Below are 55036 nucleotides of genomic sequence, written 5' to 3'. Positions count from 1 at the left end.
TATCACATTTTATTGTGTTTCTAATTTAGTGCTTCATTTTATTTTCAATAGTTGGTCACTTATGGTAAGTGAAGTGAGAGAAATAATACCCTACCATAATTTCTTGAATTCCAAAAAGAATTTACTAAATTAATATGGGTAAAAATGGAAAAGCAAAACTTGTGAAAAAAAGTTGTATTTTCAAAGTGGGACTCTTAATTTGGGACGGAGGGAGTATTTAGGAATCCTAATTTGAGTCTATCTAGAAGTTTCTAAGTTCCTATAAAAGGAAGTCAGGTCTATCCTTGTTATTCAGATCAGAGAATATTATCAACCAAGTTTATTATTATTCAAGTTATTAATCAAGTTTATTGTTTATCGTTATTTTATCAGTTTTATTTCGTTAGTTTAGTTTATTAACAATGGTGGATTCCATTACTTTTACGCTTCCGCAACAATCTACATCAATTGGAGAATATGGAGAAGCATTCTACAACTGATTATCTAACTAGTTGGCAGACAGATCTCTTTATCGGAATTTCCATCAGAGCAAATGAACATCATTGAAGATTATAGATCAGGTAGATCATACTTAAGAAGTTAATTTTTGCTTGTCTATTTTTTTTTTTTAGAGAAAAAAAATAAACGAAATCCATGGGATGTGATCCATAACCCAACTTGGGCGTTTAACAAAGTTGACAAAGCTTAAACAACTACCCAAAGTTAAACAACTAATACAAAACAAAGCTTAAACAACTACCCAACTTGGGCGTTTAACAAAGTGAAAAGATGTCAAAGCCAATGATTCAACATTACACCATAGTTAAACAATTAATACAAAACAAATACATTACATTGCCACAAAGTTAAACAACTACCCAAACACTTCAAATTAAACCATAGAGTTACAACACAAAACACTTCCAAATTAAACCCTAATCTACCCTCTACCCATTCAACATTCAGAAGAACCACATTAAAAAAAAACCCACCATTTCTTCTTCTTATGTTCTTTAGAGAGGCTTGTAGTTTTACATATTTACATATACTAAACCCTAGAACCAACTCCAACACCACCACCACCACCAACACCTTTATGTGCCGGATCAACCCCCGCTCCGGCACCGTAATCCGAATCACGATACCCAGGTCCATATTTGCTACTATAAACACCAGCATGAATTAACAACACATAGAGAAGCTGAGTGAACATCAAGACTATGATTAACCCTTCTAGAACTCTTAGTCTAAACCCTCTCCGACCGCCGATTCCGATTTCTTTACATGCTAAACCAAAAGCTAAGGCTGTTATTGCCCAAGCTACTATTGATGATGATCCAGCTGCAGCTAAACTGTCATTTCTCCATGCCCTAATATGACTTCCTCCTGCTAGTTTTGATGCCACTCCCACTACTCCAGCTAGTATTGAGAATATTAGGAAGAACATTGTTGCCCCATTCCCTCCAAACCCTAATTTCAATTAACAAAAAAAAACTTAATTAGCACATTAGCAAACATATTAATAAAAATATAAAACTATCCCATTATTGAACTAATTACCTACCAGGGTAATGAGTTTGGCCATTGATGAACTTGTTAAGACTCCAACTAGCAAAACCCAAAACAAAGATATACAATATCAAGTTAAGAAACAACAAAGGAGCTGCTATATTCCTTCCCACTGTCTGTGCCATATCTATCTATCTATATGATCAACTAATAAACCCTAACTTTTTTTTTTCTTTCTCTCTAGCTAGAATATTAAACCCACTTGTAACTTCCTAATCAGATACCCAAACAGTAGTACTTGTGATTATTGATATAAAATGTTTGAAAGATGATTTTGTATTTGGTAGTAGAATGGAAGAAGATGAAGATTAGGGTTTTATATAAAGGATGAGAAATATTTGAGGAGAGACAAGTAGATGAGACGTGGTTGTCTAGTGATAGTTTGGAACTGATTGAGTGACATGTGGTGAAGTAAATTGATCACGTGTCAAGTTTGAGCTGCTCTTCTTTAAACATCTCTCTCCTTATTAATTACTTACGTGTGAACCTCTTTCCACCCCACGCTCCAACGGAGGGGTTGGGCAAAAGGCCCATTCCTTTCTCCAAAAAGAGAAGCAGGCCCACTGCACACAAGGAATGAGGGGCAGGTCCAATAATCAAGTGATGGTGGGAAATTACAACACTAGGGAAACTTTTACTCTTATTTACACAAATTGCCACCCCGAAATTACAGAAATGCCATAAAAAAATCCGGCTTTTCACGTTTCTCTCTCTACACTTTATTCTCCACTTTCTCTCTCTACATTTATTATCCACAGTCATCCTCTCCATCTCTCTCTCTCTCTCAAATCTAAAATAAATTCTTTCTCTTTCTACAAATATATTTTTGTTCCTCTTTTTAAATACTTTCTCTCTTTGTGAGTTTTTTTCTTTTGTTTTAGGCATGGTATTTTCTTAAAATCTTAAAGTTCTTTTCTTTTTTAGATAGATGTTGCATTATTTTTTGTCAAATTTTTAATTCCATTAATCTACAGATTTATATTTCCCTTTTCAGGTTTCATTCCATTTATAATCAAAAGTTATATACAATTCTTCCAAAACATAAGTTATTTTAGTGAAACAATTTACTGTACTTTGTAACATTTACTGTATTTATGCTTATGTACAAATAGACACGTGTATTGCACACGAATGTATATGTTGACAAATTATGTTTTGGTAAAACTTCAACCGTAAGTTCATGTCATTTTGAAATGTGCAGTAAATTTTCTAATGTACTCCTATAGAAGTTTGCAACCTACATTTGAAAATATGCATAATCTAATGTACTCACATTTTGGGATATACAGTAAATTAGGAAATGTACTGTAAATTAGGAAATGTACCTTGTACAAGTCTGTACCCCACATTAGGAAATGTACTTTAAATACTTTCTCTCTTTGTAATTTTTTTCTTTTATTTTAGGTATGATATTTTCTTAAAATCTTAAAGTTCTTTTCTTTTTTGGATAGATGTTGCATTATTTTTTGTCAAATATTTCATTCTATTTATATTAGTCTTTCAAGTTTCAAATTTATCTACAGATTTATATTTTTCTTTTCAGGTTTCATTCCATTTATAATCAAATGTCATATACATTTCTTCCAAAACATAAATAATTTTAGTGAAACAATTTACCGTATTTTGTAACATTTACTGTATTTTTGCTTATTTACTAATAGACATGTGTATTGCACACGAATGTATATGTTGAAAAATTATGTTTTGGTGATATTTCAACCGTAAGTTCATGTCGTTTTTGAAATGTGCAGTACATTGTCTAATGTACTCCGTATAGAAGTTTGCAACCTACATTTAGAAATGTGCATAATCTAATGGACTCACATTTTGGAATATACAGTAAATTAGGAAATGTACTGTAAATTAGGAAATGTACCATGTACAAGTCTGTAACCTACATTAAGATTTATCTTGTATCGGAAATTATTTATTTACAAAACATTGTAACTGTACGATATATGATAATTTATTGTGTATCAGAAATTATTTATTTACATGACACTTTTGTATTGAGATTTATCTTGTGTATCGGGAATTGTTTTATTTATTAGCCTTTGGTTATGTACTAAACACTTTTGTACTGGGAATTTTCTTGTGTACCGAAAACTGTTTTATGTACTGGTCATTTGGTTATTTACTAAACATTTTTTACTGGAGTTTTCTTGTGTACCGGAAATTGTTTTATGTACTATACAATTTTTTTATATTTCTAGGTCACTTTTGTACTAGGAATTATCTCGTGTACCGGGAATTGTTTTATTTACTAGCCATTTGGTTATTTACTAAACACTTTTGTACTGAGAATTTTCTTGTGTACCGGGAATTGTCTTGTGTACTGGAATTTTTTTAGTAAAGAAAATAAAATAGTCAACGCAGATCAAGTTAAGGATAACTCCTAAATTGAAAAATTTAAACGTTTAAGAAAAAAAATTCACAGTTGCAACCTTGACAAAATGCGGTAAAAGATAGAAATATGAAACAAATGAAACTAAAAAATGTACAGTGAACTTCCACATGACAAAGAAACGTGGGAACTTTCACATGAACCGGGAATTTTGAAATGTACAGGACATTTGGATACTTACTAAACATTTTTCACTGGGAATTTTCTTGTGTACAGGAAATTGTTTTATTAACTATACATTTTTTTTATTTCTAGGTCACTTTTGTATTAGCAATTATCTCGTGTACCGGGAATTATTTTATGTACTGGCCCTTTGGTTATGTACGTGACACTTTTATATTGGAATTTTTGTATGTACATAGTCTCCCTCTCTTTCTCTTCAATGTCCAAACTTCCTTTTCCCATCTCTCTCTATAAATGTATAAACCCACACGCCCACAGTTATAATCTCCTAACTCGATCCATCAATCTCGCCCAACCCCATCTCTAAAACATCCACCGACCTAACCATTTCTCTCCTCCCCAAATCAATTTTACAAGATTACCTGCTGAAACCTCTCTCTCTCTCTCTCTCTGTTTATATATGCATTCTAAGGTTAGATAGATCAAAATGGGTATAAAATCTTTAATCAGTCTCCAAATGATTCCATGGTGTTTTCCCCTTTTATAAAATTTTTGGAAATTTCTCCAAAATCTATTAATCTCTGACTCTCTGTTTAAGAAAAAGATTTCACGTTGCAACCTTGACAAAATAAGGACAAAGATAGAAATATGAGGCGAATGAAACTAAAAAATGTACAATGAACTTCCACATGACAAAGAAATGTGGGAACGGTAAAATGTAGCGGGAACTGAGAAATGTACACTACATTTCAACACGTAAAGGTATATCTATGACGTTAAATTTAACAAAAAATGGTACAATATCTAAGAAAACCAGGAGTTGTTCAATGCGTCATTCTATGCACTCAACATTTTAATATATTCGGAACAAATATGTGAAATAAAAAAGCAAAAATAGTAAAAGCACATCAAGTTAAGGATAACTCCAGATTTGATTTCTTTACCATTCAATGTTTATCAAATCTTCATAGTAAAAGGTAAAGAATCTTACAAAACTCGTATATTATTGTATAGAATTAGGGTTTATCAAACCAACTCCAAAGACCAACAAAAATACAACCAATTTTTTTGTACCGTCCTAGTGATTTCGTGATTTTCTAAACAGTAAACACCAGCTCCAAAGATTAACAAGAATATATTAAAGAAACCAACCTAACACCACTATCACCAATTTTTTTGTACTAGAAGGGGCAAATCTGATTTCTTGATTTTCTGAACAATATACACCATCGTACTCAATCCTTTATAGATCTGTGATTTCTACAAATTTCTGGATCTTCTAGTGTCTTCTGATCTTGATTTTCTCTTGGTTCTTAGAAAAAAAGAGGTCAGATCTGAGTTTTCAAAAGAGATAAAGTCTATAGAAATAATTTATGTATTTGATAACTCTATATCTAAAAGAATATGGATTATGAACCCTAAATCTCTTTGGTTAGAGAGTAACACAGAGAGAATGGAAAGGAAACTATACTTGTTAAAGAGAAAAAAAAAATTGCAGGAGATATTTAAAGAAGTTGGAAGCTTTTTAGAGTGAGAAAGAGAGAAAGGGAATATATTTGTGGAGTTAGGGGGAAGGAGGGTAATGGGGGTATTTGCAAAAAAATGACACATTTTTGTTGCACCTTTTCAGTCGGACCCACCACTCCCTGACGCCTTGGACCTGATCCGTTTTTCATGTCTGCCTTGGACCTTCCCCGTAATAGGGTATCACTTTTTGGTCCCTTGACTAAAAAAGGCCGCTCCAACGGCCATATCCACTTGTAACTAAATTTTAGTATTTTACTCCCTAAATTTGAGAGTTTTTCATATGAGAAATGATGAGTGTATAATTAAAAATGTGGAAATTGTGTCAATATGTAAATGATAGTTGTGAAGAAGAGAACTGGGATTGGAGTGTTTATTGCTGCTCCATATTTCCAAGATTGTCACATCAGATCTCGATATTATTTACAGACTTTTAGTTGTACTAGCATCAGATCAGGTAAAATGTATTGAGTCGATTTCATAAGTGTCACCTAGATGTATCCAAGTATTAGGTACGTAACGTATTTCTATATACTTTGGTTACTAATCATTTTTTATCAGTAATCTTAATTATATATTTGGCTATACAACACAAACTCCCTAATTTTTTTAGCTAGTTGATCTTATTACGAAATCCTTTAATTTTATTATGAGTTTCTCTATTAGTATTATCCCATGGGTCGATATTAGAATTTGTAAATTAGGAAATTTTTACTTATTAAGATGTTTTCAGATAAAGTTAGGTGCAATAGATTTAAATAGTATCAGAACAAGTGTGTTAGAGATGGGATGAGACTTGGTAACTGTGAGAGTAGTCTCACATGGAAGAATAAATATCTAGAAATCAAGAATATAATGTTCAGGTCCTCTACACTCATTACTAATTGGTTTTGAGTTAGATGACCACAAACTTAACATGGTATTAGAGCTAAGGCCACACATGACAGATTTAAAAGTCACATGTGTTCCTTGTCAGTCCAAAAAAAGAAAATACGTGTTAGACTAACCACGACACACGTTAGGGACGTGTGAAAATAGTCCCACATGCCAATTGGTTTTGGGTTGGATGAGGGGGAGTGTCATAGTGAGCATTATCTATTTATCTCAAGTCGCCAGACACTAAAATTTGAAAAGTAGTTAACCCATGAGCCTTGGAAGTGATGTAATTGAAGATTCCATAATATGTGGACTTCCCATAAAAGAGATCCAATCACTTATACTAATTCACGCCACACAAAACGCTTCACTTAGATCCAATTCTTCATTTTCTTCATTCTAATGAAGAATTCATCATCATCATCATAATATGGGTATTCTCTATAATCCTCCTCCTCCTACAATTCTTCAATTGTTCTTCATTCTAATCATCATCTCAAGCGTTCCAAAATCAGTTTCAGAGATCAAAGATACACGAATAGTCGAAGATTCAAGACCTATGATCCTTTTCGAACAATTCGGGTTTGCTCAAGATGGTCATATTTCAATAACTATTAACAATCTTTCATGGAAATCAAAACATTCTCATGAAATTCAACTTGAATTAGACCCATCTTCAATGGGTTTTTTCTTAGTTAAAGAATCATCATATTCATTAATCTTAAATGAATCGGAATATACCGATCGTTTTTGTGTCGTTTATAGCCGTTTCGTTAAACTAATCTACAAATTCGAAAAACTCGGTTTATTAACATATAATGGTTCAATTATAGTTAATGATCCTGGTGAATATAATTTCGTTTTCGGTAATTGTCAACCCGAATTTGAAATCTCCATGAATGTACATTATGAAATCTACAATTTAGTTGATGGTACTACTAAAGATTATCTTCCTGCAGGTCAAACTCCATTACCAAACTTATATTTCATGTTCTTTATAGTATATGCAGGATTTTTCGGAATATGGGTATTTGTTTGTATCAAACAACGATTAAATGTCGATAAAATTCATATAATAATGGCAGCATTACTTGTTTTTAAAGCACTTAAGATGATTTGTGCAGCAGAAGAGAAAGTTTATGTGAGAAGAACAGGAACTAGTCATGGTTGGGATATAGCTTTCTATATTTTCGGGTTTTTTAAAGGTATAATGTTGTTTACTGTGATTGTTCTTATTGGAACTGGTTGGTCATTTTTGAAACCCTATTTACAAGATAGAGAGAAGAAGGTTTTAATGGTGGTAATTCCTTTACAAGTTTTAGAAAATATAGCTTCGACTATAATCGGTGAAACAGAACCCTCAACTAATAAGGATTGGTTAAAATGGAATGAGGTATTTTTGTTGATCGATATCGTTTGCTGTTGTGCTGTTTTTCTTCCTATAATTTGGTCTATAAGAAGTTTGCAAGAAGCGTCGAAAACCGATGGAAAAGTAGCGAAAAATCTAGAGAAGTTAACACTTTTTAAGAGATTTTACGTCGTTGTTATTGGGTATCTTTATTTTACTAGAGTTGTGGTTATTGTTTTTAGTAGAATTGTTGTTTATCGATTCCAATGGCTTATTATAGCAGCGGTTGAAGGTGCTAGTCTAGCATTTTATACATTTACATTCTATAATTTTCAGCCGATTCAGAAGAACCCGTATCTTGAAATCAACGACAAAGAAGAAGAAGAAAAAGAAGAAGACCAAGACGGTTTCGAAGAAGATGATGATCCTTTTCAACTCTAGTTTCATAGTTTTATGTTGGTTCCTCAAAAGAAGAAGACCAAGACGGTTTCGAAGAAGATGATGAACCTTGTTAATGGATATTTGAGTTGGAAATCTTTCTCTGCTTTTTCAATTCAAGTTATTAGAACAGAGTAGTTTAGGCATACTTGTCTTATATATGGAAAATGGGAATGGGTTTGAATTTGTTGGCATTGGCTCATTTTGATTCAAAGGCAAATTATGATAGTATATATTCTTGTTTGTGATGTTCTGTTAAATTTATTTTTAGGTACTAGTAATTATAGTCTGTGGTAAGGAGCATTGCACGAGTTTTTATGTACCCTTTGGAGGTAAGAGACGAAAACGATCTAAGATATTCAGTATTAGGGTGATATTGTGCGAAAGAAAATAAGAAACTGTAAAGCGATGAATCAAATCGGTGTCTTATAAATGCTTTAGGAGGTTATAAATATCACATTGCCTTACGGAGGACTTGTTTAAACTATGATAAAGTTGGTGTAAGTGCATTAAATTGTGTTACCATATTCAATTATCGCCCAGATATAACTTAATGGGCCTAAGTGAACCCATACAAGGGCCCATATAAATGAACAAGATGATAAGCCCATAAAAGGGCCCATATAAAGTGTGTGCGACTGTACTTTTTTAGGAGTGTTACATACGCCCCTCATTTTTGTTGAGGGGACCGTTTCCCTCCTGCTCCCCTTAAAGATTTATGCCAAAGGTGCTTTAAACACTTCATGGGTGGGTGAGTGAGTGGGGAAGAGAGTGGAAATAGATGAAGTGGAGGTGAGAAGTGAGATAAAGGCGAGTAGAAGAGAGATGAAGTGGAGGTGAGAAGTTCACTTTCTCTCTCTAAATCTGGTCCGGCCACCTCACCCGGTCGGGATTCACTCGGGAGAGTGTCAGGGCATAACAACATTTTCCTTTTTCCAAACCTAAACTCTTTTCCGTTTAGCAAGGCCGGCCCTGGGCCCAAAGCGAACAAAGCGTCGCTTTGGGCCCCCAAATTTAGGGGCCACATTTAGGAGGAATTCAACTTTGAGGTGCCTTTAAAATCTTCCGTCATACTCACAACTTTGTATATGAAAGGGCCACAATAATGTATTTTCTTGGAAAGTAGGGCCACAAGACCACAACAATGTTGTTTTAATTAAATCCAAAACAAAGTAACCATATATGGACCCCACAGCAGTGTATTTATACTCTTGCTAATATCTCCTCCCCTCTCCTCTCCTCTCATCAGTCTCATACTATTTCTCTCTCCCACCCTTCTCTCACATTCCCTCTAGTTATATTATATATTTTAATTAATTTTACTTTTTTTGGCTTGTTATTTTGATTCATTGACACATATTCAAGGAATTATAATTGTTATCACTATCATCATACATTCATACTAACTATCATTATAGAGCTTTTAACCAAAAAAACTATCATTATAGAATTTCAACAAAAAAAAAAACTATCATTATTGATATTATCATAAATATAAATTTTATTTTAGTTACACAATCATTACAAAGGTCATCAAACTACTTTATTTGTACTTTAGTAACTCCAGTTCGATGAACCATATATTCCACATCTGAGAATCGAATTTGGGAGCTCCAGAGTTTCAGAATACTTACCAACTTAGCTATTAGTTCTTGGTTAAAAAATTTTATTTCGTAAATTTAGTAATAGACTCAAAATAACTTTTATATAACAATACACGAACTATTTTCTTAAGTAATCTGAACGACTCGAATTTATATAGTATTAACTTATTATGACAAAGCTATCACCACAAGAAAGTTGCATTACGAGCACAATTAATTTTTACAAAAAAAATAGGCTATTTAGTTATGACTAAATTTTCTTGTCTTGGTCTAGTCTCTGCTAAACAACTATCAAACCTCCATTACCACAACACTTATGCCTCAATTTTTTTTCCCTACAAGTCTTGTTGAACCATTGAATCAGAAGTTCGATTAAGGACTGACTTCGAATCCGAGCGGATTTTCAAGTACCTCGATTAGACCGTTTGAGTCATACTGCATAGTAATTAACGTAAGTTTCATGTTTAAACTCGACATTAGAGGTAAGGAAAACGAAGAAATTCCAACGTATAATTTTTTTTATATTGTGAAACACATGTGGGCCACATTCTTTAAACTCGCTTCGGGCCTCCGAAATCTCCGGACCGGCCCTGCCGTTTAGGTTGCCCTGTTATTGCTAAAGTCTCTCATTTCACATTAACCACCTACCCTTTGATAGCCGGGGAGGGTCATACGGGCGTCTACATATAGGCAGCCTTGCAACAAAAAAAACTTTTGCGTAGCAATGGAGTTTTGCTCCATTAGTAGTACATTCACTGTGAAATTTGGAGGTCATAGGAATTGAAACAAGGTAGACTAGTCGAGCATGACTTTTGTTAATGAGTGTCTAGGAGTTTTTTTTTTTTTTTTTGGAAAGATGAACATATTTCATACTTTATGATGTATCCATGTCAGATGAACCATGTATTATATGCAATTGTAATTCCGTATTTAAAAGAAATAGTCAAAATTAAGTAAAAAGATGCCTACTCCTTAAGTCGGCAACCATCACGTCAAATTATCTCTTTCGGTCTTTTCATTCAGAGAGTTGTTGTATGCACAGACAGACATTCCCTTTTCTTTAAGCCATTTTTACTATCTTTAACAATACTCTTGTTTGGCCCGACAACACATGGTTCAAGATAGTTCGGGAAGGCAAAATTTTTAGATGATGTCACCCTGATGTCAGGTATTTGTATTCTCGTGTTATTCAGATCATTTATGGTCGGGTCAAATAACATGACTACATGACTGTAACCTAGACATGTTAGGTTACACATGTTGGCTTTATTGCGACCTAGAATAGCATTATTGCAACCTAGACATGTTAGGTTACACATGTTACTTTTATTGGACCTAGAATAGTATTATAGCAACTTATAATGCAACACTTGGCCCGAAATAGTTCGAGAAGATAAAATTTTAACACGACGTCAGGTGTTTTGCGTTCTCGTGCTATTCAGGCCACTTATTGTCGGGCGAAATAACATTATGGCGACCTAGAATGCAAGCACTTTATTTTTAAACGGTACACCAGGAATGGTACTAGACCTTAAATAGAATGCAACCGCTTCTTCTTTTCTTGCACATGTTAGGTTGCAATTTTACCACGGTCACATATGAATTCTTCAAAACTTTATTTGCTTATTACATTTTTTTTTTGTTGAAATATTTGCTTATTACATCACTATGATATTCTTATGGTTATGGAGACGATCAAAATATATATGAGACGAAACATGATCTTCCATCTTCACAAACGATCATATCATCCGTCAGAGAAAAATAAGAATTGTATTAATTACAAAACATTCTCATATCTCCAATAAGAAATTCAGTACTTCATCTGTTCAACTTCCATGTTAGTCTTACTTCTTAATTAATGAGAGATTCTCTGTACACAAATTTATTGATTGCACTGGCTCATAAGGAGAATGTTATAATATACCTTAAATGTCATTATTTATAATTTATAAAGATAATCTTCATAAGACTTCATTTTTAATGCTTGAATTGTAGTTTGTTATCATATGTAAAATGTTAATCAGATTAAATTTCTACATGATTAGTTTGAGCGAAACAAAGAAATTCATATATAGATTGTTTTTTTTTTCTCTTGTTAATTATCTGAAAATTATCCGTTTGAAACAGTTTTAATCGATCATCTAGAGAAACCCAACTCACGAGCCAGTTTGACCGACCAAATAATATATTTGTACATGTGTATTAGTTTTTTTTTTTGAAAACCGATTACATTGTCGTTACAATTGGCATTGAATACATCAAAAATGTGATAAGCTTGCTATCCGCCCACTCACACTCTAACATGATCTGGCCTATAACCCACTCAAACTCTAACATAATCTGGCCTATAGCCTAACTGCACTACATTATTTATACCCTAATAATCCCAATTCAAATAACCAATAACCTGGCCTGTAGCCCAACTACATAATGGCCTAGTTCAACAAAAAATAAATAAATAGATAATGACCTAAAGCCCAATTCAAACCTGGGGCCTCTAGGGGTTTCTGGAATTTATGTCAACACCTTGTAACCACTTGGGCTACCAACTGTTGACATGTGTTGACGTGTATATTAGTTATATAATTACTTTATTTGAACAAAATTTACTTTATAAATAAACATTTGGGTGCTTCTATAGGCACCGGGCCAAAAGGCTGTTAGCATCCAAAAATTATATTGACTCGAGTCAATGGCTATTGACCCGAGGTCTCTATAAGCACCGGTTTTTAATGTGGGTTAGGTTCACCTTTGTTTGCTTCTTCCATCTTCTTCTTCCAAGAATCCCAACTGACATCAATTTTCAGCCCATGTCTACAGTCTACTCCAAACCCTAACTTCGCCTCTAGATGATATAAGTGACTGATGTATATCCTCTATCCTTGGAGATGAACTATAGAGAATAATAGCGAAGACAACAGTCATAGAGAATAATCAAGAAATATATGGGAGAGTGAAAAAAGTGTGGTTAATAAGGAACAATTCAAAAAGTAAAAGTAAATCAATCAATTTGTCACTGAGTAACAAACAGATATGAAATGGAGGAGGAACAAAAGCAGAAGTGAGGGAAGAGTAGTTTTAAAACAAAAAAAACTGTTTATTTCTTTTATCAGGTAATGTTTTTATCAGATTTTGATCAGACCCTTTAATCAATTCATGAGATATAAGGAAGAAGATGAGATCAAAAGAAGTAGATGATGACCCTTTAATCAATTCGTTAGATATAAAGAAGAAGATGAGATCAAAAGAGGTAGATGATGACGTCTCTAGGGGACGCCGTCACGCCCTGGCTCATCTCCAGACTTACTTCCTCTCTCTAGAAAAATCAGACGCCAATTGAACTGCAAGAGCAGTTGATAATATTTGGTGAGTAGAGTTTGGTTGACTTAGAGAGAGAAAGTTTGAAATTAAGATTTCTGGTTAGTTTTGTTAGACCGGTGTTACGGGGAAATAAGCAAAGTTTCCGGGGTAATAAGTTTTGGGTGGAAACAAATTTTTTTTGTTTACTCCAAACATCACCCTTTCAATTTTTTTTTGTTCTTTCTTCTTCTCCTCTCACCTCAACGAGAACCCCACCGACTTCCACCATTAATGTCGACGACTTCCACCGGATTCTGGTGACCTCAACAACAACTCTAAACCCTGAATATAATAACTAGTAAAAGAAATAAAAGAAAAACAGTAAAATTGACCTATTATTACGTAATATAGTATAATAAACAAAACAAAAAAAATTGATAGAGGAAGAAGATTACAGAAAAAGAAAGAAAACAAAATCAAAGAGAGATTTAGTCTTTAGAGAGAGGGAACTAAATATTCATTCTAGAGAGAGACAAAAACCATGAAAAATAGTTCAAGAACCAGGAAATCTTTAAAATTAAAGCTCAAGGTTATTAGGGTTTTTAGATGAAGGTGAAGCTAAAGTCTTTCTTCTTCTTTTATCACTTACTTCTCCTGATTCTTTCTATTTTATTTAAAATCCCCCATTATTTATTTAATTAGGGCTCTGAAATCTAATCAGAAACTTAAACCCTTTACATTCTAGCTGATTTTTGGATCATGGGATTCACAATGATTCCTATGATTCACGACTCAGTCAATGATTTTATAAGAAAATCGTGTGATTCTCTGTTAGTTACGATTTCTGCTGGATTTAGATCGAAATCCAACCGATTCGAACTCGTACGATTTGGATCCCAAATCCTACTATTTTAACATTACCAACCGATTCGAACTCGTACGATTTGGATCCCAAATCCTACTATTTTAACATTACTGGAGGAGAGGCAGATAAAGGAGAAGAGAGAGGGAGAAGAGAGAGAGAGAGAAATAACGGCCGGCTAATTTTACTCCGGTGACTTGAGGAGGAGGGAGGGTTTGGTTTGAGTTTTTTTGGGTTTGCACCGTCTTCCCCAGAAACTTTTCTGCTTTCCCCAGAAACTTTTCTGCTTTCCCCAAAACAGTGGCCTTTTGTTAGAGATGGATGGAGGGGGGTTAGGGTTAACTGAGAAGGGACGGTGCCTACATAGTTGGTTGGTGCTAATAGAGAAATGAACGGTTAGGTCTGGTGCTAACAGAGATGGATGCTAACAGACTTTTGGCTCGGTGCCTTTAGAAGCATTTATATTGATGATTTGATGACGATAAGAAAACCTTTGGACCTTCGTAATTGCATAATCTACTATCATCTCTTATCCGGTTAGATATAAGAAAGAAAATAGTAGTTTGTAGTGATTTTGGGATAGTTTTTCCTACAATTTTATTCGTTTCTCTAGCTCTATTTACAGATATTGACGTTTATAAAATATAGATAAGTATTAGAAAATAATATCTGAGGAGGTTAAGTCTCAACTTAAAATCCTACGTTATCTCATCAAAAAAAAAAAAACTTAAAATCCTACGTCATCTTCTAAAACGTCACAAGATGCCATTGTGGAATAAATAACAAATTGTTCACTGTGTAATGCTAGTAAGGTGTTTAGCAATACGCCCCATTTTTTAACAATTTCTTACAACTTTAGAACTATTATTAACAATATTTTTCATATATAATTGATAAATTATATGGACTCAAGAAATTAAAATCAACCCACTAATAAAAAAACAGGTAATTTTCTTCTTCCTTTTTTTTTCGTTGAAATGAGGTTATTTTCTTCTTAGCCCTTAATTTGTGACTAGTTATTTCTTTGGCCTTATATTTTTCGTAAATTTAAAATTGATTTTTTTCTCAAATCGATAATTAACTTTAACTGTTAACTTTTTTGTTTCAATAATGACCCTTATTCTTAAAAGAGTTTTTGGCGAAAGGGGCAGACATAAGTACAGAGTGATGAGTTTGAGGCATGCGGATGTTCGTTTTTTGAGCTTGGGGCGTGTACCAATTTTGACTAACTTTATCATCTAAAAAATAACTAGGTCAAACAACAGTTAACGTTAGTTAATGTGTCGTTTGGCAACACACAAATAAGTAACTTTTTGTTTATTTTAAGTAAAACAATTAGGTTGTTAATGCAAATTTTTTTCTCTTTACCTTTAAAATTTGACTTTCATTTGAGGTTCAAAATTTTTGGTTTTTGACTTCAAAGTTAAGTTACTTACATGTCCAACACATACACGGATGTTACTTGAGTATTTTTTTTTTCTTGTCTACTTTCGCTCAACCACAATACAAATTTGCACCACCACCACCACCATTGTCACACCGCCACCACCACCACACCTCAACCACCGCCATTGTCACACCTACACCACCACCACACCTCAACCACCTCCACCACCACCACCATCACCAAGCCTCCACTACCACCATTACCATCACCATATCTCCACCACCACCGCCACAAGCACCACACTTCCGCCACCACCACCACCATCACAAGAACCACACTTCCACCACCACCACACCATGACCGCCACACTACTTAAAACACCACCATTTTATCTCCATCACTACACGATAACTACCACAAAACCTCGAACACCACCATCATACTTCCATATGCTGATATCCGCCACACCACTATCACCAAGCCTACATCACCACTACCACCATCACCACGTATCCACCACCACTACCACCATCATAACTTTATTAAAGCAAAAGTACTTCAACTAGAAGCAAAAGTTCTTCTACTTTTGTTTGTCAAACGACACCTAAGTCTCCCGTTAGTCAAAAAAGGTGAGATGTCCCAAACACTTGTTTAATTTAACTTTTGATGTCCCAAACACTAAATTTTCAAATTCAAGTGTCCCTAACACTATTATAGCAAAAATTTTTTTTGAGAAATAATCAAAATAAAAATCTATACATCCATAAAATAGATTTACATAAATCTGCATACTCAACAAATCTCTCTGTTGGCCACCTCTCTCTCTCTCTCTCCCTCCCTCTCTCTCTCTCTCCCTCTCTATTTATCTCCCCCTTTGTTACTCTCTATTTCAGCAAATAGAGAATTTTCTTTGTCGGAAGCCTCATTCGTTTCATACGAAGGAAAAAGGTCTCATGTGAAACCCTAAAACTCTCGAGGTTACTTCATAGCTCTCTCACTTTCTCTCTTCTAATTGTTGCGGCAGAGGAGAAGGTTTTTACTTGAAAAGTTGAAATCTTAAAACTCTTCATGCAGATTACCAAGAAGGAAACCCTTCCTTATTTTGTCAGGACAATGGGAAGATAAGGAGAGACAGGGGCGGAGCTATAGGTGGGCTAAGCCGGGCTGCAGCCCGGGTCTTCCCACCTATAACCTCTACCTTTTGTTGGCTTTTTTACGACGTAGCCCGAGTCTTCCCACTTGATTTATACTTCGCGTTGAGCTTTTTAACCAAAGATTTCAGCAGCCCAGTTGGTAAGCCAAGAGGTTGATAACCATGAGGTCGTGTGTTCGAGTCCCCTTGCTAGTTATATTTGTTCTTTTTTTTAAACTACATCTTATATTAACATCCACAACTATTAACATCGACAACTATAACATAAATAAAGTTCTTCACTATTTTAAGGTCTAATTCTTGTGTATCTCCTCTATTTTAAACTAGTTTCCTTACTAGCAATAAAGTTCTTCACTATTTTAAACTAGTTCATATATTAACATCCACAAAGATTTCTATTAGTATTAAATCTAATAATGTCTATTTTGTATTAAAGATAGATATGGATCCAATGATACAATGATGTAGTTTAGCCAAAATTCTAAATTTTTCTAAATATAAATGTTAAAATGTGAACTAGCACTATGATAAGGGGGTGTATAGAAAAATTTTCGCGAACCCTTGATATAAGTTCAGCCCGCCCATACTCAAATTCCTGGCTCCGCCTCTGAGGAGAGACATTGGTAGGGCTCATCTAAATATTTCGACCCAACACTTGGATTATCCTGATACAAAATGTATTTTTCAATTCATCGCGTAAATTTATTTGATCTTTTTGAGCAACACTAGGCTACTTAAATCTTGATAGAGATTATTTTTTAATATTAAAATACTTTAATATTTACGAATAAATGAATATCTACGGATGTGCTAATTTTTAGACCAATTTTTGCGTGAACGCGTGGATGGATGCATGCAATCAAATTTGTGGTCATACTTTTTGTGATAGGTAGATTCGTTGACGAGGTTTATGAATATATGTGAATGTAGAGGTTTATGTGAATATGATTGGTGGATGTAAATAGGTTATTTTTTCTTTATTTTCATTTTGAATGTTTCTCAAAAATATTGCAAAACTTGTGTTAAGAGTATTTGAATTTAAAAATTAGTGTTTTGGGGCATCTCACGTTTTAAACTAACGCAAGAGTCAACTAACGTTAAGGGTTATTAGATGTCGTTACTTTTTGGATAATAAAGTTATTCAAAGTTAGTTTTTGCCCAAAACTCTAAAAAAACATCTACATGCCCAAACTTATCACCCGGTACTTATGTTTGTCCCTTACTCAAAATAACTTTTCTTAAAATGAATTCTCATTTATCTTTTCTATTTAATCTTCATGAGATTATTGCTTCTTCTTCTTCTTCTTCTCTAACCTCTCTTTTTCTCTCTATTTTAGCTGCAGATGCAACATTTGCCACTGACGTTAATTGTTAATTCTAAAACTTTCTTCAAAAAATTATGAAAGAGAGAGAGAGAGAGAAAGAGAGATGAAATCCGAAGAAACCTGATCATAATTGAAATAAAAGAAGACGGTCAAAGATCATCAAAACTCTTAAATCTTCAAAATGAAACTAGTCTTTCACTGAGAAAAAAACTTGTTGTCGTTGTTTTAGGTTTCTTTTTTACTTGCTTCAACCCTAGATAGACTACTTAGAGAGAAAGCTAAATTTCCCTCTTCACGACAACAAAAACAGATCATGAAAAACAAATAAAATACCAAAAACTTAAATAAATAGGAGAGAAGTAATCTAGATTGATCCATTGCAGAGAGAAAGCATATACACTACTTTCTTTGAACAATCACATTCCATGTTAGTAATTCATAGAAACAACAATAACAACGGACTGAAACTTATGATAAAGGTAACAGTGAGACTCAAATCAAAGATTTCTACGTAAGATATAAATCAAAGAAAATCTTCTCATATATACTTCCAGGATACAAACCAAACTGGATAAACTGGAATTAGAGTTGTTTATATCTTTATGTTATATCTCTTTATTGGTTACTATCTACTGTAATACTCTTATATTATAAATAAACATGGAGTTAAATGGTTTTTCACAACCAAAACCTAAATCTTTAATGGTATCAAATCCTAGAAGATTCTAACACATTATAGTTTTGATCTTATTTAGCTATCGCTTAAGTGACTGCGGTAGCCGCTTCTATGACTATCGTCCGCCGGAATCACAATTACTATTATTATTTTTTCTCCTCTTTATCTTCTTCTTTATTTTATTTTTTTTGGATTGTACTCCATATTTTTCAATACATTTAGTCAAGTTTTGTGACTAAAGTTTTGATGTTTTTCATAAGTTTTCAATGGTGGAGATTCGAGTTATCATTATTATGGCATCCGATTGTGGGGTTTGAAAGTTTTGTTATCAAGAAAGAAATACCATTCACAACGACAATTTTTCTCTGTACTCGGACTGTATTATAATGACAGCCGGATTATATATATAATGGTGTTCAAATTAGTTCAAGGTTAATTAGTTTTAAGTGCAAGAACGATAAGAAAAAAAAATCAGTATTGGTATTCTTTTCCGCCGATCGATGATATCAGCTGTCATTGTTATCGTCGTTTGTAGTGCAAAGTTGTTACCTCCCCGTTGGTGCTTTTGTTCGTTTGTCTTCACAAACTAGTCGTCTCCTAAATGTGAAGGGCCTCTAAATCCAGTGTGATTAAGGCCATGTGTTTTTAGGGGTGAACATCGGTAGGATAAACGACTTTTTGAGCCAATCCAAAGTCCAAACCGAAAGGTTCGGTTATTTCAAATCTCAATCTGAACCAATCCGTTCATGGTTTGGTTCGGTTACCGATCTGAACTGTGCATGAACGATTTTGGTTCGGTTATCTGTGACATTTTATCATAAACAAAGTTTCGCATTTTCAACTTCAAAACCTGCTACGATTATACTTTAGACATGTTAAAATTTAGTATTGAGTCATAAACGTTTGAGTCTATAAATGCGTAATTAATCTGACATAGGTTCTCAACATTCGAGGAAGATAAAAAAGACGATAAAGATAGGTTTTTTAATTGTTGTTTTTGATTTTCTAAATTTTTTTAATATGAGAATATTTTGATGGAATTAAATTAAGGGTTATTTCCCTAATAGCCCCAAATTTTGTGACAGGTTTCCTGCCTAGCCCCCTACTTTGTCAAAAATACCCAGATGACCCTTTTTTCAGTTTCTATTATATATAACACCGTTAACTAATCATCACCTCTCTCTCATCCAACTCATCGCCTCTCTCTGCCACCTCATAATCTTCACCGGCGACCTTCAAATATTTAAAAATAAATAAATAAACTCTTTCTCTCTAAATTATTTTTTTAAAGTCTCTCTCTAGATCTGGTGAACCAGATTTATGTCTGTTCGCAAACTTTCATGAGGTCTGCGAACAAAGAAAGATTTAAAAAAAAATAGAGAGAGAGAGTTTATTTATTTATTTATTATTTTAGAATCAACAATTGTTGTTGCTACGAAGATCTGGGAGATCTTCTCCCAAATTTGCTAAAATAGAGAGAGAGGGAGAGAGAGAGAGAGGTTTGAGAGAAAACAAAAAGAAGAATAATTTCCATGAAAGTCGCAGACGGTTGGTCAGTCATCGACGACCACCTTACTGACAACGGAGAAGAGTGAAAAGATAAATGAGAATTTATTTTGAGAATAAAAGTAATTATGGAGTTAACTAAAGAGTTTCAGAAAAGAAGCCAATTTTAAATTTACGAAGAACATAAGAGCAAAAAAGGAGTTTGATCACAAATTAGTGAACACAAATAATTACACATTAAAAGTATATATTAGGGATGGCACCTATATTAAAATAAGAAAGAACTTTTGTCAAAGAAAAAAGAAGTGAATCAGTGTCTTTAAAGAAATTATAAAAGTTAGGTCTTTCAAAAAGTACAAATAAATTAATGAACAAAAGATTATCATAATGTTACGGTAAGACCTATATAAGATATATTAGTATATCTTATACGACAAATGTTCCTACGACAGCTAAAACTTTGACAAAGTTCTGACTGATCATTGCGCCACACAGATCTACACTAGTCCGTGATTTTATAAGTTAAAGAAGTGTGTTATTTATAAATGGATGTTGGATTTGTATGTGGTTTTTGTACAAGTCGTAATAGTTTTATAAAACGACAGATGTCGTCACTTTAAAGCAAATAACTCTCTGCTCTACAGAAACAACATACGATGTAACCCAAATGTGTATCAAATTTGTCAAAACTTAGGATTTCTAAACTACAGTTGCATATATATAGTTCTTTATGGGTTGCTAGTGAATAGTTGTGTGTTTTGACACTAAAGAGTCTCATGGTTTAATAACATACCACTGAAACAAAATTAATCTCCTATAAGGATAGCTACTCTCCATAGTTTAAGTTAAATTTCTTATAATGTGACATATTAATGAATTGAGAGTCTGATTAATTTTGATTCATTCGTCTCGTCTGAATATCGATCGATTAACTTATATAGATTCAAAATCAACTATGTAATTAAAACGAGTCAAACGACACAAATCGCACAAACACAAACGTTCTGAATATCTAACCGAGTCATTTCAGACTTCTATTTTGATTTAACTTTGAAAAAATATACCAACCCTAGATGAAAATTTCACCACCAAAAATTTTGTTAAGGTAAGTGAGAGTTTTATGGGGATCTAAGTGGACCACTAAACCGAAAGAAAAACACATTTATATATTAGTGGTAAAGTGACACATAATTAACAAGTAATCGTCTCTAATTCCATCACTTCCTCTCTCTCTCTCTCTCTCTAAAAAGAAAACATTACGTAGCTACCCACAGGCCACAGTCCATCTATCTCTGTTCACACTCATTTTCTCTCTCTTAATTATCTTCTCAAATCTCCATATTTATGAAGGTAGCGACGTAAAACAGAGAATTTTATTAAGCGGCATTAACCCATAAACAAACAAAATTCATTCATTCATCATATAAAGGGGTAGAAAAGTACTACTAACATTTATAATCTTTCTGAAATCAGCAAATCATCAATCAATTAGAGAGAAAGAGGAAGAAAACAGATTCATAGATTGAGTTTATTTAATGAACCCAGTTCAATTTTTAGGTTTTTTAGCTTTTTGCTGCTGCTGGTTTTGTCGATAGATAGGGTTATTACCTCGACGATCTCCACCGGCTCACAAATCGATTTTTTACGAGATACCCAGGTCAGTATTTTTGGTTTTTAATCATTTTTATCTTCTGGGTTTTTCTCAGATTTGATTTATCTTTTTGGGTTTGTCTGGTTCTGTGGTTTGTTACGATGATGAGAGAGAAACAGAGTGTTTTTTTTAGAGAGAGAGAAACAGAGAGTTTAGAGAGAGAGAGAGAAAAGGGTTCTTTGATTTTCGTTTTTAATCGATTTGTTTTCATGTGCAATGTGTCCTGCAGATTCTCTATCTAAAACCCCATCTGTTCAATTTCTGCAACTTGTCTTCATTTTTGAACGAACTTGATTGAATCTCACGAATCAGATGGTGAAATGCTAATCAGAAGATTACACAATCATTTCTTCATCTTGCTTCTTCTTTGTTATTATCGCCGACTTGATTTCTTCAAACTCAATCAAATCTTCATCATCATCAACAACAATATATGGATTTGATTTTCAAAGGGTTGAAAGGGTTTCAGGATATACACTTATTAGAACAACTATCAATCTCAATCCATTTATCTTTATTCATCTTGTACTTTATCTTTGTATCTGCTCGCTGGATTTCAAATCGTGTTCCAATCATCAAAGAAACCAGATCAAATGCAAATTCTAACTCCATTAGACAGAATCTCACTGAGGGTACCACCATTCAAAACATTGAAATTGGTAATTCATTCAAGGTTACAGTTTTTTGCTGTTTCTATGTTTTGTTTTTGCAAGTTTTGGTATTAGGGTTTGATGTTGCTACATTAATAAGAGACAAAGTTAATAAAGATTGGTCTATTTTGTTCTTACCTATATCCCAAAGTTTAGCTTGGTTTGTATTGAGCTTTTCAGCTTTTTACTGTAAAATCAAGGGTTTGGAGAAATTTCCATTGTTGGTGAGGATCTGGTGGTTTCTTTCTTTCATAATATGTTTACTTGGTCTGTATTTCGATGGCAAAGGGTTATTCATAGATGCATCCAAACAGTTGAGTGCACATATAATTTCTAATTTTGCCGCTACACCCGCCATTGCATTTCTATGTTTCGTTGCATTTCGAGGTCTTACAGGAATACAGATATATCGAAATAATGATCTTCAAGAGCCATTACTTCAAGAAGAAGAAGCGGGTTGTCTAAACGTTACTCCTTATAGTGGGGCGGGGATTTTCTGCTTAGCTACACTTTCATGGCTGAACCCACTTCTTTCGACCGGTGCGAAAAGACCTCTTGAGCTTAGAGATATTCCTCTCTTGGCGCCAAAAGATCGATCGAAAACTTCTTATAAGGTTTTGAACTCAAATTGGGAGAAGTTGAAGGCTGAAAATCCTTCAAAGGATCCCTCATTGGCATGGGCAATTCTCAAATCTTTCTGGAAGGAAGCAGCGGTAAATGCTGTTTTTGCAGGATTGACTACTCTTGTTTCGTATGTAGGTCCTTATATGGTTAGCTATTTCGTTGATTATTTAGGTGGGATTGTTACTTTTCCAAATGAGGGTTATATTCTAGCTGGGATATTCTTCGTTTCTAAACTAGTGGAAACAATGAGCACTCGTCAGTGGTACTTAGGAGTTGATATATTGGGTATGCATGTTAGAGGAGCTTTAACAGCAATGGTGTACCGAAAAGGTCTCAGGCTCTCAAGCATAGCTAGACAGAGCCACACCATTGGCGAGATTGTTAATTACATGGCTGTTGATGTTCAAAGAGTTGGTGATTACTCCTGGTATCTCCACGACATTTGGATGCTTCCTCTTCAAATTATTCTTGCCCTGGCGATTTTATATAAGAATGTCGGGATTGCTGCACTAGCAACACTATTCGCTACTATTATCTCCATTGTTGTTACTGTTCCTTTAGCGAAACTACAAGAAGATTACCAGGACAAGTTAATGACTGCGAAAGATGATAGGATGAGGAAGACTTCAGAGTGTTTGAGAAACATGAGGATTCTCAAATTGCAAGCGTGGGAAGACAGATATAGATTGATTCTGGAAGAAATGCGAAATGTGGAATTTAGGTGGTTGCGAAAAGCTCTGTATTCTCAAGCTTTTATTACATTCATATTCTGGGGTTCTCCTATCTTTGTGTCAGTTGTCACTTTCGGCACAGCAATACTTTTGGGTGGTGAGCTCACAGCTGGAAGTGTACTCTCTGCATTGGCTACTTTCAGAATCCTTCAAGAACCACTAAGGAACTTCCCAGATTTGGTTTCAATGATGGCTCAAACAAAGGTCTCTCTGGATAGAATTGCAGGATTCCTACAAGAAGAAGAGTTGCAGGAAGATGCTACTATTGCTCTTCCTAGAGGGGTCACAAATATGGCAATAGAAATCAAAGATGGTGAGTTTTGCTGGGATCCATCCTGCCCAAGGGCGACACTATCAGGAATACAAATGAGAGTCGAGACAGGGATGCGTGTTGCTGTTTGCGGCATGGTTGGTGCTGGTAAATCGAGCTTCCTTTCTTGCATACTTGGAGAGATACCTAAAGTTTCTGGCGAAGTATGACCCATTTCTCTTTTTGTTTGCTTCTGATCACATTTCTATGTTGTTGAAAAAACGTTTTATGTTTTCTCTCGTGAGCAAATAATCAAGAATATGCTAATGTTATTTCAGGTCCGAGTATGTGGGTCTGCCGCTTATGTTTCCCAATCAGCATGGATACAATCCGGGAATATAGAGGACAACATTCTTTTCGGGAGCCCGATGGATAAGGCGAAGTATAAGAGTGTCATACATGCTTGTTCACTGAAAAAGGATTTGGAACTTTTCTCACATGGAGACCAGACTATAATTGGTGATAGAGGCATAAACCTTAGTGGCGGCCAGAAGCAAAGGGTGCAACTTGCCAGGGCTCTTTACCAAGATGCAGATATTTATCTACTTGACGATCCCTTCAGTGCTGTTGATGCACATACAGGATCAGAATTATTTAGGGTAAAAAAGTACTGAATTGTTAGTAACTGAGCCACAAAGTGGTTCACAGCAACATACATTAGTAGCTAACGAGGTTAAATGCTAAATTGCAGGAGTACATATTGACAGCATTAGCCACTAAGACCGTGATTTTTGTTACCCATCAAGTCGAGTTTCTGCCTGCAGCTCATTTGATTCTGGTATGCAATCCTTAGTGACTTCTACTATTAAATTGTTTTTCGCAATGTTAGAACTGTAATTAATAGCCAAGAAAAGAAGCAGAAAACCCACCTCATTATATCATTGGGTTTACAGCCAATAGTTCAAATCTTTACCTCTGTCAGAATTTTTCCGTTGATTGATCTTATGTTTGCTTTATATCTTTTAGGTAGAGTTGTTCTTAATGACGCTTTCAGTTTAGTATTGCACTTTTGAGATTTCTTGTTTCCTCCACTTTTATAGGTTCTTCGAGATGGACAAATCACACAAGCTGGAAAATATGAAGATCTTTTGCAAGCAGGTACTGATTTTAATGCATTGGTTTCGGCGCACAATGAAGCAATTGGATCTATGGACATCCCTACACAAACATCTGAAGATTCCGATGAAAATGTTACCGAAGTTGGTTCTTTAGTCTTCAGTAAAAAATGTGATTCAACTGCAAGTAATCTGGATAGTTTATCGAATGAGGTCCGAGAAAAAGAATCAGCTGCGGAGAGAAAAGCCATTAAGGAGAAAAAGAAAGCAAAACGGTCTCGTAAAAAGCAGCTTGTTCAAGAAGAGGAACGGGAAAGAGGAAAAGTCAGCATGAAGGTGTACTTATCATATATGGCTGCTGCATATAAAGGATTGTTGATTCCACTCATTATCCTTGCACAAACGTCATTTCAGCTGCTCCAAATCGCTAGCAACTGGTGGATGGCATGGGCAAATCCCCAAACAAAAGGAGACCAACCTAAGACAAGTAGTATGACCCTTCTTATTGTTTATATGGCCCTTGCTTTCGGAAGCTCGTGGTTTGTATTCATTAGAGCTGTTCTAGTTGCTACATTTGGTCTAGCAGCTGCACAAAAATTGTTTATAAAGATGCTTAGAAGTGTCTTTCGGGCACCAATGTCTTTCTTTGACTCTACACCAGCTGGTCGAATCTTGAATCGTGTAAGTTTTCTGCTGTAATTGTATCCGTTATTTTTAACAAACCCCATTTCCGGCAGGATCAAAATATACCTCATGTTCTTTTTCCCTTATTTTAAGTTATCTATTTGCATGGTTAATTATGAATTACCAGGTATCTGTGGATCAAAGTGTTGTGGATCTTGATATTCCTTTCAGACTTGGTGGATTTGCGTCAACAACAATACAACTGCTTGGCATAGTTGGTGTAATGTCAAAAGTCACATGGCAAGTCTTACTTCTCGTTATACCGATGGCCATAGCTTGCTTGTGGATGCAGGTAAATGAAATCTTTCTGCCGTCTCCTAATGAAAAATGAAGATTCATGTTTTTGACACGTTTCCCATTCACCCTTTAGAAATTAAGGAATATAAGTCTTTCTATTTAGGGAGTGCAAGCTGAAATTAGATTCTGCATCTTGAATATGTTAATAGGATATAGATTGTGTCAAAGCCACCTTTCATCATGATTAATTCTGTTAGGTCTTGGAAGGTTATCTGATCAGACAGAACGTCCACATTCATGAATCATTAGCCCATCGTCAACCACGTGTCTCTATGGATCTTAATGATGTTGAGTGAATCATAGGTGGACAATGATTCTATTTTGGATATAATTCCCAGATCCAATTGAACGTGTTTGACATTTTCAGTTAACTTTGATTTAGACAGCTTTCCCCACCAACACATAAACCACTCAATTTTTAAAAGTTATTCGATTAATTGCTTCAAAACCGTTATCTTCATTTATTTGTGTCAGCCACTAGGTGGACACATAACTTTATCGATATCCATAATTCGTTAAATCTTCATTTATTTGTAGTTGTTGTACTGTCTTCAGTTTTCGACCCTTTATGGGAATTTTCTTCAAGCTCAGTTATGATGGCAAAATGGTAAACCTCCATCTTATACACCCCCCCCCCCTAGTTCTTCTCCTACAAACGCATTCATATTTTGATTTGGTTGTTGTTGTTGACTTTGTGCACCCTCTATTATAATTATTATTCTATCTGTAGTGATTGTGATTAGTGAGGATACATTCCATTAAACCTTGTTTGTGACTCTTTGGAAATGCAGAAGTACTACATGGCTTCATCACGGGAGCTTGTTCGTATTGTTAGCATCCAGAAGTCTCCAATTATCCATCTCTTTGGGGAGTCAATTGCCGGAGCTGCTACTATTAGAGGGTTTGGTCAAGAAAAGCGGTTCATGAAGAGGAACTTGTATCTTCTTGATTGTTTTGCTCGACCATTTTTTTGCAGCATTTCAGCGATTGAATGGCTCTGTCTACGCATGGAATTACTCTCGACTTTTGTGTTTGCTTTCTGCATGACTCTGCTTGTAAGCTTCCCTCATGGAAGTATTGATCCAAGTATGTCGTCGTTACTCCATAAACTGATAAATGTACTTATCCATACAGTCATACTTAAAAATTTTCGTCATGAAATTGTACTATCTATTTTACTCCATTTCTTAGTTTATCCAAGTATAACTAGCCATTTATTACTTTATTTTTGCATTACTCAGAGCTAAACTTCACTATTTATTCTCTATTTCTTCATTCGGTGTTGCTTCAAACAGGTATGGCTGGTCTTGCTGTGACATATGGTCTTAATTTGAATGCTCGCTTATCAAGGTGGATTCTTAGTTTTTGTAAGCTCGAGAACAAAATCATTTCCATCGAGCGTATTCATCAGTACTGTCAAATCCCAGGCGAGGCTCCACCAGTTATTGAGAATTCTCGCCCTCCATCTGCATGGCCAGATAATGGAAAAATCGAACTTATTGATCTTAAGGTACAAAGTTATTTCACTTATACGTCTATGGCAGTTGATTAAACAGTCATGATGAGATCAACTTTTTAAGATGTTTTCAAGAGTCTGTGTCAACTTCTTTACCCGATTCTATTTTCTTGACAGGTACGGTATAAGGAGAGCCTTCCTGTTGTCCTTCATGGAGTAACATGCACGTTTCCTGGGGCAAAGAAGATCGGGATTGTGGGGCGAACCGGTAGTGGAAAATCTACTTTGATACAGGCTTTGTTTCGTTTGATCGAACCAGCTGGTGGGAGGATAATAATTGATAACATTGATATTTCAACAATTGGTCTTCATGATTTGCGTAGTCGGTTGAGTATCATTCCACAAGATCCAGCTTTGTTCGAAGGTACCATCAGAGGCAATCTTGATCCCCTTGAAGAACACTCAGATCAGGAAGTTTGGCAGGTAAAACCAATCCATCAATCTTTAGGTTACCCTCAATCATTTCTTCTTTCCGATATGGTGACTTGATTATGAGTTGTTTTTCCTTCAGGCACTCGACAAATCTCAGCTTGGAGAGATCATCCGCCAAAAAGAGCAAAAGCTGGATACTCCAGGTAGTTAATGCCTACTAATTCTCGCATGTATCAATGCCTTGCAACGAGTAGATCGCAGTCGATTTCTCAAAAGATAAAACTCACATGTAATAGGAAGACTTCCTTTTTCGGTATTTTACTTCCATATTTGGAACAACTATATAAAAAAAATGATTAACCATCTCACTAACATCACTTTCACATATCCTGACTATCTCAATAATTTCATATATATATTCATCATGAGATTCCCGACGATGTAAAACATAATAAAACTATGTTCATATGCATATGCCCTCCAGGAAGTGATATACAAAATGTCCTCTTAAATGATCTTTTTGAGCTGAATCGACTGACTCAAATGAACCCAAAACCAAAACTCGAATCAGGCGAGTCTGACAAACACAAACCATCTGAACATTCTCAAGTCAATTTGATCATCCGAGTCAGATTTCAGATCCGAAGTAGAGAAAAAAGACACTACCTTAGCTAGCCCAATTAATCAGATGAGTTTCCTGTAATTTGGCAGTGCTGGAGAATGGAGAGAACTGGAGCGTGGGGCAACGACAACTCGTCTCTCTAGGCAGAGCTTTGTTGAAACAAGCAAGGATACTTGTACTAGATGAAGCTACAGCTTCAGTAGATACAAGCACAGATAATCTTATCCAGAAAATCATCAGAACAGAATTTAAAGACTGCACAGTTTGCACTATTGCTCATCGTATTCCAACTGTTATCGATAGTGATCTGGTTCTTGTTCTCAGTGACGGTGAGTACAAACACCAAACTTCCCTAAATTTGAATTTAAATTTAAATATAGATATTGGTATGTTGTAATCGTATAATCGAATTATGCATAAAACTCGTTTTAGTAGATCTAATCGGTTAAATACTACTTGGGTTGGGTTTATCACAACTCCGACGAAACCCATATATAAATTTCCGGGTGGGCGTTTCCGGTAGAGCTCACCCATGGTCTAGTTGGTTATATAGCTCTGTTCAACTTTCCACATTTTCGTTCTTCACAAAAATTATCTTCGAATAGTTTATCTTTCGTACCTATAAATGTTTCATCTGCACCCGTTTGGTTCTTGATGCAGGTCGAGTTGCAGAGTTTGATACTCCGGCACGATTGTTGGAGAACAAATCATCCATGTTTCTAAAGCTGGTATCAGAGTATTCTTCAAGGTCTAGTGGTATACCAGATTTTTAAATTCAATGGCATACCACTACAAGTCTTGGAGGAGTCAAAGAAATGGATCAGCAGTGGCAGATGGACCATGGTTACTGCATCGGCATTCGGAAGTTCATGACACGTACGGATCGAAGAAGGTGAAAATCATTCTTCGAACTAACCAAGGGAGGAAAATGGAAGTACTAAAGTTGATCATGGGTTTGAGTTTCCACTTCTGAATAGAAATCTGTAAATTCGGTTCATGGATGAAATTAGGTCTGTAGGAATGAGAGAGAATTGGGTAATAATGAGAGGAGTGAACGGCTGATTTCTGTTCAAATATGATGAAATAAAACAGTTTTGACATTAAATCTAGATGTTCATTTTCTTCCTGTAGTACTTGTTCTGTTCCTACTTTTCTTGGGCCCTTCTTGCACAAGTAGGGTTTAATTGTACTGATCTACCAGAGATGTGGTGTTTGTTTTTCTTAATCTGACTTGTTTGGGTCTGAATTGTTTGATTCAAATATACAAAATTTTCTTGTATTAGTAATTCAAATGAGTTAGACATCACGAATAGGACATAAATAAGTCTGAATCATGTCAACTCAGACTTGAGTCGGTTTTTAGATATGACTTAGAGAAAATAAACATCAGTCTTGTAGTTAAGTTGCATTTTATGTGTCCCTTCGTCTGTGGTTAGCGCAAAAACCTAAAGGTCAACACCATGATAAAGAGTCAACCGTTGGTAGCCCAAGTGGTTCCAAGGTGTTACATAAAATCCAGAAAGCCCTGGAGGTCGTAGGTTAGATCCTAGAGAGGCTATAGTTTAGTTGGGCTATATGCCCGGTCTTGTGAGAGTTTGAATGGGCGGTTATCGAGCTTATCATATCTCTGATGTATCAATGCCAAATGTAAGACTGTCGTTGATCGTAGTCAATTTCCAAAAAAAGAAAAAGAAAAGAAAAACACCATAATAAAGAGGCCTAAAGTCCAACACCCTTTCGAGTAACGGTTGGACAACCCACTTAAGCCCATGAAGTCGTGGGATCGAGTCTCGGTGGAAGCAGTTTGCCATCAAAGTTTATCCCATGTAATGTAGGCAATATATGAAGTAAATATTGCAATAAATTTGTCGGGCTTTAGGTCTCTTTCATATTGTCGGGCTTTAGACCTCTTTCATTATGGTTTAAGTTAGGCGGTTATCGCGCTCATCACATCTTCATGATATATCAATTCCTTGTAGCGACTAACCTAGATCTTAGTCGATTTCTCAAAATAAAATAAAATAAAGAGGCCTAAAGCCCAAAAACTTATTTATATTTTTCTAATGAAAATGATAAGAAGTTATGGGTTGGTCTGGGCTTCAAGCTTGGCCCATGATCCTCTGCTATTGAGTTCTCTCTTTTCGCTTACTCTAAACAAAACAAAATGAAGTGCTTATAACACAAAGGGGCGCAAGTTAGCATAACTAGTCAGCAGATTCAGTAAACATACGCTACTCCCGCAAGTTAGCCATTAAGAATCATCTTCCATTTCTCTCTAACCCTGCCTCGTCAAATCCTCACACAAAAGTCTGTCAGGATTTTGTTCTTCTTCGCTCAATCGAGGGAAACGATTAGGGCAACAATGATGCAAGGTTACGCCAAACGATTAGGGCAACAATATTTGAAACCAAATCCTGCACTCTCATCTCTCAAATCTATTTACCCTATCTCTGATCAATGTAAGTAATTGATCTTCACTTATATTTTCTAGGGTTTTTTTTGTGTGAAATGGATTAACTACTTCTTGGGATCTGATTTATTAAGGTAATTTGTTAGCTGAAATGTTGATTTGTGTTTGCAGATAATGGAATTGATCGACCTAGGTTTTCATCGACTCTTGCTACTAAGGGAGTTGGGCATCTTGTTCGGAAAGGTACAGGAGGAAGATCATCCGTTAGGTATGTTATTTACTTCTCATTTTTAGTTTCATTTTCCCTCATTTTTAGTTTCATTTGGTATTAGGGTTGTAATGTTTTAGGAGATGTCATAATTTGTGTTATTTGATTTGGCAGTGGAATTGTTGCTACTGTGTTTGGAGCAACGGGTTTTCTCGGTCGCTATGTTGTTCAACAACTAGGTAAAATCTCTTTTGAAGTTTTCTTTTTTGGGCAATGTCGAACTCATAAGGAGTCAAAATGTACATTTTTTTCTATTAGTCTATCTGTTTTGAAAATGTGGTGAGTTTTTGGGGATACCAAGAGATAATTCGAGTAGCAATTATGGAAATTATAATGCTGATTGCCTTTTCCGACAGTTAGATGTCTCTTATCTCAGGATTTCGGGGATCGTTTAATTGCCGATCCCATTGTCACTTCCCATGCCGAGTTGTATCTCATTTAGGCACCATTACAACTTACACAGTTACACGTTACTTAAACAAGCCACACGATTAACTGCCTTATTATCGAAGTGTTGAAAAATGTCAAAGTGTTGGACACTAGCATCAATTTAGCAACCAAGACATTCTTTTTTACAACACATATAGTAGTGATGCTTTTTGTTAAGATATTGTGTCACAGCGTGGTCGACCGTCCAAGTGAATTTGTTCTCGCTGTGTTCAGACTTTCCACAAGTTTTTGAGAGTGAATATTGTAATTCTTTACAAGGGTTTGATAAGTTCTTTGTTGCATATCTCCAGCTAAAATGGGATCGCAAGTGCTGGTTCCTTTCCGAGGTTCTGAGGATTCTCATCGACATCTCAAATTGATGGGTGACTTGGGCCAGGTACGTCTCTAGCTGTTCCATGCCCGCAAGAGTTCATGGTTCTGTATTTCTGTTGTCATCTTTGTTTACTTTGCTTTTCGCCATGAATCTTAGTCTTATTTGAACCCTTGTAATGCTTCCTTCAGATAGTGCCAATGAAATACGACCCAAGGGATGAAAGTTCAGTGAAAGCTGTAATGGCGAAGGCTAACGTTGTTATTAATCTTATTGGTTGGTATTCATATTTAAAAAAATATACTTATTTGTTGCATATAGTTTAATGCTGACAAACTCTTTGTACTGCAGGAAGGGAGTATGAGACAAGAAATTACAGTTTGGAAGAAGTAAACCATCATATGGCTGAACAGCTCGCCTATGTAAGTGCTTGTATAGATCTTGATTATCTGCATTTGTGGTCTTTCTTTTCAATAATTATTTATGCTCCAGTTCCCACCAGCAACATAAGAGGGGCATTTTTTTTGAAACTTCGAATGAAATAAGAGGGGCATATTTTTGGAAGCATATGAAAGAAATATTATCTAATTCCAAAATTTAACATGCTCGTAGACCCGCAAAGTTGATATATATATATGTTTCTCTGCTTCAGACGAACCAAAAGGATATTTACGTAATGTGTTATAGCTCCCCAATGAAATTGATTACGTTTGCATGATGTCCTTTACTCTTATTTTACTGTAAGTTTTTAAGTCATTGTAGTCTATATTCAGCTAGAGTGCTATTATAGTTAACTGTTTAGCTACATTAGCTTCTAAATTATCCTGTTTTTGCGGCTTGAGTGTATCGAACGGGGTGATGCATGTCTCTTACATGAAAGTGCATGTTTGTTATCTATATATAAAAAAAACTTCTTATTGTTCAGATAGCGAAGGAACATGGAGGCATCATGAGATTTATACAAGTATCTTGCTTAGGAGCATCCGAGTCAGCACCGTCCAGAATGCTAAAAGCTAAAGCTGCTGCAGAGGGGGCAATTCTGAGAGAATTACCCGAGGTCAAACTCTCTAGTCTTTATCCCTTTGCTTATCAGTGTGCCCTGCCTGCTTATCTATTTCCAACTGAGTGAACAGATCTACTCAGTTCCAATTTGTTCTTTAAATTTTAGGATGAATTGTTGAGTGGTTGTTCAAATGTTAATAAAATGAAATTTATAAAGTTTCGCTTTCTTAATTCTATACCGTGCTGCTAAAATCAATATTAAAAGTATAGTTTGATTCACAGGCGACGATTATGAGGCCAGCTACTATGATTGGGACAGAAGACCGGATTTTAAATAAGTGGGCATTTTTCGCAAAAAAGTGGAGCTTTCTCCCGCTTATTGGCGATGGATCTACCAAGTAGGTGAAATAATACAAGACTGTTTTAATAATGATAGCGTTGTATTTAAATTTTGGTTGGATCAAAGGATGCATTTCTAACGGTTTCTGTTCTGGCAGAATTCAACCAGTATATGTTAGTGATGTTGCTGCTGCAGTTATTGCAGCATTGAAAGATGACGGCACAAGCATGGGAAGAACTTACGAACTTGGTGGTCCAGAGATTTTTACTATGCATGAACTGGTAATTTTCTTCTAAATATGTTTTCGCTGGTTGTAGTGAGATTGCATTCTTGCTGATTCTTTATACAAATGCTGCAGGCGGAGTTGATGTATGAAACAATCCGTGAATGGCCTCGCTATGTGAAGGTTCCTTTCCCTGTTGCTAAGGTAAGCATGTAACTGATAGTTGAATCTGTCTGAAGCTATAACCTTCAGAAAGTAGGAATAATAATAACATTGTATTAGGATAAAACACGATTCTTTTTAGAGGAACAATGACCTTGTGCAAGCACTATCCGTCTGAGTTAACTTGTTTATACTTTAAAGTAATAGTAGAACAGGTACTCCCGAACTGATAATCGAGGTTTCTTCTCTCTCTGCAAATGGTTCACACTTTGTCAATTTTACAGTTTTCACGTAACATGTATATATAATTGTGACAGGTTCTTTCATCTCCCAGAGATCTACTGGTGAACAAACTTCCATTCCCTCTACCTGTCCCTGAAATCTTCAATCTGGATCAGATCAATGCTTTTTCTGTAGATACAGTAGTGTCTGAAAATGGTAAGTGTTACAACACTTGATTCAGTGATCTCGCAATACAACATTATTTCTGTGTTTCTTACTATCATCAGCTTCCTGACTGATGATGATGATACCCTACTCTTATTTTCCATTTCTTAACTGTTTTTTGGTTTCACTCGGCAGCTTTAAAATTCGAAGATCTGGGTATTGTGCCTCATAAGCTGAGAGGCTACCCTATCGAGTTTCTCATCCAATTTCGTAAGGGTGGGCCACAGTTTGGTTCAACAATCAGTGAAAAAGTTTCTCCAGATTCGTACCCATAAGGCTTTCGACAGTCTCTTCTCTCTTTTTTGGGGTTTCAGCTATTCCCAAAAACGGCTGACCGGAGACTCTAGCAAAGGTACATGTTTCCGTAAAATCTTCGGCAAATGCTAATACCTATATTCTTAACCGTTCGAATTTGCGAAAAACTAATAAGATTTATGCGAAACTGTTCTGAATTGCATTAAGAAATACATCGATTCTTATTTATGTAGGTTTTTGGAAAAGGGTCCTGGTCATGTCAAAGATTAGCTAGGAAACAATAAAAGTGTAAGCAAATTCTTGTTTGGATGATAAAGAACACAGGAGGTACTGAGAATGTCTTTCATTTTGTGTAATTTTGTTAACAGATTCTTCATCAGCTAGTTTGAGCCAATGCAATGGCTTCAGATTTGTGTTATATTATGCTCTGTTTCAGACTAATTTGATACTTGATAGTCTTCTGGTTTTAAAATAAATTCATCTTGTTTTGTGCCACCAAGAAACAGGTCTTCAGGATGGTTATTTGGCACCATTTTACCTTCAATGTTAACAACTTTGACCATGAAGAAGAATGCAGTTTAGGAATGATGAATGAAAAGTTGACACCATTCTCCCTCTCACCTTCGCACACGCATTAGGTTTTTCGAAAATGCTTCTTTCGTTCGGCAATTTTAAGGACCCCTTGCATAGGAGAAACAAAAGTATCTTTTGGGGTACGGAATTTTGGGTAGAATGTATTTTTGATTTTCTTTAGTCTCTTCCAAACTATTTCAATGCCCGTAAAGGTCGTCGGCTTGTCGTTGTTGGAGACATTTCATGTTTCTTTTTCACATATCTCTCCTCTATCACCCTTCACCAAGAAGAAGACTGTAGTTTAGGAAATGGAGGAAAAGTTAACAACATTCTCCCTCTCTCACCGGCACTCACATTAGGGTTTGGAAAATGCTTCTTTCACCTGTTGAGATAGTAAGTTAAGAACCGTAGGTTTAAAATTTTTGAGATAGAATGTGAAAAGGTGAACATTAAAATATGCAGAAGAATAGTGACATTTTATTACCTAACTGAAATATTAGGAGAAAGTAGCATTTCTTAGTCGGGGAAAAATGTAACATTTCCACTTGTCTTTCATGGCTGTCAGAAGGAACTTCATCCACGCCTTATATGCTTAGCTTCACAATTTTATTAGTAATTTCCTCACAAACATCACTTGGTTGAGAGTAAAAATTTCCGACACAACTAAAAGTGAAAAATAATAGTTATCTGGTTTTAAAATGAGAGTTGACTCTTCGAAAAGAACAAAGATAGATCTCAAAATTAGAAATGAAATAGATGTGGTCCACTCTTGGATAGAGTAAAGTAGCTTTAATAATGATTTTTCTACCATGTGATAAGCATTTGAAGTTATTCTTCTTTGGGTGAACAAGTTTTCAACCACTCGTCTGATAGTTTTGATTTCGAGATTGATTATGTGAAGACGTGATAAAAAGATAGATTTCGAGATTGATTATGTGAAGACATGATAAAAAGATACATTTGGTTAGGTCTACTTACGACACATGTTCAGACAACCCTTCTTTATGAAACGGGAGTGCTACATGTACAAGATCCTTGACAAAATTTGTGACTTAATGACTATTTTTCACTAAAAGACAAAAATTGATCAAAGTTTTTTAAAATTTGACTTTGATCGGGACCGTTCAAATGGTATTTTGTCAAGAATCTTGTCAAAGATTTTCTGCCTAGCCTCCTACTTTATAAAAAATACTCAGATGGCCCCTTTTTTCAGATTTCGTTATAACATCGTTAACTAGTCATCACCTCTCTCTCATCCAATTCATCGCCTCTCTCTACCACCTCATCTCCCGCCACCTCATCTCTTCATCGGCGACCTTTAAACATTAAAAAGAAATCCTTCAAGACGCCTTATATGCTTAGCTTCAGAATTTTATTAGTAATTTCCTCACAAACATCACTTGGTTGAGGGTAAAAATTTCAGACACAACTAAAAGTGAAAAATAATAGTTATCTGGTTTTAAAATGAGAGTTAACTCTTCGAAAGAACAACGATAGATCTCAAAATTAGAAATGAAATAGATGAGGTCGACCCTTGGATAGAGTAAAGTAGCTTTAATAATGATTTTTCTACCATGTGATAAGCATTGAAGTTATTCTTCTTTGAGTAAATAAGTTTTCAACCACTCGTCTGATAGTTTTGATCTCGAGATTGATTATGTGAAGACATGACAAAAAGCTAAATTTGGTTAGGTCTACTTATGACACATGTTCAGACAACCCTTCTTTACGAAAAGGGTTATTTTCCAAATAGCGTCCAACTTTGTGACCGGCTTTCTGCTTTGCTCCCTACTTTATCAAAAATACTCAGATGGTCCCCTTTTTCAGATTTCGTTATAACACCGTTAACTAGTCATCACCTCTCTCTCATCCAACTCATCGCCTCTCTCTGCCACCTCATCTCCTCACCACCTCGTCATCTTCACCGGCGAAGGTCACCGGGCGGTCAATTTTCTGGCCGGCGACCTTCAAACATTAAAAAAAATTGAGCTCTTCTCTCGCTCTCTCTAAAAAGAATTTGTTTTAAAGCTCTCTCTAGATCTGGTGAACCAGATCTAGGCTGCGACCAGACCTTGAAGGTCGCGGAAAATTGGCCGGCCGACGACCTTCACTGGTGAAGATGATGAGTTGGCGAAAAGATGAGGTGGCAGAGAGAGGCGATGATTTCGATGAGAGAGAGAGGTGGTGACTAGTTAAAGGTGTTACAACGAAATCTGAAAAAGAGAGTTATCTGGATATTTTTGATAAATTAGGGGGCTAGGCAGGAAACCGATCACAAAGTTGGGAGCTATTTGGGAAATAACCCTTACAAATACAATATTCTTTACACAAACAATAAATCTTCCTACTATTGATTTTCATTTAAGTTTAAGTGGGAGTTTGAGAATTACCACACCACAAAAGCCCATGATATAATTGGGGCACTTACTTTGACAGAGATGTTGCACCAAACACTCTTAACTTTTTCTTTTGTTGTTGTTTTCCCTTAGGGAATTCAGCGATACCTTCTCACCACTAATGTCTAATTACCCTATCTTTTTTTTATAAGATATTAAAGAAACCCACTTTTTGTATTTAAAAGTACAAAAATAACCCTACATTTATTATGTATTTCTTTTTTCCCTCTCATATCATTACGTCCTATATAACAAACTTCAGTCGTCCACCACCCTTTCGTATAATGGTTGGACACCCCTCTTAAGCCCATGAAGTTGTGGGATCGAGTCTCGGTGGAAGCAGTTTGCCATCAAAATTTGTCTCATGTAATTTAGGCAATACATAAAGTAAATATTGTAATGAATTTGTCGGGTTTTAGGCCTCTTTCACATTGTCGGACTTTAGGCCTCTTTCATGATGGTTTAAATTAGGCAGTTACGGTGCTCATCACATCTTCATGATGTATCAATGCCTTGTAAAGACTAACGTAGATCGTAGTCGATTTCTCCAAAAAAAAAAAACACTTCGGTCTTCCCATGATTTTTTCTATCTATTTTGTAAGTTCACGATTGACATAATACTCTAACGTCGAAATTTTCATAACAAGTTATTAGTAATTTGTCTTCTAACTTTGTAACTTTTCGTTCAATTCATAATTTCAATTTGCATTTGTATTTTTTTTAGATATATACGAGTTATAATTAATAGAAAGAACAACAGATATCAAGAGGTTTTCTTCAAATTGGTTACACTTAGAAAAATCAATTTTAAAGTAAAACAAAGGACAAATGATAAGTTAAAAGAATTTCTTAAAATTTACGATTTTTATTTCGAATTATATGTGATTTATTAATTTTAATTTTTCAGATATTGTTGGTAAAGTCGAAAAAAGATGGATGATAGAGAAAACTATAGGTATGAGAAATAAAGATACAATCTTTCCGTACTTTTAAGTGCAATGAAGAGGGTTTCACATATCCAATTAAAAATAAGGTATCGCTGATTGAACATCAGTGGGGAAGGGGTAACGTGAAATTGCCCTTTTTCTTTGTATATAGGTCTCACGTTAACATGATTTGATATATATATATATATATATATATATATATATATATATATATTCATCAAAAATTTATATATATATATATATATGTTTACATTGTATTCTATTCTAAAATTTTTTACTTTGTTATTACAATATTCAGTATTTATTCGTCAAAAATTTATATATGCATATATATGTTTACTTTGGTATTCTATTCTAAATTTTTTAACTTTGTTATTACAATATTCAGTATTTATTCGCTTTAAAATTTTCTTATTGTGGTGATGATTCTTGTTTTTAATGTTTTCAAAGTGTCAGGTTTCTAGTTATTTATTGTATTTCACGCTCGCATCTTTTTATGTTTTGTCACTCCTTTAGTTTTAGTGAAAATACAAGTGTACACTAAAAAAACGACCCCTAATAGTAGTTTTAGTCCTCCCTAATCTCATTAAAAGTTTAAAAATCAAAATATTAATATTAATGGATATCTAGTCCATTTGTATACATCTAGAAAGAAAACACAAATCCCTGTAGTACATAATAAATCTTAATACTTAAACTAAACTTCCTTAAATATAAAAACTTATTTATCTTCAAATTCACTAAATATCTTTTCCATTTTTATCTCCACTTTTCTCTCTCCAATCACGTTCCCAAACTAAGTAACTGTGACCTTCATTAACAGAAACTTTTTAATTTTCTCTCTCTCTAAATCAGAATTGTTTGGTAATCATCCATTAATCTTAGAAATCTAGTTTGTTCTTCATTAGAGCAGCTGAAATCATCTTCTTCATCCTTTATCAGGTAAAACACATTACAGAAGTAATTTTTCGTTCCATTGATAAGATTTTATATTGTGTTTCAGGTTATTGTAATAAATTCTCTCTCTCTCTAAAGTTAATCATATCTGATTTTGAGTAAAAGTATCAAAGATTTCTTTACTTTTCATTAATTTATGATGGTTGATGTTTATTTTCTCTCTCTTAAATTTTCATTATTGTTTTTGATCTTAATGTTTAAAAGATCTGATTAGTTCAAATCGAGTATGTTATTTTTTCAATCAATCATCATATCATCATTCTTTAGATAGTAGTTTAAGCTTAATGATTTTCACAATTTTTCTTCAGATCTCATTTTTCTATCCGTACAGATATATGAACCAAACGGTTTTCCGTACGGTTCTTTATAATAGAATTTACATTACCTGTACTTTACAGTAAATTCCCATAATTTATAGTAAATTATGCAAACATCTTCTGAACCATGTTTTTATAAGAGAATGTAAAATACGCGTAATTTGTTATACATTTTATATAATTTATAATAAATTCTAAAACATCGTATAAGTGCACATAAATTATGTATTCCTTATTTACCATTACGTGTACTTTTCACCCAAAACAGTAGCCTTGTTAAGCTTACCAAACTACTCAAAACCTTCAAATATTGTCAACATTTGACAAACATTATGCATAATTTACGAAGCTGTATATGTAATTTATAATACAATATATTATTTTTTTTGTTTAATGTATGTGTATTTATGTGTGTAGATTTGATATAACAGATAGAATTTCAAAGAAAATCATCAAATCAAAGTAAGTCAACGAAACTAAAACCTGGTGGTTGGGATAAAATATATACTGAAGTTGGTCAATTGTTTCCTGGTGATGCAAAAGCATTTGGATATGTTCTTCGACAATATAGTGTAACTGTTGTTTGTCCTGCTCAAGACTACAAATGGAGAGTACATGATGGGCACCATTTTTTAACCAGAAAAGATTTTGTACATTTTTTTTGTAACAGTATGTAAACGATGTGTAATGTAAAAGAAATTATGTGTAATTTATTGAACAAGACCCACATACATTTGATAAATTACGTTGTATACTTGACAAATGATGGTTTCCTCGTCATAAATATCATATAATTTACGTATTTGTTTCATAATTTGTATTCGATGTGTATTTATGTACGAGTAAAAACGAAAACAAATGTTGCTTTAATGTTCCCAGAAAAATATAGTATTTCCAAATCTGAAAGTTAAGTGAGAGAAAGTGCTATATATGTTTTGTATATTAACCCCCAAATCACGTTAAATTGATCCAAAAAAATATACTCTTTCCAAATCTGAAAGTTAAGTTAGAGAAAATTGATTTGAATCGAAAAAAAAAATTTACATAGTACGATAGAGAAAATTGATTTGGTTTTCAAATCTGTAAAGAAGAGAGAATAAATTGATTTGGAAATACTCGTATTGATGGCGTTTCGTTTTGGTTAAGATTTTGGCTTCTGATTGATTCGGATAATAGGAAAGAGAAAATTTGATTTCCAAATCTGTTTAGAGGAGAGAGAAATTATGATTTGTTTCTATCCATTTTTTGCTAATAAATCTCCACGCGAAATTTGAGCGTGGGACATTGACGGTAATGTGTTTAGAAAGTGAAGGTTTTTATGTCCATAATTGATGGCGTTTCGTTTTGGTTAAGATTTTGGCTTCTGATTGATTCGGATAATTGGAAAGAGAAAATTTGATTTCCAAATCTGTTTAGAGGATAGAGAAATTATGATTTGTTTCTATCCATTTTTTGCTAATAAATCTCCATATTTTTCACTAATAAATCTCCACACGAAATTTGAGCGTGGGACATTGACGGTAATTTGTTTAGAAAGTGAAGGTTTTTATGTCCATAATGTAAAAGGACTAAATATCCATATTTTGGGAAGATTGGATCATAAACTTTTTTTTAACATTATTTTGGTCTATATACCCACCGACCCGTTAAAAAAAACTTCAAATATAATGATTGTTTGTGGGAGAAAATATATTCTTTTTATTGTTTCAGTGTGACTCTACCAAGAAATGATGACTATTTATCGATGAGACTATATAGGAGTGACGAAAAAGACACTTGTTGTTCACTATTTAACTTATAGAACTTAAATTATTTCAAAATAAATATCTAGGCGGAGTAGAGTAGGGTCGGGTTGCATCCCTAATCTGAACTCCATCTCCTCGCAGTCTCATGTTTGGATTCTTTGCGAGTAACCCGTCTTCTTTTATATCTCTACGCGAATAGAGCTCGCTAGCTTGTGGTTGTTGGCTACATTTCATGTTTATTTTTCAGGTCTCTCTCCTCTATCACCTTTCACCAAGAACAAGACTGCCCTTTAAGAAATGATGAAGGAAAAGTTAATTCATCCTCTCTCACCAACACACGCATTAGGCTTTGGAAAATGCTTCTTTCACCTATTGAGATGGTAATAAGAAGCATAGGTTTAAAATTTTTGAGATAGAATGTGAAAAGGTGAACATTAAAATATGCCAAAGAAGAGTAACACTTTATTACGTAACTGAATTATTAGGAGGAAGTAGCATTTTCAGCCAGGGAAAAATTCCAGTTATCTCTCATGGCTCACAGAAGGAACAACGCCTTATATGTTTAGTTTCACAATTTTATTCTTCATTTCGGCATGAACATCACTTGGTTGAGGGTAAAAAATTTTAGACAACTAAAAATAAAATAGAATAGTTATTTGGTTTTAAAGTGAGAGTTAACAGTTCCATTGGAAAGAACAAAAGATAGATCTCAAAATTAGAAATGAAATAGATGCGGTCGATCCGTATAGTAGCCTTAAGAACAGTCAAATAGAATAATTTATGGATTTTTCTACCATGTGATGAAGCATTGAGTTCATTCTTTTTTGTTGAAATACTTGCTTCGTAGTCTTGATTTCCACATTTATAAATTGAGGGGGAAAAAATAAATGAAAGATTTATTATGTGAAGACATGACAAAAAGATATTTTTAATTAAGTCGGATTATGACACATGTTAAGAGAACCCTTCTTTATTTAAATAATAAATTCTTTCTACTATTGATTTTCATTTAAGTGGGAGTACAACTACCACACCACAAAAGCCCATGATATAATTGGGGGCATTTGCTACGACAGAGATGTTGCACCAAACAGTCATAACTTTTTCTTTTGTTGTTGTTTTTCTTTCTATGTGGGTCTCACGTGAACATGACTTGATGTCCTTCATGATGTATTAATAATGTAATAAGTTAATCAGGCTTTACGCTTCTGTCATGTTGTTAGGTTTAGGTCTCATTTGGGTACACAAATAGCTGATATTATGAGCTTTTCTATAAGTCCATAAATAAAAAGTTTTTTTTTTTAAATATGTATGAGTCGTTTGGTACGCTACATAAAAGGTGTTTCTATATATTAAAAAACTAGGATGTGACATTTGGTAAAAAAAAAATGTAATCTTCGTATTGTAGTTATTAAACAATGTGCTTGTATTATTGTATTAATAAACAATACTATAAAAATATTAAAAACTAAAATAAAATAATAGAGATTTTTTAATTTTTCATAAACACATAAAGATCAAAATTAGAGAAATTCGAACCTTATGCATGGTGATGCTGCTCAATGGTGGTGGACGTGTTATGGTGGTGCTTAATGGTGGCGGAGTTATGGTAGTAATGGTGGTCTTAGAATGGAGGGGGTGTTGGTGGTTAGGGGGTAAAATTGCAACGATGGTAGTGCAATGGTGTTGGTGGAGGTGGTATAGTGTGGTGGTGGAGTGGTTGATTTGTGGGAATGATGGTGAAGTGGTTGTGGAATGGTTGTGGTGGTGGAGTTGGGTGAAGCTGGAGTGGTGGTGATGGAGTTGTACTGAAGGTAAAGTTACGTCGGAAGTCGTGAACTTGCGGGGTAGAAGGTGAAGCGTCGGTGATGGTGGTAGAGTGGTGACGAAGGTGGTGGAGTGGCTGTGAAAAAATTGATGGTTGTAGAATAGTTGTGGTGGTGGTGGAGTTGCGGCGAAAGTGGTGGAGTGGTGGTGATGAGTTGCGCCAGAGGTGGTATGGAAGGTGGTGAAGTGTTGGTGATTGTGGTGGAATGTTGACAAAGGTGGTGGGGTGATGGTCAGAGGTGGTGGAGTGATTGTGGTGGCAGAGGTGGTGGGGTGGTTGTGATGGTGGTGGATGATTATTGATGGTGACAAAAAAGATAAATATTTTATTTTATTTTCATAGCTAGCTTTTAATAAGTAGCTATAAAAAAAGCCACAAAAACGTGGCTTCTGCTTTTTGGAGAAAATTAGCTTTTCTAGTTTAAAATAAGCTACAATTTTTTTGAACCAAACGCACAAAGTTTGCAATAAGCGTTTAAAATATGCTAAAAGCGGGCTTTTAGCTTTTTTTAAGCGGAAACAAATGGGGTTAGGCTTCTTTTTTTATTGGTTTAACTTAGGCGGTTATCGTGCTTACCACATCTTCATGATGTATCAATGCCTTGTAATGAGTAACGTCTAAGTAAGTCGTAGTCGATTTCTCAAAAAAAATAAAATTGAACATGATTTCATATAGATATATAAAAATATTTAATTAATGACACTATTACCCTTCTCTCTTGAGTCTATTAAAGAGGGATTTATACAAGCGGTCGGTGTGATCTCTATTACGCTCCCAACAAAAATGGACGATCAGACTTATCCCTCCTCTAACTGACTGAGTTGTTTTATTATAATATATAAATATATGAGTTAATTCCTATATGGCCCCCTACTTTGTGACCAGCTTCCTTTATGGCCCCCTTTTTTTCATAAATTCAAATATGGCCCCCTATTTTCAAGTAAATGTCATTACTACCCTTCTTAATTCTAAATTTAAAACATTTAAAAAAAGTTATTTCCACCTCACCCCTCTCTCTCTACAACTCACCCCTCTCTCTCTTTCCAACTCACCTCTCTCTCTCTCTCCAACTCACCCCTTTTTCTCTCCAACTCACCTTCATCTTCTCCGATTGAAGTCGCCGGCCGGAGATTTTTCCGGTCGGCGACTTCCAAAAAAAAAAAAAAAAATTCTCTCATATCTCTCTCTCTCTCTAAAAATCCGGCGAAGGGGGTTTCCCTTCGCCGGAGTCGTGAACAGACCGATCTGGTCTGTTCACGAGCAGACCTTCAAAGGTCTTGTGGAGAGAGAGTTGACATGGAGAGAGATGTGTGGTGGAGAGGAAATGAGGTGCAATTATAATTTTATTTTTATTTTTAATTTTGAAAAAATATTTAAAAGAAGGGTAGTTAGGAATTACATCAAAAAAGGGGGCCATATTTTGAATTTACGAAAAAAAGGGGCCATAAAGGAAGCTGGTCACAAAGTAGGGGGCCATATAGGAATTAACTCTATATATATATATATATATATATATATATATATATATATGTTTACTTTATATTTTATTCTAAAATTTCTAACTCTGTTGCTACAATATTCAGGTATTTATACGTTTTAAAATTTTCCTATTGTAGTGATGGTTCCTGTTTTTGATGTTTTCAAAGTGTCCGTTCCTGTAATGATTCTTTAGTTTTAGTGAAAAACAAGTGTTAAAATAAAAAGACTTTAAACATAGTGATTTTTTTGCGGAGATTATTTCTTTCATTGTTTCAATGTGAATCTACCAAGAACTGATGACTATTTATCCATATGACTTTATATCAGTGACGAAAAAGACACTTGTTATTCATTATTGTTATTCATTATTTAATTTATAGAACTTAAATTATTTCAAAATAAATATGGTGTAGAGTAAGGTCGGGTTTTCATCCCTAATCTTAACTCCTCCAATCTCATGTTTGGATTCTTTGGGCGCAACCCATCTTCTTTTATATTTCTCAAAAGTTTTCTTAAATGATACCAGAGATACATATTTTTGAAAACACTAACATATTCAAAAACTAAATAAGGGAAGAAATTAAACAAATTGTACACGTGAATATATATATATATATATAACCAATTTCTATCGTCATGTGGGGATTAATATACTTCACACCTTAATGAAGAATTAAAAATGGTTGAAAGATAAGGGATCCTTAAACTATATGGTCATCTACCAAAGTTTCATCTATACTTAGCCTACCATTAACCTTTTTCGGTAATAGGAGGTAATTAATTCAATTTATTTGCCACTCGAGCAAAATTGAACTGTTAGCAATATCACTCGCCAACCGACTTACAATACAACCAGAAGTCTGAAAAATATCAAACTTTCATAGTTTGACTTAGGTTCAAACTAAATGCATACTTTGCAAGTACGTATGCTACTTTAAACTTTCCATCTTGATGTCCATAATAAGAGGCCGTATTTTCCATCTTGATAATTAAGAAGGGAAGAGAATCAAGGGGAAGAACAAACCAAAAGAGAATATATGAGTATATGATAAAAATATGGTGCATGTCCAACGAGATCAATACAATGAAAACAATTGATAATTAATTTCTTTTAGTTATCTAAAATCCTTTGGAATCATAGGTAGCGTTTTTTCTGATAAATACTAGCAAAACTGCATTATTGCTCAGCAAAATTATTTATTCGACAACACTTTCTTTTTTGGGTCAAATAGTTTAAAAACAAAATATCTTTTTATCGAAAAAGTCTTTTTACGACAAATAAATATTCTATCTTTTCTCCACGAGCTAGAGATAATTCTTTTTTATCTCTTATTTAGTGAAAAGAGAGTGTTTTTCATTTTTTTTTCTCTCTATAATGGTTTACAGTTTTTAGTGTCTCTATAAGTGTTATTTAGTAATTTAAGATGGGTTTTGGTTAGTTAATTTTGTCTGATAGTTTTATCGAACATGATGATGTCTACAAACTGCTTTGGGTTATCATCCAGAATAAAAAAGATTGTTGTTTCTAATCTCAAACTGCTCCTCCTCGTTTGGGACTAAAACTGCAAGAAACTCGGAAACCTCTCTGAAGCTCTAGTCAGTAAAGAATTCTTGCAGTTAAAGAATTGAATTGGAAATCGAGGTTAGGGATTGAACCTTCAATTTATTTCTTGCCCAATTTGGGACGAACCCGTCGATTTATGTAGGCTCTTTTAGCCGTTGATAGTGATTGTGATGAGGTGGCGCAGATCTACCGTCTAGCTATACGAAAGAAACTACTATTTCGTAGTGGTGAGATATTAAGTTTCTTGTTTAGGGTTATCTTATATATTTGATAGGTCGTATTGCCGAACTTGTAGATTTCGTGGGAAAAGTTTCTTCCCGATGGATTTTTGAATTTCAAGTTATTCAATTTGTATTTTTTGATATATGTTTCGTCTCGTATCTTGGATCCAAATTGGAGTCAGGTTGGGAAAGTATTAGGCACGCTACAACCCCCCCCCCCCCCCCCCCCCCCCTCAATATTTCAGAATTGAAATATCGACCCTCCTTCCGCAGACCTCTCTTACTTCTCCAAAATCTATGGTAAACTTGATCATGTTTAGAGCCAGAACAGGACTTAGGCGTCTAAGATACTTGTGTCAACCCCCTAATTTTTAATTTGAATGGCAGAGTTCCTTCGGATTCACCTACATCAGACTTGACACGGTTGATCCGTTGAATTTTTGATCTTTTATTGACCTACTCAATTTACGACCAATATTTGGATCATTAGAACAAATATAAAGTTTTGTATAGCAACATCCTTTATGCCACTAAAGTGAAGTGCTATAAGATGGTTGATGCTCATTTAGCACCATTTTACCGTCATTACTAACACCTTAGGTTTTGGAAAATGCTTCATTCGACAAGTAAGAGTGACGTATTGAGATTTGAGGTAGTATAAGAAAATCGCGGTTTTGGAGAAACAAGAACATTTTTCTAGTGCAAAATTTTGGGTGGAATGTTTTTTGTTTTCGTTTCATTCTCTCAAACCATCTCTTCTCTATGCCAACAAGGCTTACAGATTGTCATTGTTGGCGACCATTAATTTTTCTTTTCCAAATTCTCTCTCCCTCTATAACCTTTGACAATCGTGGATCCTGAATGTATTTTTCCAGATCCTATTTGTAAAGTTTGCGGTCATCCAACTCTCAACCAGTTGGCAATGCGTGGAGAGGATCTTTGAGCTTAACACATGTTTATTTTTGGATGACGTGGAATACGTGTAATTTTTAAGCCTATCATGTGCGGGCCTAGCTCTGATACAATGTTAAGTTTGTTGTCATCCAACTCAAAACCAATTGACAATGAGTAGAGATGACCTAGACATTATATTCTTGGTTGCTAAATTCTCCTTCTCTCATGTGAAATTATTCTCACACTTTCTCCCTTTATAACCTTTCACCATGGAGAAGACTGTAGTTTGGGAAATGATGAAGGAAAAGTTAACACCACTCTCCTTCTCTCACACACACAAATTCATTTTTGGAAAAAGTTTCGTTCATTCACCAAGTAAGAGTTATGCATTGAAATGGTATAAGAAGGAAAAGATTAAAGAAAAGTTAACACCGATCTCTTTCTCTCACCCACACACACATTCGGTTTTGGAGAATGCTTCTTTTATTCACCAAGTAAGAGTTACAATGTAAAAAAATATTTGAAATCAATTTTGAAAAAAACTCATTGATATATGTGATAAAAGAGGGAAACATTATTTAACATTTCCTCTAGCTTTCATGACTCAGAATAACTTCATCAAGGCCCTATGTGCTCACCTTCACAAATTCTTTTTGTCGTAATTTTTGCAAAATCATCACTTTATTTGAGGATGGTAGAATTTTTCGATAACTAATATGAAAAAGAAAAGTTCATTAATGAGAGTTAACACTTCTACTGAAAACAACAAATATAGATCTCAGAATTAGAAGTGAAACAGATGTGGTCTACGCTCAGTATAAAGTAGCTTTAAACTGATTCTTCTTTCAGTGTATATGTTTTCCAACTGTTTCACTAATTGTTGATTTCGAGATTTCTAAATTAAAATGAAAATAAAAGATGTATTATGTAAAGAAGTAATAAAAGAATATTTTTGTTAGGTAAAGTTATGATACATGTTAGTAGAACCCTTTTTTTATTTAAACAAAAGCAATAAAATACAAGTAGGGGTCCAAATTATCACACAAGAAAAACCCATGGCAGAATAATTGGGGCACTTGCTTTGACAATGATGTTGCACCAGCAACCACTCTTAAATTTTTTTTGTTGTTTTTCTTTCACGCGCTACAAATTCTCTCTATGTGGGACCTACATGAAGATGATCTGACACCTATTCTTTTTTATATATATGCTTTCTTATTTTATATTCTATTCTAAAATTTCTAACTTTGTTATTGTGAATATTTAGCTATTTATTCGCTTTAAAAGTATTCTTGTTTGTATGAATGGTTCTTATTTTTAATGCTTTTAGTGAGCGTTTGTTATGGTTCTTTAATGTATCTCACCCCAATCTTTTTCTGTTTTGTCACTCTTATAATAATTTTGTAGTTTTAGTGAAAAGAATAAATTTTAAAAATAAAAATATTTTGGACGTAATGATTTTTTGTAGAGATAATATTCACTTTTCGAAGTTTTTTTATTATTTAAATGTGAGTCCACCAAGAAATGATGACTATTTGTTAATAAGACTTTATAGTAGTGACGAAGAAGACAACTGTTATTCAGTATTTGATTTATGACACTTAAATCATTTCAGAATAAAGATTTAAATAGAGTTGGGTAGGTTCGGGTTTGCCTCCCTCATTGCTCTATCTCGCAACCATATAGCTAATATGTTTTGTTTTATTTTTCTTGAATATTTTCTTAAATGATACAAGAAATACATATTTTTCGAGACATAACATATTCAAAATCTGAATAGCATTCGAAGTTAAAGAAACTATTCATGAGTAGTAATGTATACAGAAAATGACATCAATGTTTTATATTTGGGGCTTAATATAGTTCTCACCTTAATGAAGAATTAAAAATGGTTGAAAGATATGGGATCCTTAAATTATTTAGTCATCCACCAAAATTTCATCCCTATTTAGCCTAAAACCAAGATCAAATCAGTTGTTAAATTTGAGTCGTTGTATGTGTTTTAGGATCATTGACATAACATAGAAGGACAATGTTTTCGATAAAAAAAAAAAAAAAATCAACTCTTAAATCACTTTCATGGGTCCAAGAGCAATCTACAAATTCCTAGCACACAAAAGTCCATCTTCATATAAATCAATGACCATTTCGAAAGGAGAAAAACAAAAGGTAAGATTAAGGACCATATACCATAGTAAGAATATCGATAGTGATGATAGTGACATAAGATATAAATATGATGTAAGGTGAATTAGGTTAATACACTGATAATAGTTAATAGTTAAATTCTTTCAGTTATCCAAAATCCTTTCGAAAAATATAAACAACCTCTTGGCATTTCATGTCTAAATTCTAACTAGAGACAACTAATTGACCAGACAACTAGTTTGACTGTCCCAAGTTGGATTTCCTTTCTGTTTGTCCAATCTAGTTTGTGAATATGTCAAATTCCAAACCTTGTTACTCTCTGCTCTTTATTTTTATGTGGTTGAAAACAATATCTTTATGTCTAATTAGGTTGATTAGCACTTCATTTCATTTGAAAATACTCTATATTTTCTCGAAATCAGAGTTAGAAATAGAAGAATCGGATTCAAACACTAAAAAAACACTTCTTAATTTCTGACGTAACCACAGAATAAAGGCGAGTGACGGGCTAAATACATTTGAACTCGTCTTGTAGACCATTACCTAAACTTCGTATAATTCATCAAAGATTTTTTTCGCTACTTAATCAAGATAAGAAATTATTTAAAAAACTAAGATACATATATTTTTAGTTCTAATAGAGTGTTGATTTAACAATTTCGTCCGAGCAAAATATATAAGAAAAAGTCATTTGTTGAATTTCGAGGCACATTAAAATACGTGTTCATGTTTGGGGACCCCTGACATAATACTTAAAAGGACCACGTGAATTGAACTTTTCTTAAAAGAATAAGTTTTTTATGTCAATTAGTTCTGAGTTGGATGATCACAAACTTAACATGGTATCAGAGCTAGGGTCGCACGTGATAGGTTTAAAAGTCACACGTGTTTTGCATCACTCTGTAAGAAAAACACGTTTTAGGCTAACCATGCCACACGTGAGGTGGCGTGTGAGAATAGTCCCACATGGGAGAAGGACTTTCTAGCAACGAAACATATAATGTCTAGGCCCTCTCCAGTCATTATCAATTGATTTTGAATTAGATGACGACAAACTTAACGTGAAACTTGGTTACAAAAAGAATCAACTCTTATATCACTTTTAGGAGAAAAGATTGCTATATGAATTCCTAGTGCAAACAAGTCTACGCTCAATGACCATTTCGAAAGGGATAATAAATAAAATGTAAGATGTATCGTATAACAGCCTTCGAGAAAAATAATTGGAACTATGCAAAAAGTCTCCTAATAAAATATAAGTCGCATTCACATATGTTCCATTCTTTCATAAACGAGAATTAAAATAAAAATATTTTACACGATTTTGATTACATCATTTCACCACAATGAAAAATACATCATGATAATGAAGGGATTAATCTACTGGCATACATATAGTTGGACTTTTAAAAGTCATAACAAAACGCTAACAATCTATACCAAGACTTCAAAAGTCTACAAGATCTTTCATTACCTATACATTACTTGTACTATAAATACATAGAATTATCGCACAAAGGTAATGTAAACAACCTAGAATTATCGCATAAAGGTAATGTAAACAACCCGCTTGAATTGAATTCGTCCTCTCATAGAACGCAAAACTCAACGAACAAAGAAGATCCATCTAAAGAAATTCACCATTGTTTCTTTCATTCTTTGAATGCCATCAAAATAATCAACTAATCGATTTTAATTTGCTCATTAATGTCTAAATTTCTAAGGTGCCCTTGGACCTAAAAAAAATGTAATGGTCTAATATTCTTAAAATTTATGGAGTTTCCACTGGTTAGTAGAGACTAACGTTATTATCCAAACTATTAAGGGGTAAAATGCAAATGAAAACAATATCAGCACTTCGACGTGAAACACACTCAAATTGTCTCTAGTACAAAAGATTGTGTTTTTTAAAGTGAGATTTCAAAAGTGAGATTTCACATCACCTAGTACTTAGTATGTTCTCTAGCACAACCTATTCTTTTTAGACTAGTGAAATTGTACGACCTTTTCCGGAATTATACAAATTATTGTGTTAAATTTTAAGATTACGTAATAATTGGAGAGGTAATTTGAAACAATGGCACGATAATTTAACGTTGTTTAATCCTAGATCTTCCCCTATAATCACTATAATCGCGAATTTGATTCGTTATATTCGTCAAACAAAACTCTACTAATAAAACTTTACTACCCAACTCATGTTCATAGAGGGTTTCATACTTTCCTATAATTAATATAGGAAAATAAATAATATTTATCTGGTAATAATATCAGATGATTACAAAAGATATTCTAAATTCATGACACTGAATCTTCTAGATCTTCAAATATCTTGAATATTTGTTGACCCTGAATTTTCATTTCTCCACCACATTATTCACGTATCTCATTAAGTCATAATATACTGCGTTGGAAGTATGAAAAGATTTGTTATGATTACTCGCAATCTCACTTTGACAATCTATTGCCTGTTACAATTCCATTTATTTGTGTACCTAAGTCATGCCATATAGGAGAAGTAATTGATATTTATGATTACACAATATCTTTGAAATAAACTATTAAATATTAGGTATCTATCAGCAATCGAACTCTAATTCTTAGTGAAACCAAACATTAACCTAAAATAATCTGATTCTAAAAAATTTAGGTCATGGAATTGTGATTCTCAGAAAATACATTTCATTCTCGCGCATCAAACATGGTCTTAATGTATCTGACAAAACTATTGTTTTAGTGTTGCTCTTTAGAAAAGATAGATACAAACGAATAGATGATTTCTTCTTAACGTTAATAATTTTATTCGCTCACACTTCACTAATATTTTTCTTTGGTTTACATTAAATATTTTTTGTTAAGATCTACATTAAATTGTGCGGTCACTTTATATCATATATTAAGACCGTGTTTATTGATGGCCCACCCGAAACACAAGCATATGATCTTCAAAATGAATTGTGAAATATTTCAAGGCAAAACTTATGAGAAATTGTTTTGGTGTTACTTTCGGTGAGGATGAAGTTGTATGTCATTGCAAGAAAATATGTTATCCGAAGTATGTTCATTTCTACTAGTTCTAGGAAAGTGGTCTCATGGTAGGGATAAAGAAACATATTTCGTATTGTTTAAAATTTATATTTTTGGTGCAGTTCTAAGATAATGGGCCCACACTTGCATAAATACAAAATCGCAACCAAACAATTGGGTTATTACTTTCAGAACTTATTAATTTTCGTACAAATAAATGATATCAAACACAACCTAAATATTTTTACCTGGCGACTTGTTGTCCCAGTTGATACCCTAAAAAGGGAATTTAAAAGAGGGAATATTATTAGTCCACTGTAGGAATTTATTTTGATAATTGCTAGACAAAATTGTAGTTTTACTCAATTGAACTACATAAAAGGTACTCTCTTTCTTACTTTTACAAACTTTGTTGTGAAATAATTTTCAATTAACATTCTACAATGAGATAAATAAAAAACCGTAATTATGACCGTAATAGATTATTTTGAAATCCAAAAACTAAATGGAGACTGAAAACTCAGTGCAACTCCAATGCAACACTTAAAAAACTATGTGTCAAAAGTAAAAAAATTAATTTCTAATTGTCTCTTTCCTACTTAGTCACTTAGAAATATTTGATAGAAACTCCTCTGAAATTAATCGTTTAGGCGACACTTTGAGATCCGTAAGAAGACACTCTAAATTTAGAGTGTCCTCTTGAGGATCTCTATAACAAATTCTACCACACCCTTTTAGAGGTTCAATTCGAGTTTTGGACATTAGATGGTTCGAAAACACACTAAAATATCTTGTGTGTCATTTTAGATTTTAGAGTTTGGGTGTTGCATTCGAAATGCTGTTGTCTTAGTTAAGCGAAATGATAGCAATAAAAAAAAGGTAAATTCACCGAACACAGAAGTTAGCGACATGAATTATGTTAAATCACGATCATGTGGTAATCGGATAAATACATTGAAATAGTCGACACGATAATTTAACTTGGTTGGATTCGTTACATAGGTCAGGCATAACTGAATAAATAAAACTCTAGGTCTCGTTTTCTAACTAATGTTGGAAACTAGAAAATATCTATATACTAATAATATTATATAATTACTAAAGATATTCTAAATACATGAAATTCAATCTTCTAGATCTTCATATATCTTGGATCTTCTTGATCTTCAGATCTTTTATTCTTGATCCGCGTAATATTATTTACATATCTCATCAGATGGTTTTCTCTCTTTCGACAGATTTTCTTTCGCTCAATCCATGTCGTTAGTTAATCACCATTTTCGATAAACTTCAACTCGCCTTTTTCGACCACCTATCAGTTCTATTAGTTGAGTGGTAACATTACGGTTATGTTTGGCGCGCGGGGATTAGAATGTGATTCCTGAGAATCGCATTTCCGTAACGCGATTCCTGAAAATCAGATTATTTTAATTTAATGTTTGGTTCGACTAGAAATAAGAATTTAATTTCTAATAGATTTCTAACTTGGTATTTGGTTCGTATACGAAAAGGAATTTAAACTTTTATAAAAGTCATGTAATATCCTTTTACTTAAAGTACATAAGTTGTAGATCAACTTTGTCATATATTTTAATCAGTATTATCTATTCAAATTTGTAGATATGAAATAATAACGTGATATACCAATTTAAGTTGTATTTAAAGATTTATTTAAAATAAATAAAGATCTCGGCTAATTTTTTTTAAGACGTTATAAGATCGATTATGAAAGAACAAAGAACAAGAGAGAAGAGAAAAACCAGAGAGAGGGAGAAAGTTGCTATGGTAGTGACTAAAACTCTAGATTTTTAATTTTTTTAGTTAAAATATTATGTGAAGGACAATTTTAATATTAGTCATTCTCATATTTTATTAAGAATTATTTTGTATATAATATTAAATTAAATAATTCTCGTGAACGGGAATCACAAACCTACCTCGCTCGGTAGGTTTGCTATCACCCCATTGGGGGGAATCCAATTCATGGAGGAATAGGATTTTCTTTTCATTTCCGCGAGCCAAACAGTTGTCAGCATTGTGATTCTCAGAAATCACATTCCATTCCCACGCGATTCCCGCACATCTTTAGCTATTACCCCATTTGGAGGGAATCCAATTCATGGAGGAATAGGATTCTCCATACATTCCTGCGAGCCAAACACTAGTCAACATTGTGATTCTTAGGAATCACATTCTATTTCCACGCGATTCTCGCACACCAAACATGACTTAAGGGTGTGCATCGATCAGTCGTCCACTATCAAATAAAACTTTGTGACAAAAGCTTAAATTACTCGTTATGTAAAACATTATAAACTAGTAAGTTATTATTTAAGTTTAGTTTTTTTTTTTTGTATTGTCAACGTGCCTCTAACTCATGACTTAAAAGGTGGAAGATTAAACCTTTTATCATCCAATTCAGAGTTGTTGGTATTTTTACACTAAGTTATGTTTTATAGTCGATTCATTGTTGGTCGGTTTGGT

General features: G+C 34.1%; 3 protein-coding genes and 1 pseudogene across 5 annotated transcripts; 3 read left to right on the top strand and 1 right to left on the bottom strand.

Annotated features, from left to right (window-relative positions):
* Positions 1–769: 769 nt before the first annotated feature.
* LOC147555363 (membrane protein PM19L-like) lies at positions 770–1836 on the bottom strand. The gene is made up of 2 exons (XM_086662889.1): positions 1544–1836; positions 770–1449 (listed from the first exon to the last, which is right to left on the bottom strand). The coding sequence occupies exons 1-2, from the start codon at positions 1671–1673 to the stop codon at positions 1028–1030; spliced, it is 552 nt and encodes a 183-aa protein (XP_086519015.1). The 5' UTR covers positions 1674–1836; the 3' UTR covers positions 770–1027.
* Positions 1837–6840: 5004 nt separating this feature from the next.
* On the top strand, positions 6841–8503 carry LOC147555362 (protein CANDIDATE G PROTEIN-COUPLED RECEPTOR 7 pseudogene; annotated as a pseudogene). The gene has a single exon (XR_015234918.1). The product of XR_015234918.1 is annotated as a protein CANDIDATE G PROTEIN-COUPLED RECEPTOR 7 pseudogene (transcript).
* A 12756-nt stretch (positions 8504–21259) lies between these two features.
* Positions 21260–29715, top strand: ABCC5 (multidrug resistance-associated protein 5). Of its 2 annotated transcripts, XM_086662880.1 has the most exons (12): positions 21260–21734; positions 21958–24207; positions 24322–24642; positions 24735–24821; positions 25084–25779; positions 25910–26074; positions 26871–27165; positions 27375–27589; positions 27713–28018; positions 28107–28170; positions 28679–28918; positions 29250–29715. In XM_086662880.1, exons 2-12 carry the CDS (start codon positions 22162–22164, stop codon positions 29360–29362), a joined length of 4548 nt encoding a protein of 1515 aa, XP_086519006.1. In that variant the 5' UTR covers positions 21260–21734; positions 21958–22161; the 3' UTR covers positions 29363–29715. The 2 variants fall into 2 exon arrangements, with proteins under 2 accessions (XP_086519006.1, XP_086519007.1); XM_086662881.1 differs by lacking the exon at positions 21260–21734 and having other exon boundaries at positions 21747–24207.
* A 1026-nt stretch (positions 29716–30741) lies between these two features.
* Positions 30742–34959, top strand: LOC147555360 (NAD(P)-binding Rossmann-fold superfamily protein). Its single transcript, XM_086662879.1, has 13 exons — positions 30742–31048; positions 31171–31267; positions 31382–31446; positions 32008–32093; positions 32219–32303; positions 32379–32449; positions 32953–33084; positions 33312–33427; positions 33527–33650; positions 33728–33796; positions 34072–34192; positions 34337–34553; positions 34690–34959. Exons 1-12 carry the CDS (start codon positions 30952–30954, stop codon positions 34474–34476), a joined length of 1203 nt encoding a protein of 400 aa, XP_086519005.1. The 5' UTR covers positions 30742–30951; the 3' UTR covers positions 34477–34553; positions 34690–34959.
* The last annotated feature ends 20077 nt before the right edge of the window (positions 34960–55036 follow it).

Source organism: Eschscholzia californica, unplaced genomic scaffold (genome assembly GCF_041429995.1).
Source record: "Eschscholzia californica isolate CP2 unplaced genomic scaffold, dmEscCali1.0.p SCAF_2, whole genome shotgun sequence".
Taxonomy (NCBI): domain Eukaryota; kingdom Viridiplantae; phylum Streptophyta; class Magnoliopsida; order Ranunculales; family Papaveraceae; genus Eschscholzia; species Eschscholzia californica.
This window is presented reverse-complemented; position numbering and strand designations above follow the sequence as displayed.

Coding starts and splice junctions, on each gene's coding strand:
- LOC147555363 (XM_086662889.1), bottom strand. CDS start 1,673: ATGGCACAGACAGTGGGAAGGAATATAGCAGCTCCTTTGTTGTTTCTT. Junction 1,450..1,543: donor TGGCCAAACTCATTACCCTG/GTAGGTAATTAG, acceptor AATTGAAATTAG/GGTTTGGAGGGAATGGGGCA.
- ABCC5 (XM_086662880.1), top strand. CDS start 22,162: ATGGATTTGATTTTCAAAGGGTTGAAAGGGTTTCAGGATATACACTTA. Junction 24,208..24,321: donor TACCTAAAGTTTCTGGCGAA/GTATGACCCATT, acceptor ATGTTATTTCAG/GTCCGAGTATGTGGGTCTGC. Junction 26,075..26,870: donor TAGCTTGCTTGTGGATGCAG/GTAAATGAAATC, acceptor TTGGAAATGCAG/AAGTACTACATGGCTTCATC.
- LOC147555360 (XM_086662879.1), top strand. CDS start 30,952: ATGATGCAAGGTTACGCCAAACGATTAGGGCAACAATATTTGAAACCA. Junction 31,447..32,007: donor CTATGTTGTTCAACAACTAG/GTAAAATCTCTT, acceptor GCATATCTCCAG/CTAAAATGGGATCGCAAGTG. Junction 33,797..34,071: donor TTCCTTTCCCTGTTGCTAAG/GTAAGCATGTAA, acceptor TAATTGTGACAG/GTTCTTTCATCTCCCAGAGA.